Genomic DNA, 72,089 nt, shown 5'->3' with positions numbered 1-72,089 from the left:
CGACATGTTCAGAGATAAAATTTCAAAGAATCCCGTCGTAAAGAAGTTAAACTATAACTTAGTTAGTTATATTAAGTCATATATACGAGTATAATATTATTTACTAGCCGCCCGCTAATCCGCCCGCAGCGTTAGCGGAGCATTAACACAAAATGTCAACCAATGAAATTGAATTTAAACGTTCCAGAAATATTTTTATATTCATAGGTTTTAAAATTTTCATGTCATAGATTTAATAATTTTAAATAACTTTACTTACTATTATTAAAAATTTTTAGTGTTTAATTATAAGTCTGTGAAATGTTATATTTACTATAAATGTTTAAGAAAGTGTTAATGATGAAACTATAATAAAATTGTGACGAATATTATTCCTGATAATAAACTTTACGTACAGTTACGTCATTCCTATTAATCAGTAAGTTTAATCACGTTCGTTAGTTTTCAACTTGATTATCTTATGCAATAACTAGCTGTGCCATCGACTTTGTCCGAAATGAAATTCTTCGTCTGGAATTTAAAAAAAAAGTTATTGTGCAGTTTTCAGAGCTATAAAATAAATAAATTTCTAAAATAAAAGTAGTCTGTGAAAGTCCCGTCAAAATCGGTCAGCCGTTTCAGACATTAGCCGGAATAAAAAAACAGACAGACAAAAATTGTAAAAAAACTTATTTTGGTATATGTACCGTGTATACATCCATATGCATATAGTAAAAAGCGGTTATTTTAATATTACAAACAGATACTCCAATTCATTCATTTGTATAGATTATTGAGTAGTTAGCTAATATTTTATGTCTATTAGACGGTTTTTAAATAGACTAAATCGAAATTGTTTAGTTAAAAAAAAAAAATAATAATAAAAAAAAATTAAAACATGTGTACCGTCAAACCATAATTATCAAGCACAGTTATATATTAATTAATACGTTACGTTCATAAAACATAAAACATATGTATTTCACATAATTGTTTGTATACATGTAACATGTACTTGCGTGTGTAAATAAATTAAAAAAACCTACCCGTAAAGAAAACTCCGTACAATAGACATTATAAAAACAGGTTTCACTAAGAACTTCTCAGCAATAACGTCCTCAAAACTCCTAGCACAATTCCTTTCACTTATCGCCAACACTTTCCTTCAAAATTCTGTAGCGTGTGCATTCATGAAAAAGTCCAACTTCTAAAGTTATCGTATCAAGCATTTCAAAGCGTTTTTTTAAGAGCACGGCTTAAACTAGCGCGGCATTCGCACAAGTAATAACTGTCACTTCCTTACACAATGGCGCTTTGAAAAAGTGGAACTAGGTGGTTTGCACATTTCGAAATCAATTTTTTTGTTTTTGTTTCTTCATTTTACAAAGCATCACCTGCTTATAATGGCCAGGGCTTATGCCATTATAATATTTTAATGCTAATAACTTTAAAAACGTGTTTATTAAATAGATAATGTTTTTCTTTTTTTTTAAGTCGTTTATCAAACTTATGATAAAAGCTATAATTTTTTTCTTTTTACAATGTAAACAGTTTATATCACATTGCTAAACTATACGTATCGAACCAATTTAAACTTAATATTATCACACAAAATTTTTTCGAAAGCTTCGAAACTAATTAAAATTTTACATGAGCTTAAGCGAGTATAATAGCATCCCTTGTGTGTAAACCGTTAAGTCTTATTAATCGACGCCTTTAAAAAGCGGGTGTTTGACTACGAAATTTCGTTGCAAAATATGCATTAAATTGTTAATCTATTTTTTAATCCGATTTCGTAATTTATTGAAACGTATAGCAATACGAGTACAGTGAAATATTTCAAAAAAATGAAAAATGAAATCAATGTAAAACAACACTTGGTAACTATTGGTACTTCGGTGATTTTAATGTTAATTTATATTGAAAAATTAAAATTATATTTCTATTTTTAATAAATAGATAAGATTTAGAGAGTACAAAATAAGACTTATTAAAAGCACGGTTTCAAAAGTAAAAAAAAAATATCATGTTTCTACAAAAATCTACATAAATACTCTATTATGAACCGTACATTTGTAATAATAATACTTTACAATGTACTGACAGACATGTGTTATCTATTTTCTTCAACAATACTGAAAGGAGGCCTGTCCTACTACAAACATGAACAACGGCTTGTCGGCGATGACACAAAAATAGCAAAGAGTGGCATACAAAGCCTCTTTAGCAATAAAAATCTCAATAACCAGATCAAGGGCTTTATTGTAACCCTAAGGTTAAGTATGGAAAAGGCCAAATCAAATAGTATATCTTGTGAGTCTTTTTAATGAACTTTGCTAAGTTGACTCAACTTTTGAAGTGAAACTTCTTACGCACGCTTGATTTAAGGAGTAAACCGATGAATGCGTGACGATAGCATTACCAAAAGTGTGATCAGGCGATGCGAACAAAAGTTGATATAAGTTAGTGAAGATAGAAAGAGGGATATTTTCGTTTCGTAAGTTTTACTTCAGTCGTGTGGTCTAAAGCACAGTTCAAATTTTTTGGACTGGAAAGAAAGAACCAAAGATATCGATGACGCACTATGTGACAACTTCTCACGTACTTTTCATGTCTGAAGCACAAGTATATTTTCACGTCAAATTTTTATCTAATCTTATAAATTAATACAAAAAATTTGGACGAGATACGTTATAAAATTGCTCAACTAAAATATTAAAATTTAACCAGTTTTATTTATATTCCTGTATCTAAAACATTAACACTTTATTATTGACACTATATTATTGGCACCAGATACTTCGTGCTATAAAATGTTTTATTATATTTAATTATTACCATTATCATATGGTCCATATATTTAATTACCTTAAAAAGCATTGGTCGATATGCCATAAGAACTGTTACTGAAAAACAAATAATTAGTATAGTAATTTATCATAAACATTTATGATTTTACTAAAGCTATTGTGAAACGGAGTTCAAATCACAAGAGTCCTACTTAACCTTGCGCATTATTAAGGTCTATTGTATCTTTCACCCCAGACTTTCATACCACTTGGGCTATATTAACGTTCTTTTTAAATCAGAGTGTCCATACTATAACAATTTCAACAAATTTATATAGGTGTATATTATTGAAAATTAAATAGTTGACTTAAAAAAATATTTAATATACCTAGTGATAGCTTCTCAATAAACACAATAATATTGAACACACTATTTATGTTTTTAATATATATTACAAATGTGTCGAATGCAACAAGAAAGTGGCACGCCAACACTCCTTCATAAGCGAGTTTTAAGCTGGCTAATTCTGGTCATTCCGGAATCCAGCATCTAATTTTGGTGGTTTCCAAAAAAAAATACGAGTGAGATTTGAGGTAATAATAAATTATTTAAACTGGACCTGTAGTAATGTTAATAAATTGTATTGAGGGCTCGTGGATGATTGATTATTGATGTTCGTTTGTAAAATGCAAGAATGACAATACTCGAGAGATAAAATTACTAACCGGTTGTTAAACGAATTTCTGATTATGCTCAGCTGCTTATTTTGTTTAAAATTCGTATAAAATATAAAATCTAATTGCGTCTAAAAATAAAACATATTTAGGAAACGAAACTCTGTACAGTTCGGATCAAATAAATCACATTCCAAACGGAAATTAAACGTTCAATAAAAATATATGTACCGACGAACATAACTACGATGCTTGTTACATAACTTTTACTAGATGTATCTTCTGCAGTCTTCTATTTTTATTAGGCTTATATTGAAAGAACATCAAACAACGTTCTTGAGAGAAATATTTTATTTTATAAATTTGGGGTGAATAAATAAGTATTATTATTAGTATTATACGTATTTATTATGTCCACTAGTATTTGACTGCAACAGGCTAAACTGACTGACTGGTATTTAAAGTCGAAATATTATATACAAAAATTTATTGTTAATAATATATAAAAAAATTATCTGTAGCAATATTTATCATTTCAACAAATATGGTCTGTATTATTCCACTTGTACCTTCGTACCACTATCTCTCCGGCTCCGTTGTTCGGATGTAGGGCAGGAAAGACAAACTTTGTTTGTTAACTCAACAAAAGGTTATATTATTCAGCTCGTAGCTTTAGCCTTTTTATTGTTACAAAATACATTTATGATAAGTACCATACTGATAATGTTAAAGTTACGATACTAATCTATACATATAATAAAATGGTAGGAAAGTCAAAACTGTACATTGAATATTTTTTTAAAAGAATACTTGGGGTGTAATCTACAATCGATACCGAAGCCAAAAATATAGTTTTTAGAATTTTCGTCTCTTTGTCTGTTTGTCTGTATGTATGTCCGGGATAAACTGAATTTGGCACGAATATTATTAAGAAGTCGGGTCAACATATAGGCTACATATTATCATGCTATCACCTACCGGGAGCGAGCAGTGAACCTTTATTTCCTTAACGCAATCTGTAATAACGTGTCATCTAACGACGCATATTTGAATGTTGTTGTTATTATGTTAATAACCATGCTATAAGCTAGTTTCACACTATAAAAATCACGCAATATAAGGAACTAAGCCGATAAACATAATTAAATGAATATAAGTAGACAAGACAATTTTAAAGCAGCGCCATCTATAAGATTTTTCTGTACATATGAAATGTGAAAATGAATGTTATTTTAAAAGGTATAATCGTAGGTATTTTTGGTGCTGTATAGCGTTCACGCAGATGACGTCGCGGGCAGTTGCTAGTATCTAATAGAGACCAATGTTGAAATAGTTTTGAAATAATAATATCGGGAAGAAAATTACCCGTTAACCCACAGTGATCACGGTAGTATCACTGTGGGTTAACGTTACTACTGTATATTTTAGAGTAATCTCTCTGATATCAAAGAAGGCACTAGGATATTTACAAAAAAAAAACTGTAAAAGAGCTTCAGTTCTATATATATAAATATTATATTTTTTTTACTAACCACCTTTCTCCTACAGATATTAATGGTCACTTTTTTATGAAGTAAAACCTACGGGTCTTACATTTATTTACTAAAATAATTTTATTATTTTTACACCCTATCAATAAACAAACAAAAGGACAATTTCTTATGACGTAAAACAACTAAAAACAGATATTAATTAAGTTGCCGCATTATAAAAACATTGACGGTTGGCCTTTTCCCATTAAGTAATTACTATATAATAAAACCAACATACAACAACCATATATAATACTCGTAATACTTACTTAATATATTATTGTGACTTTGTCTCTAATGAATTGAATATTTCGAAATGAAATGATATTTAATAAAATGTTACCGTGAAATATTTACTTGAAATACTGTATTATTTGTATATTGTATTGTAATAATTTTAGGTATGCATTAATATGAAACAAAGGTTCATAACTATAATACATGTATACGTTACTCAAGGCCTTAAAAGCACTTTTGAATCGTCATTTCAAAAATAATTTATTAAGATTTAAAAATTTAATTACGGTTTATGTGAAACTACCGAAATGTAAAAATTCATGTTAAAGTTTAAATTTTGGATTTTGCATTTGCAATGAACGAATGGGACTTCCAGATCTTTCAACTACACGTTCAAGTACTTCAGTTTATACGCTTCTAAATCAATTTTTTATTTATTTATGTTACAATGTTTTATTGAAATAAAATTAAGCATCATACAATTAATAAATATTTTAAATCAATTACAGGTTTTCAACACTCAATAGGAAGACAAAATTTGAACTTAATCCACATACATGGCTTTTATTCGGAGTAACACTATTTGTAGACATTATTTATAACGTTTTAATGTTTTTAATTTAAATTCTTAACATAAAACGATGTAACGCTTAACATAAACGCTTGTATAAAAACTCAAATATCTGAAACAAAAGCGAACTTCTTATAGTAATCAAATCTCTGTTGACATAGTGGCGCTAGTTTAAATTTTTTCCTTCCTTATCAGTACGCTAAAACAAAAAAGAGGTAACAAGGTCGAGTGGCTCTCTATACGTCAATGAAGATAGACTTTCGAGTATGGTACAGCTATAGACTATAACCGCATTCATATTCATGTTCGTAGTCAAGTTAAATGTGAGATAAAGAACAGAAAAAATTAATGGATTTTTGTCAAATATTTTACATTCATTTAAATATTTAGTTTGTATTTGGATTGGACATATGTCATCAGGATTATAGTCAATAATTCACTCGTTTCTTACTATAATGCAGTGGCTTCTTTGAGAGAATGTGATGCTACAAGTCGTCCATAGTCTAAAATTGTAGTTATATAACTAAAGACAGAATCTAAAATTTAAAATAATGTGAACTACGGTAATATAAAATTACAAGAAAACATCACTGGTAGTTAGATTGCTCGCAAAGCTCGCTCTCAATCACGCTTCAGGAACAGTCGTGCCATAAACATTCTTTTCTTAGTTTACTCAAGCCATTTTTAGATAATTTCAGTAATTCAAACTAATCTCCTAAGAATTTCCGTACACATTTGGATAATTATTTATGTTATATACAATCAAAACCCTAAAAATAAATTATTAAGCTTGTAAAATTTCTAATTTCGATATGTGTAAAAATTACATCAAGAATAAAAAAACCAATATCTAATAATAGAATCTGAAAATAAAAAGTAAAATAATATTTATTCAAAATTAAGATACATGAAAATAAAAAGTAAAATAATATTTATTCAAAATTAAGATACACTTTTATGGGAAACGTCAATTTTGTGATGTTATATTCTGTCTATGGAAAAAGTTTAAGACTCTAGAAATAACTGACTTCTATACAAAATTCACCCCTTATTTCACCCATTTAAGATTTCCCAAATGTAAGAATTTTCCCAAGAACTGAGAAACTTATTGACTCATTTTTATATACTCATATTCATTTAATTTATTTTGATGGTAAAAAAGTGTGTCGAGTGTGTCGTGTGAATATTACATAGATTTGGGATAGGCTTACTAATTTCTGACGCTATATGCTAGGGAGGATAAGCATTACAGACATAATAATCATACAATTTTTCTCTTGGAATCATACGAGCGAAATCACGGTCTGAAACTATTGCAGAGATATCCATTAAATAAAATTCAAAATAAAATTGACTTACTCATAAAAATAATAAAAGAACCGAATCAGTGGTAAAATAAGATTAAGATGAAGGATTAAGTAGGAGACGTTGAGTGCGGTTCAAGTACTTGATTTCGCTGCTCATTCCTATTCATTTTGTTTTGATTCTAAATTCACGCTTCAATAGAAGTCTTCAAACGATTATATTATGAATATTTGAATTAGATTATTATTAAAAAAAGGACTATATGATCATAAAGATTGATTAAATATTCCTTTGTGTTACAATATACTTTTTATGTTTAACCATTCTACGGTCGAGAGGGATTTTCTTGATTATAAGTTTATTTTTGATTGTCTCCTGTACTTTTCTCGATGAGTCAATACTCGGTTTCATAGAAATACAAAGTAATAATTCTAAAATGAAGAAATTTTAGTCTTGGTTATAAAAGTGTTTATCGACTACATTTACATTTATTACCTTAATAGTTTTAACAGAAAATTAATGGGTGTATTGTATGTTGATGGTCAGAAAATTGAAGCATGATTACCGTGCGGTGCTATTATTATTGCATCAAGCAAGGTCGACGCGTAATAAGTTATTGCCATTGGTTATCAAACACGAATATTTTCGGAAATAGTTAAGTTAAAAACGTATAAATATACCAAACATTAAACTATTTTATATCAAGAGTATCTCCGCTTTTTATTACAATTTATTCGCGTTCATATATTTTGGCAATCAATTTTTATTTACACAGATAGATATAAATACTTTTTTTAATGAGAATATTTCATAATATCATTTAAACTATTTAACAAATTAATTTAGATGCATTGAAATAGTTTAGTATTTTCTTGAATGATCAAAAAAATTTCATCTGGTATCTGTCAGAAATCGGATACAATTTGAAATTATCACTATCGATCAATACTCGAGCTAATGTGAATTTATTTCGAGAGGTACATTCGTCGTACATCTGTAAGCTATATGAGCCGTATATTCACATCGCTGTGATTTATTTCCTAAATAGCTGATATTTAGCCACCTAAATCATCATCAAAGCTGTAAGAATTGAGAGAACGTGTATTGGAATACGATTAAATTTCAGAAAGCCAGTTTTATTTTTAGGATATATTAGTGTCAGAACCAAATACGTAATATAAGTAAGTGTTGAAGATTATAATTGTTTTTGCGTATCTGCTGAGCGAAAATATTGTATTATGTTACGGTTTCGTTGTGTACACTTAAAGAGTCTGTGTGCTGAAATAAAATAATTAAATAATTTTAACATTAAATTACACTAACAACTGCAAGCGAATTCATTATATTTTGAAAAAGAATTCTGCGATTGATAGAAAAATTTCTTCATCGTTTCAGATCATTAAAGAAACCGCAAAAGAATATTGACGTGTGGTCGTGGGAAAGTATCTTAGTGTTATCTGTCAGTGTGATGGAGTACGCATGTGCATTTTATCCCGGAGGGTAGTCTGAATAATTGCATGAAAAGGTAATAAACAAAAGTTCTCATACAAACTGAAGTTGTTTCGCAAAGTAAATGGGGAATTTATTTGCTAACCAAAAGAAAACGCTGCTATATTCTACCGGAAAATTATCTAGAGTTTAAAACATCCTTATGTTTATGAGAAGAAAACAAACCGCAAATAAGCTCTTTGTTTATTTCAAGAGCAAAACTAAGATATACTGCCATTCCACAGTATAAGTCAACACACACATTTATGCGACCAACACTCAACGGCAATTTAGGAATAACTAATATATACATTAAGGTTCACTTTAACTCGAAAGTTTCAAAGAGACATTAAGATTAAATTAGTTTCCGTAATATGTAAATCAACGAAATTAAAACAGCAACTTTCATTAATTCAAAGTAAGTCTGCACTGATAATATTTAGAACGTCAAAATGGCTAAGAAAACAGACTTACCGAAAATAATTTATTTTCATTTTACAAATGGCTTGTTTTCGTCGTAGATATCCCAAAAATAAGTATTTCGTTGTCATCTCGCCAGCCTACGTCGTACGATGTTTTCACGGAGGATAAGGATAACAGCTATAATTTATCAGCGGATTCAACTACCGACATAAAAATATGTAGACGTGATAAACTTTATTATTTTTATGGGAAGACAATATATTAATTATAACATTCGTTATTTTTTTTTCATTCCATTCGATATGTGCGTATTTGACGTATATAAAACACAATTACGAATTAAGCTCATAAAGCTCCCTCTTAATTATAATATTTTTTGATCTGAAATGGGAATTTTAGTGTCATATGTACAAATAATCAATTAACATCTTTATTTGACTTATGTAAAAACTGTTTGTTATATGTTTAACAAAATTTAAGATTTTAATAGTATTAACCCTTGTTTATAGGTTAAATTATAAATAGAGGTATAACTTATAAAAATTTAGATGCAGAGAAAATTTATAAATATTTTCTGAATTGAGACAGTAAAAAAATTGTTTTCGAAGCAGGAGCAGAGTTTTTATAAAACATGTTGAATATATATTATTTTATAATATTATAAAATAAGTACAGTTGTTTATTCGCTTATTTGATTTATTAACATTTAACGTCACCAAAAGCAATATTTTGTATTTTTAACTTGATAAAATCCGAAGTTACGAATTTTAATCACATTATTTGATATTTTAACAAATTAACAAAAATTTAAAATTAAACAAAGACATAAAATATCTTACTGCTAATTCAATAATAAAATATATGTTAAAGGTGATGGTAATACTAGTTCTGTTTACAGGTCATCTAATAAGAACGGGGATTGAATAATATGTAATACGTCACTGGATAGTGACCATACATAGACATCACTTCGCCTAAAAACAGCGAGCTAAAGAGCCGAAGAGAAGATGGGCAAGAAGAACTCAAAACTAAAGCAAGATACGATCGACAGGTTGACCAACGCAACGTACTGTAAGTAAATTATTACTTTTACCTTTTTACATAACAGGATAATGTAGAGTTAATTCGTTTAAATTATGAAATAGAGTACATGTTAGCGCCGACACGCGAGTATAGTAAACTGTAGTCAGCAGTATTGTGTGGTACAACGGGCGGACTTTTGCTTATTAGTTATTTCTTAGAGACAGCTCAGTTTCATCACCAGCCGAACAACCCAATTTAGCCCAACTGTAATATAAGAAACTATAATTTATTCTCCAGAGTAAAGTTATATCTTCTCGAAGAAAAAAAAAACCGAAATTATACTAACTTTCATGTATTAGTTACTATATTAGAAATTTCACATCCACAATATTCCTAACTTTTTATCCAGGGTCTTGAGGAGTAAACTGCTGCTATTTGCTATGATATTTGAAAATTGAAATGTTCTATTTAATTAATCAAATTTTATTTATTTATTTATTTATTCATAAATAAAGAATTATAATTAATTGAAGCAAGAAAACTCAAAAATCAAAGTATGAGTTGCATTGCAAGCTTGCATTCGAATCGTTGCATTAAATGGTAGTACTACTATTTACATATAATTCTACTATTTCTACTATTATATTCTAAACTTAAAATATATTTTTAAAACCTTTTTGAATAATTTTTTTTCTAAATTTCGGACAGCTTAAATTAATTAAATTAAAATAAAAAAATTATATATATATATATGACTACAGCTAAAAGCACTGTTTGAGTCACTCTTAGCGTCATTGGTATTAAGCTCACGCTACCCTTAACTCGCATTGTGTAGAAACTTATATATCGGAAAACCGAGCCCACAACAATACAATACAACAACCATATATATATCATAATCCTATCTTATAAGTGTGGATCGAAACAAAATAATAAACGAAGCAGAGCGCCCCAAATATCTGAAGAATCATTAGTAAAAACAGTAGTAATAAACTTGCTATCCTTTTGAATATGGAACAAAACGCCTCTTTATCTAACGCCTATTGTCAGAGCGGGAACACAATAGTTCTCCCCTGGAAATTAAGTTTGCGTAGCATTTGCCGGCGAAGAATGGGTGCTTCGCAAATTGCGCATTTGAACTGACTAAAGCCTCTTTTACGTCGAGCGGCATTATAAGTGAAAATCGATTCATCAAATACCATCTTAAGTGTATTGTAATTAAGCAAGTTAAAGAATTACATGGTCACGTTATTAATAATACGTGTTCATTGAATCATCTTAACCTCTGTTATCAGATGGGTTTCCTTTTGTTACGAATACCACTGACAAAACTTTTATGAACGTATTCAATATTATATCTTTATTTATGAGTTATGCGAACCTTTATTCAATTTGAAATAAAAATATTTATTAACCGTTTTAAAAGATGGCTTCACCAATTTTTTAAGATCTTTTTTGTTATGATCTGCTAAAAACTGATGATTTCATTACGGGCATTTGTTACGGTTCTTACGAAAAAAGTCTCTAGTATACGAGGAAAAAGACAAGACAAAGTTATTTTCTTTCATGATAGCGTTCGGATAGCATGATTTAACAAGTCAAAAGTACACTTCTATTGAAAAAATAAATAAATTTAAAAGACCTCAAATGATAATATTTAAAAAGTAGAGTATGAAAATTAACTGAAAGATGGGAAAAAGTAATAACTTTCGTGGAAAAGTAATTTGATTTATCTGTTTATTTACGTTGTTTTCAAATTAACACATTGTTTACACCGAAAAAATGTACATATTCGGTCTAATGGAAGGCCTAATATAACATTATGATATTAAGTTATTGTTAAGAAGGCATTATAATTACTAATAAATTAAATTGAAAGATGTATAAATGGGATAAAACTAACTATGGAGTTGGTGAGCAAATACGAATAACGTTGCTAAACTTTGTTGCATGGGCGAATGGCTACCTAACAAAGGATGCGCGTCTCCTCAACACCGTATAATTTATGATTTTGCTTTGTCAAGCAATTAATGTAAAAGCGACAATACCGTGATTCATGAAATGCTTGTGCGTGCTAAACACCAATAACACGAACGGCACGCCTCTCCTCGCCTACCCCGTGTTATCATTAAAAATATTTATTCAGTTTTGGTTTTTTTTTTTAACTTGTACGACAACTAATTTACTATTTAAGCACTTTTGTTTATCTTAAGTATTCCTATACATACCTGAATTAAATGTCTAGGTATATAATCATTTCATACTATCTACGATGAAGTTATAGAGTCTGAGTCGTCTAAATTATATTTTATGTATATTTATATAACATACAAACTTGACCATATAAAAAAAAATGCGAACAGTAGTGCTTAACGGTATACCAATCGCCAAGTATTACTGATTAAATTACATAATTAAGATTTATATCTCAATAATGTTAATATAGGAATGGCACGATCTGTATTTTGATGTAATTGCGAGTAGGGAACTTAGCTTTATTGGCCAATTTAGTGAAGAAGTTTGTCGGTCGGCGCCACTATGGCTACGAACGAGTATTATAACTACTACGGGCGCGGCGACCTCCAGAAACCTCACTTTGTGACAATATTAAGGAAAAGCGTACAACGAGTTTGTGCTGAATGCTCCAATGGATAGAATATGTTAATCTTGAAGAACAGCTAACGAATTATATACCTGAGCATTTCAGGAGATTTTCTAAGTTACTTTGTACATAAAATATTTTTTCAGTGGTATTATGAATTAAATTTTAAGTGAAATACGTAAGTAATTATAATATATATATTATACGTAATGATTTTAAGTGAAATAAGTAATTCATAAAAATTATATATACTTTGTGTAACAAATTGGCACTATTAGCCACTTTTTATCGTCATATACTGTCGTTCAAAATACGTCTAGCTTTTATGTCTCAAGTTACTAGGCACTTACGCTAACTCCTCATACAAAGGTACAATAATTTAACCTTTTACGCAGTTATTATGAAAAGTCGAGATTAGCGATAAAAAAAATCTAAAGGCGAATTTAAAACAAAACAGGCGTACAAAAAGCATTAAAAAAAATTATAGACCAAAATATTTTGATACATAAAATTAAATTTAAGTTGTTTCATACTTTCAAAGTTAATTTATAATAATAGAATTTTAAATAATACGTTATAAATCGTATAGGAATATACTGTATACGTTTTTTTTTTTGGACTCTGTTTACTAAAAAAGATTATGTAATATGTATTTTTTTTTTATTTAAAGATTTCTGCCTATAAACTGTCACGCAGTTTGCAATTTATTATTCTTTAATTTATAACAGTTTTATTAAAAGTATTTTTATCTTTTTTTTATTTGACTTGGGTGTTAAAAAATCGTACCGTGTTACTGATAAATAATAAGAGTAGCCGGTTACTGTACCCTTTGCATATACAACACCAGAAGCAATGCCAATGCGGTGCCGACTAGACTAGTAGTTAGTTAAGTTCTTAGTATCACTTTGTAAATATGTTACAATATTGTAAAGTATCGCACTATATTTCTTTATTGATGCATTGTGAACTGTATATATTTTTCCTTATTAGATAAACATATTGAAAGAATACCGCAGTTTATTTAAAAAAAATACCGAGTGATTTTCTGATTGCCACATTGCTCTCTGGTAGCTACGCGGTTAAAGCTTCCATTCTACGTATGACAAATGTTTAGAATGTCTTAGGTTATTGTTATATGTAGTTACTGACAACATAGAACATTTATTATTTAGTAGCTAACCCTCGTAGTTTTACTATTGTTGACATTTTTTCAATGACAACCTTTTTTAATTATGGATTTTGTCCCTGGATATTACATTAAGAAATAACGATTGTATGAAATTACTATATTTTATTGCAATTGTTTAAGAATAACTACTTCGAGACTGAGTGCTAAACTGAAAACTACAAAGGTTTTGTCTTAGAACCACGGCATCATAACTATAAAAATCAAAACCAAATTATCCGTAACAAACTGACAGACAGACTGACACAGAATCTTAAATCGTTTCTTGGTTTCTATTACTGTAAAAAAGGTCACTATCATTAGTTTTTCCTTCATAATTTTTTATCATTAGACATTAACTGGTTACAATTTTATGAAATGTATCGATATATATAACTAGGATTTTGTCTCGCCTTTTAAATCTACAAGCCACATACTTCTAGTATATAATAGGGTAATAGACAGCATACAGATTAAATTTATTTAATGATACTTAAGTAAATTACTTCTACTTTAGTACGTAAATATTTTGTCACTTAAGAAAGATAAAAATTTTACTCATAAAATTACAAATAATGTTGTTGTAATGCTGTACTCAGTCGATAACATCTATAAAACTTCCACATTCCTTTTGCCGTACGAAGCATGCACTTCAAATTCTATTTTTAAATACGAAATATTCCAGAAATAACTTTTTAATATTATCGAAAAAACTTGTGTTATTTGCAATAAATTTCACCATCAAAATGCTACGTTTTATGAGAATAGTCTTCAAAAATATTAATAAAATTTGTGTCATATAAATGTTCTCATCGCTTTGCTTTTTCTTTGTTTTATTATAATAAAAAAAAAGACTAATTACAATGAAACTATGAAACACCCCTCCCGACACCACCACGACCCACCAGGCCCTTCAGACGCCCGACGCTCCGGATACTTTACAGCAACCACAATAACGTTGGGCATCCAAAAAACCACACAGACCGCGATAAAATCCGAAAAAGCTGTCCCACAACAATGAGTGAAATTCGCGTAAACATTAAAAAATAATAATAATAACAATAACCACTAAGTCAGCCTATTGGCAATTACTGTTTAATCCAGTTACAGACATGCAGTGTACGTCAACCGATCGCCCCACACCTATTATAGAGCATACAAATTCATGAGATTGGCGAGTTTGCACCCAAAACTGTTCTACGTTGTTTTGTAATTTATTAAAAATTTATTTAATAATTATTGTTTAAAAAATGTGTAATTCCAACGACGTTCTGAGTACATGAGATGAGACGTGAGAGCAATTCTAATTAGATTTCAATTTTCAGTGTAAGTAAAATTCAAACACGTTAATAAAGATTATTTGAATTGGTTTAAAGTAAATTTGTTTGTGCCTCTATATATTGCCAGTACCTTGTAGTTTTATAAATGTTTTATTTTATATTTCAGTCTTTCGAAAAACAAATATTGAACAAACACTGCACTAAAAGAATCCTGTAAAATTTGCAGACTCCGCTCATTTGAAAATTGCCAACTTTTTTAAATTCTTCGAATACTACAATGGCTATTTAATCTTAAAGTATTGTGGAAGCTCTTATCACTTGTATAGAGAAATTCTGCTCGGCAACTGAAACAAAAGAACATCTTGGTTCGTTTGACATTTTCTAAAGAGTGACCCAAAAAACGACTATTCTCGCCATTTTTTTAATCAATTTCTTTTTCAAAGGGTATTGAAATAATTCTGTTTGACTCTACCGTAGAAGATAACAAAATTTTGGTTTGAGCATGACTTGTTATTTAGGAAGATAGTTAAACTTGATATAATATTATTTGTCAATAAAATTTATATTAATTTTGCTTTATCTTTTTTATTATCTTTTTTATTATCTTATATTTTATCTATTTTATTTTTTGTAAATCCTTTGATATCTCAGAAGTTCGTTTTTGCTGGGTGGTTCCTTTTTGCATAAATATAGACAATTGGGTTTGCAGGCAATGAAAAAAAAACGACTTCAATTATATCGACAAGTAATACAACGTAGGTAGACGAAAAATTAGTCAAGTAAATACGCATTATAAAAGATTACTCCAAAATTTATAATCAGATCTCCATGAAATTTAAATGTGATCACATGATAAACATCAGCTTTCGATTAACTTAAAAATCATCCCACCAAAAACATTTTCATGTAAAATGTTGCCAAGACGAGATCATATGGCTCGCACTGTCAAAAAGTTACCAGATCTCATGTAGAGCCAAGCTTCTAACTCTACACGCCCTAACTCTACAAGCCCTAACTTCACAAACTCTACACCTTAGTCAAAATATGTGGCTTGGCCGTTTCGCTACCGTCACGTGAAGGTGAAAATTTTTTTCACTGTTTTTTACTTTTCTGTCATACAATAGTTCTATTAAAGAAAAAATAAAAAGAAGAAGAATAATTGATATACATATAATACAAATAAAAATAAAAAGAGAAAATTGTATTTATATAAATGAGACAGGAAAGTCGTCATCTACAACATCGGCAGCCGGTAGTAACGAAACGGCCAAGCCACATATTTTGACTAAGGTGTAGAGTTTGTGAAGTTAGGGCTTGTAGAGTTAGGGCGTGTAGAGTTAGAAGCTTGGCTCTACATGAGATCTGGTAACTTTTTGACAGTGCGAGCCATATGATCTCGTCTTGGCAACATTTTACATGAAAATGTTTTTGGTGGGATTTCACTTCTTTTTGTAAGTTGCTTATGACAATATTATAGTTGCATTTTACCTCCGACACATTTTATACCATAAATATCATCCAATCTTCACCATATTCGGTTTGAGCACGCTGTTTTTGATTTTATGTTGAACTGATATGCAAACGGTGATCTCCACCAAAACTTAAATACCAAAATTACAAAATGTAAATTTTCGACATAAACTAATAACCAATTTTTATTTTTTATGTATTTTATTATTATTATTCATAACAAGGAGTCCCTATATCAATTTTCAGACCTCTAGCATCAAAATTTACGGAAGTCTCATACAAACTTCCATCCCCTACTTTAAGGGGTTGAGGGGGTAAAAGTTCCAAGTTTTAGAATTTTTTTGTTGTTTGTGTACTAATACTAGCTTACATACCAAATTTCAGCTTTCTAGGACTTCAGGAAGTACTCTAAGAATTTTGATGATCATCAGTGAGTGACGAAATCGGGGTTTTTTAGATATCAATAAAATCTAAAGTATAAAAGCTATGCAATTGAAACTTTATATGTTTAATAAGTTCACTATTGACATCATATCCCCAGAATTTTGTTTATCTAGTATAATCCAAACCCAAGTTATGAGGGTTCAAAAAAACGACGAAGCACTTCGAGAAAAGATAGGTAGTACTTTTCGTTTTTTTTTTTTTTTTTTTTGGTTCGTCTTTTTTTTTTTGGTTCGTCTTGGCGGGGGCACTACCGTGCCCCCAGATCAAAATCGGTACACCCAGCAAAAAGTTATGCGGATTTTAGAGAGTTTTCCTCGATTTCTTTGGGATCCCATCATCAGATCCTGGTTTCCTTATTATGATACCACACCAGGGATATCCCCTTTTCAGCAAAAAAAGAATTATTAAAATCGATCTCTGATCGAATTATTTAAATCAGATCTCCATGAAATTTAAATGTGATCACATGATAAACATCAGCTTTCGATTAACTTAAAAATCATCCAAATCGGTACACCCAGCAAAAAGTTATGCGGATTTTAGAGAGTTTTCCTCGATTTCTTTGGGATCCCATCATCAGATCCTGGTTTCCTTATTATGATACCACACCAGGGATATCCCCTTTTCAGCAAAAAAAGAATTATTAAAATCGGTTAATAAACGACGAAGGCATACCCGAACATACATAATATATATATATATATATATATATATATATATATATATATATATATGATACGCTCGAATTGAGTAACCTCCTCCTTTTTTTAAATCGGTTAAAAAGATAGACCATATTTTAAATATTTTATTAAATTTTTAGATACTCGTACAATGTAATAGTTTCATACATAATATACAACACCAAAATTTAATAATTTAAAATGTACTTATTTCTTTTTTTAAAATAGAACAAAAAAAATTAAAAAAATATGCAGTTTATTATAAAATTGATTGCATCTATTTATTATAACATAATTTTAATTGATTTGTCAATAAACTACGAGAGCCTGAAGACATCCAACTACTGATTATAGTTACCTACTAATTATAGTTCTGCAAAGAATTATTTGCATTAAAATGTTTTTATCTCCAAATTCATTTTAGGACTTGTTTACTTAGATAGATTAGGCCTTAGATCCTTTTTATTTCTATTGTTTATAGGTAAGCCTATCAAGAAAGCAAACGTAACCTCAGTAATCGTTGACCTGTTTAATAACTTTGGAAGTTTCGTTAAAAGTGTATCACTCGACAAAATCAAATATTATCGATTCTTTTAACGTGCATATAAAGCCAACCCGCATTAGAGTAGCGTGGTGTATTAAGCTCTGATCCTTATCCTACACGAGGAAAGAGGCCTATGTCCAGCGGTGGGATATTACAGGCTGAAGTGACCAAAATATTATAGTTAGTATGGACATTTGTAGTACTTGCTGTTTTGTATACGATCAGTTAATACCGTGTCACGTGTTTAGATATTCGACATGCAATTGCTTCGTTATCAGTTCCAAGATCATCGTTGTCAGCCTTTACCACCATATAAGCTTTTATTTTTTTATTATTTGAATTTAAATTATTAAGAGATGGTTCGTGCTGATGCTCGTGATAATAGCAGTATGCGTTATGCAATTCGTTTGTATGTAATGCTCCGAACTAACTAAACATATATATATATAATAACAAATATAACAGTGTTTTATCTTTATTATCTAAAGTTATTCTAATGGCCTATAAACCTATGACCTATAAACACATTTACCACTCGACATCATCCAGTTGCCGAGACCTCACAGGAATAATAAAATCTTTAATAAATGGTACGAATTTTTCTGATGAAATTAAATAAGGTCTTTTAAATACTTATTTGATAGTATTTCGAACGAGTTAATTAACACATTGCATCTAAATCCATAAGTTTTTGTATATGAATTCCTCGAGTATTTAAAAATTAATAAAATTTTGTTTGTACAGAAATTTGTGAGCATCATACAAAATATACTTAACTCGAAATAAACTTTATTCATGTAGATTTTATGTGCATTCTAGAACCTTCACTTTGAATGTTCACTTCAGCCTATCGCAGTCCACGGCTGGATATAGGCCTCCACAATTTTGCGCTAAAAATGGTGTGAACTCATGTGTGCCCATAGTCACCACGCTGGGCAGGCAGGTTGATCACCGTAGGGCGGGCTTTGTCGCATCGAAGACGCTGTTGACTGTCTTCGTCCTGTCTATTTCAAAGCCAGCAGTTGGATGGTTATCCCACCATCAGTCGGCTTTTTAAGTTCAAAGGTGGTGGTGGTTGTGGCTCGCCCACGGGTAGAAAGTGGGTGTTTATATTCTTTACTGCCGTAGCCGCACAGCTTGCTTGTTACTATTATCTTAAGCAAACAGCATCTCAGAATGTAATTTTTTCTAAAAAAATGAATTCGAGAAAAACATTATAACTAAATGATTAAATATATTATTTGTAGATAAACACACAAATTAACAACTTTACGTTCTCTTATAGATAGAGTTATTGTCGAATTTGTAACAGACGTTTCGTATATTATCTCTTTCGCATTTGCGGATGTTTAAATCATTATTCAAATATCTTTCATCAAACATCTATCAAGGCTCTCTAACTCGGGTTCATTTTGTCCTAAACTTGCTCCAGTTTCGAAAAAAACTGATAATGAAGTTTGTTTGTGTGTTGGTTGTAAAGCACCTGGTGATTACCGCATACATATTTTTTTACATTTAAATCGGTCACCATATTATTTTAAATTAACTTGTGTTTTAAATTTTTTAATAATTAACTATAACAATGGTTATATGGTTATTATTTTAAAGCTTTTGTATTTCCAAAAACCTGAGCAGGATTGGGAGTAGGGCCGTCGCGTAGATTGCAACGCACTTGCAATGCTGTTATTGCAGGTGTCTTATAGGCTACGATAATCGCTTACCATCAGATGAGCTGTACACTTGTTTGTCACCCTAGTTGTATAAAAAAGGCTACTTTGAAGCCTTACTTACTTTGACAATGTAAGAGTGTAAAACCTGTAATACTATCGTAGGATAAAGTTTTTTTATATTATGTTATTTGACACATTTTTAAGTATCTTTTCTAAAAAAAAATAATACTAATTAAAGCGGACTACTCGTTAATGAATTACAAAATATTTAAATATTTATTCTATTTCCCACAAGAACTTTGCCGAATTTTCGTAAAAGCTTGAGATATGAATTCAAACCTTGCTTAGTTTCGTTTATATTCAGTACTTTTGATGAAGATACATGTAAATCGGGCAAAATAGAAAAAAACCATTGTTTGTAAAATATTTTAAATGCTCTTAATTGAACAGTTGCATGACAATTATAAATTTTAATTAGCATTTATTATCTTATTTAAACAATAATTCAGAAATGATACAATTTTTTTTAAAAAAATATGCAATGCGTTAAGTCAATACAAACAAAAAGATTGAATACTTTTTAATTCTCCGTTATTTCTATTTAAACATTTTATTTTATACATCTCTAAGTATAATTCACTTAAATTCTTAATTTAATCAGACCGAAGCAGAAGGGCGGATAATAAAACAATTTTGTAATTCGCAGCTTTTTATTGACAAAATAATTTTAAACACAATAAGCGATTATATCCAGTAATCATAAGCTTTGTATCCGCTTATTACACTTTCATTTATACCCGACAGTGACAAGCGTGATTAAATAACACGAAACTTATATTAATTGTAATATTTACAAATTATATAAGCTGGAATTAGTGTTAGCCGTTTGTGTACTTTACTGTACATATACTACCTTATATATATATCCCCACAACTATCAATGCACTCAAAAATTACTTAGCATTAGTACTATTACTGATGATAATTGTGTTTACTCGCAAACGAAAAAAAAATCCGACTTCACTTACATCGACAAGTGATACAACGTAATAAGACGAAAAAATAGTCAAGTAAATACGCATTCCTAAAAAACTAGTCATCAGATCTGGATCAAATTTAAATAAAACTACATGACAAGCATTAGCTTTCAATTAAAGTAAGAATTATCAAAATCGATAAACACAGTGAAAAGTTATATGGTTTAATACAACGTAGGTCGGCGAAAAAATAGTCAAGTAAATACGCATTACTAGATATAACTCTAAAAGTACTTGTCACACCTCAATTAAATTTAATTGAGACCACACGACATGCAACGCCTTTCAATTAAAACCAAATTCATCGAAATCGGTCCACCCAGTCAAAAGTTTTGATATAACATGTATAAAATAATTGTGTTTGCTCGCAAACAAAAAAACCGACTTCAATTAGTCGGTTACGAAAATACAATCGAATTGAGAACCTCCTCTTTTTTTCGGTTAAAAAACTTTCAAATAGTTATGGGTAGAGTAATGTGCATAGATATTTAAAAGAGAAACATGTTTAAACTACAGTTAACTCTTGATGACACATTTGACTTACAAGACACTGTTGCGCACAACGTCTAACTTTCAGTATCAAACTTTAAATAGCTTTAGGATATGGTTCGAAGGATACAGATCGTGTCAAAACCGCGACATAACTTACTTTACGTAGCGGGAAATATGGAGAAAATTAGTTTTAAAAGATAACTAAGTTTATAAAACAAGCGAACAATAATTAGAAGCTCGAGCATTATATTGCGTTCAGATAATTTTATAATATTATTTAGGAAATAAAAAGGTACTAAGCAAATTCATATTACAGAATACATAAATTTGTCTTACGATTAAATTTTATCTCCCAAACTAGACACATAACTTCATTAGGTCCTTATTATAAGCATCGAATGGAATTATGTATTTAATATACTAAATTTTCTGTCATTTGTGATTCAAACGTTTATTAATCATATATTATTCATACTCCTTGACGAAAAAAAATTTAGGAACGCTAATCAGTGAAATTCTTAAAAACAATTTTTATTGTAAAATACAGCGTCCAAATGGTAATAGTAGTAATTTGTTCGAACGAGATCTGGAAAACATGGTAGATATCGGAGATGTTCCCAAAACCTGTTCTCTAAATAAGCGACCGTCTGTTGTGCATAGTTTTCCAAGACACTTACCAGTACCATTTCAGTCGACTTTCGCTTTGGGCAGGATTCGACTGGGTCTGGAGTAAACTAGTTTCATTATGACCCTTACCGTTATCGTACAGGAACCATTTTGCATCTCAAGTATCAAAATTTTCCCAAAATTCGTTATTGTGACAGGTGAACAATGTTTCTGAATAAATAAATAAACAATTCTGTTGCGCATTCAAGCGTTACGTGCGCTTCGTTCAAGCGGTACATATTTTTCAACCTTTTTCACTTTACCAAATTGTTTGAAGAGGACTAAAATTTTCTACGTGACATTAGCAAAATCATCTGTGCTCATTTGGCACTATTGAAAGCCATTTTAACCAAAAGAAGAAGAAGAGAACTAAAATTCTTTGTCACCGTACCGAAACTTAGCGGTAACTGACGTGGTTTGTGATGGAACCACTTATAGGAACAATTAAAAAAATAAAATTTTATCATTATTATTCAAAAACGAAAATTTTTGGATATCAAAAACCAATAGTGTTTTCTTCTAGGGTAGCTAGTTATATTTATAATTTGAGCCCTTTTTGTAACGCTAACAGCATTGAAATGCAGGTTGTACCTACTCGTATTTGCAATATATATATATATTAATTCCATATAGAATAAGAATGTAAAATAAAAATTAACTGGTATGAATACAAACGAATCACTGAAATCTAACCACAAATTCGTGAGCCTTGATTTTGAGTGTGGAATTTTAAACCAAACGCCAAATATTTGAGATAAAAGCGGTTCTACAAAACGGCAATTTAAAATGTAAGCTTAATACTAAATTTGCTCGCATAAAATTTTCAGGCGCAAAATTTATTAAAAAATATTTTTTAAGTTATTTAGTTTTTTAACCATACCTTTCGTTTAGGTACACTATGCCTTAACACTATTTTTGTTGCATCGAATCAGTATATATGTTTTATTGTAGAGTAGAACTTTATTTTTATAAAGTAGAAACATTTTTCGCAAATAACAAAAGTTTTGCCTTTCCATCCAGAATATTTACGTCGTTGACGTTTCAAACTCCAAATAAGAAAATATACGAATTCATCACAACTGACATCTTGTGAAGGGAGAATTGCCACATTACGCTTATTTTTTTTAAATTCTATATCATCAGACATAGATGACAGTCAAAAACCCTTTATTTGTTCATCAATAAAGCAGACTTAAAGACTTTTCGCGACTTAAAACTGGAAGTCTCTCAGTTTGAGCAGGGTCGGCGTCCCATTCTGCTCCCTTGACGGTTCTTTACAGAAACTAACTATTACTGCAATATCTATAAGGTGATAAAATAGTCGCTTATACAAATTTCTAGTTCTTATTTTGATTTTATATTGACCCAGGAATGAGTCAAGTAAGTCCACGCCTCCCATATGCTGATTATAAATTTTAACTATTTTAGGAAAATCTACATGAATATAATTTTTATTTTTTTTACAATATCTCACCACTAATAATTGTACTCACTTTCGTCCTGCAAAAGATGATGATACAACCGGTTTTTTATCGAACCAAATCACTCGACTTATGTATCATCAATATTAGCCACCCATTGCTCGGAAAATCCTCTATAGACTTTATCTGTTTTCAAGTCTTTAAGAGATGGTGTATGTAGATATTTTCTTAGTCGATCTTTATTTTGGTTTCAAAATTATTGTATCCTTTGCTTCTTCAGTGTCATCGTCACTATAGTAATACAAAAATCATCTTATCTCGGTAACAGGAAATACTTTCGTAAAATCTAAATTTATTTTTCTGTTAAAATCTTCAATAATTTTTTATCTTATTTTTTAAATTTTAATTTTAAATTAACGAGTTCACGGCGATAACATTTTATTTAATTATGGTCTTCACGTAAAGATCACTACCACCATTTATGCACAACCATTGGTATTATTATATTGAATCAATATATCGATATAGTTTCCCTTAAATGCGTTAGATGTCTATATCACTTTTAATATAGGTGTAGGACTATTTTAATTTTTAACAAGTGTTCCGATGGGACTGACCACCTTGTGTCTAAGTAATTCAACAATCAACAGTATTTATCTGCGGTAGGACACAGCAGGAAATTTCCTGCTCAAAATATGGAGCAGCTCGACTAGCGTAGTACCTCGACCTTACAAGGAGATCACAGCTAAATAATATTGTTTTCAAGCAGTATTGTGTTTCGGTTCATAAGCAATGTGACCAGAGCACCTGCGGGAAATTTGGGATAGGGTCAGCAACGCAGTGAGTCTAATTTTAATAAATAGCAGATAGCTTGATAGTTATAATTTTTACTCCCAATCTAATGATTCTAATGACAGTGAAATCTTGACTTATAATCATTCTTAGTTAAATAAGGCTATCAAGATGGGTGTGATTAAACAAATCATATTCTAGTTTTATTATTTTAATGTTTTATATATTTCAACTTATATATTTTGGTATATAAGACTAAAGTTGTTCTTACTTATAAGGAAGAAAGATGAGAAACAATTTTTATTTTCTGTTTAAATTGCAGGCGACGAAATTATGACTTAACTATTGCTCAATAGGTATTTTAAAGAAAACCATCAGTATGTACGTTACGTAATATTCTTCCATCTTGCCCTTCTTCTATAGTCTATGTAACCTAGGTTTTACAATAAAACTAGACATTAAAACATAAACCCTTTAGTTATAAAATATATACAGCAACATTATTATAAAATATTCAGCATGGAAGACATAAATAATAAAATGGAAAAATTATACGCACATTTCTAAAACCTCGTATCCGAATCCCTCTACAAACTACAGATGAAATATTTTACGTCCACTGTCTCCGGAATAACGGGTATCCGTTTTTTATCATTCAAAATATAATACGTATTTTACTTGTAGTCCCTCCCTCCTGCCGAAGTTATTTTACTATCAATGAGAATTTCTCCTTTTGTAAAATATATTTACGTTTTATTTTATTATTATAATTTTTTTTTAATTTAAAATTTACAAGTAATGAAGTTAATCATACACCACTTTTTTCTTGGGTTTTCTTTATGAGTGGCTTAATAAGCCATTGAGAAAGTTAATATATGCTTAAAGCTCGCTTTCAAGGAGACTTTAAGTGAAGGCCTATTTAAATCACGTGATGTTAAACTATGACATTATCACTATAGTTGAATAGAACATTTTTGAATATAATGCAGCTGAAATTGTTAGATAAAGCACTACTTGGATTTAGAAAACTCTTGTCTCTAACTGGCCACGATGAAGTAAGAAAATACCATAAACAATCAGCTTCTAATTTGGTGACCTTGAAGTCATTGCGCATTGAAAAAACACAAATTTGGGAAAAACAATATGTTTGATAAGATCAACATTTTTTAATACATTTTAATGAAATTGTAAGCCTTTTTTACATAGTCATCCTCATCTTAGTCACCTTTATTACAATATCGAATTAGGTTTTTGTTTATCTCTTGAGTCGCAAGTATTTATTCGATCAGTTTACTATTCTAAAAAAATCTCAGTAACTTTATTTAAAATTAGATATACCGTGAGTTAAAGTAATAATTATAGAAAGGTCTTTTAAAATCATTTTTACTTTGAAATGTTAGGTAAAATATTATCATTTTTACTTTGAAATGTTAGGTGACGCTTTTTCGAGCATGAATAAAAAGGATAATGAAGAATGGATCTCGTAAATGCGATTTTGCTCATATCCACATTGACCTTGCTAATACGCCTTCTCTTAGCTTTCATTAGTCAATGAATCAACAAAATTTAATTTTGACTCTAACGGCTTTTTACTCAACGTAATGGTATTAGTCCTTTGACCTAGTTGGTTAGCTTTATCGGGAAATTTTTAAGAAGTTCGCATTCTACGTCATGATACATTGGCTAAATAGTTTAAGTGATTATTATTATATAATATAAGATTAACTTGTTTTTTAAAAGATGATATTTTTATTTTATTTACTTATTCTTAATGTACACCGAAATACAGACACATATAAAGAAAGATACAATACAAGATGTACAAAGGCGATCTTATCGCTAAATAGCGATTTTCTTTCTTCTAGCGATGATATCTGTGAGTTACAAATATATTCTGAAAATATTATTATTCGTTAATAAACGTTATTGTCTATAATCTACGAAAGGCGTTGTCGCCGATGTGTCTATGAGAACTATACAGAGATGCATTTGTAATTTTTTTTAAAAAAAAGGCGACACAAAATTTAAAAACAGTCTCAGTTTCCTTACAGCTCTTGATACATATAAAAAGAAAATTTAACACATAGATTAAGCAAACCTTAATATTATCCTTGTGTCTACGATTTAACACAGATTAAGTGTACCTAAAGTTATCCTTGTGTCTGCGAATTGATAATTGAATTATTAACAGTTTGATTTTAATATAGCCATTTGGTAAATACAGAATTAACCCCTTTCACCGAAACTAAAAACCGCAATAAAGTTATTTTAGGTATTCTCGTGTTATCTCTAAGCGTTTTGGGACTAAATGTTCTAAACAATGTTTATCTTAATTTCACGGTAAATCAAAGTATTCATGAACTATTTCATTGTAAGCGAATATAACAAATAATAGATAAACTATCAAAAACTAATAAATTTTTAGTTATATGATAATCAAAAGGCATTTTCTTTGAGGTAGCGTACAACAGAGAATATCCTTATCAAAATTAAGAGCAGCCCAACTGCTCGGCTAAATATTACTGCTCTCAAGGAATGCTATGTTCCTGTGCTTAGTGAGGTAATCAGAATTTCTGGGCAGGGACAAGGATAGGGTCGGCAACGCGCTAGCTATGCTTCTGTTATTTCAGGCTTTTATACGCTACAGTAAATGTTTACCATTAGACTTGCAGTACACTTCTTTGCCACCCTAGTTGCATAATAAAAAGACTAATAGCGGTCTACTGCTAATCCCCATTTTTGTTTTAAAAGTAATTTGGGTTTGTAGATATAACATTAGAATTCACATTTAAATTTATAAATTACAGGATGATTTTCTGTTAGTTCTGAAGGTACTTCAGACATTAAACTTTACTCTGAAGCTTTAACTGATAATATTTCATAATAAAATGAAGGTATTTATTTAGAACTGATTTGTTAAACTACGCACTACCATATTTTTGTGACTAGGTACACATTTTCATTTTTTTATTAATTCTTTTTGTACAAACCAAGTCACAGGAAGAAAGATCTGTGAGTGGGTCAAGAGAGAGAGAAAGATAAGTCGTTCGGAAGATATGTGTGTAAATTTGTTTTGGAATGTTTCTCTTTAAAAAATGTATGCATCGTTAAAAAATTACTTTTCTGAATATACTATTACTTAAGGAGTTATCGGCAAGACATATGCTTGTCCTTCTGGTTCTGAAAAGTAGATGTACCACTCTCACATAAGACACTTATTTTTGCCCCATCAAAATTACTATCGTCCTAGGCTATTTCTCGGTACATACTTAAAAACGACAACATTTTTAGGGTTTAAGGGTTTCGAAAGTAATTGCACCAATCTATATTCAAAACACTCCGGTATAATGCGGGATGGGAACGGGCAAATGGATAAATAAGCTTACCGATAGGTCTTTTTTAACGAGTGGAGTAGCAAAAATAGTTAGCAGAGTGGTTGGTATACAAACCTGAAATTTGTTCTGGCTTAATCTTATAGAATTTGAATATATCTAATTTATTGTTCTTTTTGGTAAAATAAAATTATACTCGATATATTTTTTGCTCATCCATTTTTATATCTTAACAAGCTGTGACCGCACCTTCGCCCGCGTGGAATTTAACGAAAAAGTTCAGTTCGCAGAGTTATAAAATAAATAGATTTCTAAAATAAAAGCCTAAGTTACTCCTTATTACGTCAGCTGTCAGCAAGTGAAAGTCCTGTGAAAATCGGTTCAGCCGTTTCAGAGATAAACCGGTACAACCAGACAGACTGAGGGACAGACAGAAACTGTAAAAAATGTTATTTTGGTATGTACCGTGTATGTCCATCCATATGCATTTGGTAAAAAGCAGTTATGCTAATATAACAAACAGAGTCCTCAATTTTATTTATTGGTATAAATGTATAGATTGCTCCATTAAATATCTAATAATAATAATAAATTGTCTAATAATCTATAAATAAAAAAATTGTTTTATTGTATAGCAATTTTAAAAATCTTTATTCTCATTAAAATAAAGCCCAGAAATGGATATTCGTTTTTCAAAGTTCTCAAGTGCGGAAAATACGGAATGTATTTCTGAAATCTTCTTTTTTACGTAGTATCCTCGCGAAAAGTTGTAGCTTTTAAGTGACACAAAATAACAAAACAAATAAACTTTTAAGTTTAAGCCCCATACACACACATTGAAAGATACGTCGTTCATAATGTCTCTTGCTATACGTATATAGTTGTTTTCAGCTCCTATCAGCTCCTTTTTCGTTCTAGAACTGACAACCGGTTTTTGTATTGATCACACATTAACAGAGTAGTGATGTTGTGTAATATTTAAAATTTTCAACGTGAATTTTTTTTACGTAAAAATACGCTCAAACTTTATGTATTTGAATGTAAATTTTAAGCCCCTTTAAGATTACGGTTACCGGCCAAAATTTTGTAACATTTACTCTCCTCTGTTTCGAAAAGGCAATTTCCTGTTATTAAAGCCTGTAGCTTCAAAGCAATATTTACTAGGTCACTAGTTTACTTCAACATCTGTATCAAATTCACCATTGGACAAAGCACTCGGCTTATTGGTCCAGGATACATATTAGTAGGTACCCAATGAAACTAAATATATACAACATTGCTGAAGATTGAATAAGAAAAATAAGCTATCATTGTTAAAGTAAAGAAAAATCTTTACTTTAACAGTTTCTGTTAAGTTTGTACAGCTGCTACTTATTTTGTACGTTTTCTTGCAATTGTTCATTTTCAGAATTTGTATTTAGTGCATAAAGAACTTTTTCGAGAGGTTCGATAATGCCTGTAACAGAGTTTGATGTTCCTCAGATGACGTTAATTCTTTGAAAGTATGATTCATTTTGTGAATTATTTTTTGATTTATTTAATATTTCTGTTAAATGAATCTAATAATAAAATATAAATTAAAACATTTTGATTTTTTAAATATCATGATAATCATTATTAAGGAATAAACTCCTGTCGCGTATCGGAGCTGATACACACATATATATACATATTCTTATATATATTTATTTAATATTTCACGCTGTTTGGTTATAGCAATAATGAATATATCCACCTCCTGTATTTCTGTGGGTGTCGTAAGAGGCGACTAAGGGATAACAGAGTTCCATTACCACCTTTGAACTTAAAAAGCCGACCGATGGCGGGATAACCACCCAACTGCTGGCTTTCAAATACACACGCCGAAGACCGGCAGTAGCGTCTTTGGTGCGACAAAGGCAGCAGCCCTGCGGTTATTAACCCACCTGTCCAGCTTGGTAATTATGTGCAACACACATGAGTTCACGCCATTTTAGCGCCAACTTGTGGAGGCCTATGTCCAGCAGTGGACTGTGTGTATGTTTCATTTTGTGAATTATTTGATTCATATAATAAATAGATCACTATGTTTTTTTTTAAATATCACGACAATCGTTCTTAAAGAGTAAACTCCTGTCGCGTATCGGAACTGATACACACACAGACGCACATTTTATTCACATATTTTTATTATTATTTATTTAATATTTTTTGCACTTATAAATGCGTTAAGAAAATAACTTAATTCTGGGTTTACAAAGTGCTAAGGTGATTTCTAACAGATCACCGCTATCTATCAACTGAGGTAGGGCACAGCAGGAATTTCCTGCTCAAAATATGGAGCAGCCCGACTGGGGTAGTACCTTGACCTTACAGAAGATCACAGCAAAATAATACTGTTTTCAAGCAGTATTATGTTCCTGTTGGTAAGTAAGGTGACCAGAGCTCCTGGGGGGATTGGGGATTGGGTCGGCAACGCGCTTGCGATGCTTCTGGTGTTGCAGGTGTCTATAAGCTACGGTAATCGCTTACCATCAGGTGAGCCGTACGCTTGTTTGCCGACCTAGTGACATAAAAAAAAATCTATATGACCGCTATCAAATGAAATCTACGTACTTTGCTGTCTCATAATGTTTTCGTTCCGTTGTAGTGTTTGCTATCATGCATAACCTAGTGTAGAACAAACATATATTTTTTTTATGAAACTCCTTGACTTCGTATTTAAACTATGGCCACACTTAAAAATAAATGTTATTAATCTGCATAAAAATTCATTTCCTCGATGAATACATGATGAGAAAATAATTGAAATATATTTTGGCGAAAAATTACAGTGAAAAAAATGAGATAAAACAAAAAATCCCCCAAAATATCTATCGATTAATTGGAAGATATAAAAAATCTTTCAATGTCGTTAGCCAGCCTACTTTTTACAGAATTTAGTATATAATAAGTAAGAAAATATAAATATATGTATAAATAAAAAGTAGTTTTTAAATAGTTTGTGTGTAAAATAGAAATATTAATTTAAATTTTAAGTTTCATTGATGAATTCAAGGAAAATAAAAAAAAAAGTGTTTCTTTATAATGTTATGAAACATTATTGAAACGTATTTCGCTTCAGCCTGTAATATCTCACTGCTGGGCATAGGCCTCTTTCCCCTTGTAGGAGAAGGATCAGAGCTAAATCCACCACGCTGCTCCAATGCTGGTTGGCGGATATATTCCCTACTATGAGTAACGATCGCTATCAGGTGTACATGATAACAACCGGGACCGACGAATTAACGTGCTCTCCGAGGCACGATGGGTATACACATACGGACTGCATAAGCACCCAGACCACAGCAAACATCTGTATGGCCAATACAAATGTTTGTCATGTGCGGGGATCGAACCCGCAAACGTCAGCGCCACAAACCAGTGCTGTGACCGTTGCGCTAACGCATCGTCAAAGGTATTTCATTACATCCTAATAATAAAATGTCAGTCTGAAGGGCTTACTTCATTAGGGTTTTCATTTACTACAATTTAATTAGTTAAAGCGGCATAGCTAAGGTAAGTGACAGTGATAAGTTACTGTTTTCCTAACGCGAATAGACTGTAATAGATTGTCCCATCTGGGGCCCTTCTTCGAAGAATCTACTGGATGGATATAAAGTAAAATGTTAGTTGAGATAAAATCATAAACTACCAAGCGCCTTAAAAATAATAAGAAAATAATTACGATGAAATTATTTACATTTTTTAGCAATTTGAACGGAAATCTAAATAATATAAATAAGAAAAAAATAGGAAATTTCGTTTGAAATTAAGGGACGTTTGAGTTAATGGTCTCAAACTTTCTCTTATTTGCATTTTTTTGCAAAAAGGTTATACTTTCAAAGAACACACATTTTTTTATATAATACCGTTATGTTGAGTGATAATATGGAAAAGTATTAAAAAAGAACAACTGCACGGCTTACTACAGGTAACTTTCGATTTCATTTTAATAAGCTTTCAAGTCACGATGTCAATCGACATTTTTGTCACGACTCTTTGCACGAGTCCTACGTAAAAATGGTATTACATGAATTAGGTGAAAAGAAACCAACGCTCGTTTAGTGTCCTTTCGTGCCAGTTCAATTTTGACAAAAATAACTCGTTTATTGGAAATGTCTCGAAATAATGTTATCGTGATATAGCCCTGAAGCTTCAGGTGAGGCGTAAAAAAGAATGTTTAGCGGGTGTCCAATGTTATATTAGCATCTCACGCCGCGCGAGTCACGCGATACAATCTAAATGGTGAATTACAAAAATTATTCGATTATTATTTTATTTTTCGTTAATGCCATCGTGTTTTATAAAATCCTTTAGTATTTTTTAATCCATAATCACACAAAAACATTAGATACATTCGTATGCATATAGTAAACTATATTCGTATGCATATAGTATACTATACGCGTAGATTTTTGAACAACTATATAAAAAATTACATTTTTTTTCTTTATTATCAGAACAGTTTGTATAAAATAAAATTAAGAAATAAAATTAAAATTAAAGACGAACAGAAACAAATTATAACGGTAGATACTAGTTTGCTTGATCAACTAGTAAACTACAAATATGAAATGTTTTCTTTATATTTGACAGACAATACAGACAAGTAAAATTATTTAGCTAATCCAGAAGAATGAAACCGAAAACAAACAAACCAAAAGCCAGCTGAACTCGAAAATGTTTGAAATGCGATCGTTAAGCGCTTCAAAGCGCACAATTATTTACCCCAAAAGCGTACATAAGAGATATAAAGACGTATATGTATTAATTATTTTTATAACACAACTCTTACTTTATACGTTGTATATATATGATTGGAAATTATAAGAATGTAACCGCAAGGCGCAGTTAGTGAATGAAAACAAACAAGTACACTATGTCTTAGCTTCAGTTATAACCCTCAATAATGTAACGAATAAAACGATTTAAGTTTATATTTAACTAGCTGTGCCCACGACTTCGTCTACGTAGAATTTAACAAAAAAGTTTCTCAGTTTATTCTCAGTTGTTCAGTTTGCAAAGTTATAAACAAATCTGTAAAATAAAAGCACCCTAAGTTAGTCCTTACTACATCAGCTATCTGCCAGTGAAAGTCCCGTCAAAATCGGTCCAGCCTTTTCAGAAATTAGACGGAACAAACAAACAGATAGACAGACAGACAGACAATAATTGTAAAAAATGTTATTTTGGTATATGTACCATGTATACAATTATACATCCATATGCATTTAGTAATAAGCGGTTATTTTAATATTACAAACAGACACTCCAATTTTATTTGTTTGTATTTGTATATCTATACACAGCGTCGAGTCTAATATATATTTATTGAAGAGAAAAACTCATCATATCTACTAAGTTACAAACCTGTCTATAATTTGTTCACTCTTCAACTACTTCAACAATTTTTGTGCACGTCTTAAGGGGGTGATAGACGTGCGAACTTAAAGTACGCGGTTTTGAATATCGCGAACTTACTCGGCTCGACGTCGGTGACTCACGTGAAGCTTACTCATTCTGTATTGCGATGACGTCGACTGAAGAATTTTTGTGGTGGATAGTAATTGTATTGAATTAAAATTTAAAAACCAAAAAAAAAAGACGAAAAAAATCTGAAGTAATTCATTTTGAGTAATGTCTCAATTAAAAGTAACAAATTACAAATACCTACACTACAAGCTTTGCGCGTTCACGGACTGGTGAAACATAATTGTGTTTGCTCGCAAACGAAAAAAAAACCGACTTCAATTACATCGACCAGTTACACATCGTAGGTAGACGAAAAAACAATCAAGTAAATAGGCAATTATTAGATATGACTCAAAAATTACCTGTTAGATCGCAACCAATTTGACCCCACGACACACACACCAGCTTTCGATTAAAATAAAAATCATGGAACACCAGTCAACCCTGTCAAAACTTCTGAGATATCATACATAAAAAGTACAATCAAATTGAGAAACTACTCCTTTTTTGGAAATCGGTTAAAAATGGTGGCAGCAGTGCGAGTTGCAACTCGCACTGCTGCCACACATACGAGCGGAGGCGGGTTACGAGCAAAATTTTTGAACTTGTCGGATCGCCAACGAACTTACTCGGCGGTTTTAAAGTACGCGTACTTAGGGTGACACACTAGCAAAAAAGGTCGTCGAGCCACAAGTTCGCGAATTTACTCGCACGTCTATTACCCCCTTTAAGGTAAACTGACAGATAAAAATGTAAAGTTCCTCCACAAGTTCGCACCAAAAATGGCGTGAACTCTTGTGTGTTGCCCATAGTCACCACGCTGGGCAGGCGGGTTGGTGACCGCAGGGCTGGCTTTGTCGCACCGAAGACGCTGCTGCCCGTCCTCAGCCTGCGTATTTCAAAGCCAGCAGCAGTTGGATGATTATCTCGCCATCGGTCGGCTTTACAAGTTCCACGGATTTAGACATACTAATTATAATTAAACAACTTTTTTACATGCGCGACGTTTCGGTTACTTTACAGCTACCATGTTCACGGGAGGACTGGAGGAGGAGGTTTTAGGAACAATATAATAAATTTAATCCTTGACTTAAATACAAACAATTTTCAAGGGAACCGTAATGAATTTTGTAATAAAAGTAATTTATATTGCATAGACTTACACCACGCCCAGTTTCAAATAAATCCATTTTGTAGTTTCGCCATGATTCGCGGACAAAATACAGGACAAAAAATGCCATCTAGGTTTCAGAATCAACTATAGGCCTTTGGTTCATTTTTTATGTTCTACAATTAAATAATATAATCTTAAAATTTATGATTTAATAACAATTCAAAACAATTTATTACAACATGTTACTGCGTTTCTCGAACCGGATATGTTATTTACGTAACTTAAACATGCCTCTTAATTCCGAATCGTAAACCTTAATATAAGAAAGTGTATTTGTATGCAATACGTATATAACGTTATTTTATACATTAAAATTTTTCGAAATACCATTTCATAAATATCTACATTTTTATAGTAAACAAATGAAAATCGGAATTGTTTAAAAATTCTTTTACCTTATTTTTAAGTAAAATTCAATTTACATAATCAATAAGTATGTGACCAAGTACTTATGAAAAGAATTGCTAATTGAAATAGAAATCATACAGTTGGTACAAATAAAAAAAATGTTGTAAGGACACATTTACTACAATGTATACGTAATTATCTTCGCGTGTTTAATAATATAGAACACACCCAAACTGTAACCCACAGTTCATCAATGGCTTAATATTTTTAAAGGTCACTTATTCACTTTTATATCTCTTTGATTTCACCTTCGTAGAATTTACTCTGATTCAATCGCAATAAATATTTAATTACTCAATATTTAGGCATAGTTTAGTAATAAAATAACATGAACGGTTAGGCGTAAAGTGCAATAATTGCTTATCAACAAAATACACGTAATATTTATTGGTAGCTGTATTTTAAAAATCACTTTGAAATGCCATTCTTTCGACACAGAGACGCTTCAAACAAATCCAACGGATTCACTTAAGGCAATTTCAAACCCACTTCCAGAAATGCTTCAGAACATGAAGAGACTGAGCACGTTGTCCAATAGGGATTACTTGCTTTGAAGGTTGCCTTAATCCGAGTGTCGATAAAAATTTCAGAACTACAGTTCTAAAAAACTATACGTATAATCATTTGATTAATAAAAAAATTGTATTGACGTTTATTTAAGAGAATTCTTTTTTGGTATAAAATTTTTTATCGTAATAAATATTAACTTTGTTCAAACGTTAACACTGTTTCACGCATTGTTATTCATTAATTAACACTTCGTTAAATATGAAACTAATTGCTTGAAATAAATGACATTATTTAACTTATTTAATATAATTCATAAAAAAAAACTATTAAAAAAACAATATGTAGAATAGTCTTGGTCAGTGGACTCGCGTCGATTTTTAGAGATTCTAAGGCTAGTTCATAAGTTGCAGTGAAGTACCGATGCATGTTTAAAAAAAATATGGAATAACAAAAGCACGGGCATTATAAGCCTGTGGATATACCAATTACATAATATATATATATATATATATATATATATATATATATATATATATATATATATATATATATATATATATATATATAATTCATTGGCGGCTTACAAAAGATTTACTCTAAATAGTTGTTTTTAACTACTTCTTGTCATCCCCTAAATATTAAATTTTCGTTTGTTTCGGCAGAGAAACTAAATAAGAAAACCTTAATTTTTAGTTTTAATTTTAGCAGCCCTATTAAGTAATTCTATTAAGTAGTAATATTGACCATCAATTCATATAAAATAATATAAACCATTAGAGATAATTCTTAGGAGCATAACAAGCGTGCTTTTTAAAATACTATATTTTCAATTCAATTTAATTGCTTGATTCAATATATTTGTAATTTAATTATCATGGTAACACTTTATATTAATATTTTCATTTAAACGACTAGTATCTGAACGAAACATATACTAGTCGCCCAGTGCGTGCGTTCATCTACCCAAACATAATATTGACCAATTACATTACTGGTCCAAATGATTATGCAATACCTAATAATCGAGATTCTAATGTTATACCATTCGTGATACAAAATATAGATTGGTGTAATAATAACATCATGATCTGGAAAGGCCGCTTTTATATTCCTAGCGTCCGACCGAATCAACATTTCACAACTACTTTCATTTTTAACGCAACATTCGAACTTGTATTATGTCAAATTAGGATTAATAAAGGAAATATTATTGCATCATATATTTTTATTATAAAAATAAAAAAGCTATTCATAATATAGAAACATAACAGCCGCTGCAAAGTACCTAAATTTGAACAACATTAACACTGTGCACTAATAACGAGTAAATGTATTAGGTGATAATGACATATAACAATAAGTTATTTAAGCTATGTGGTAGAACAGCTTACGAATGAACGGAGGGATAATAACTATGTACAAAACGTTCAAACGTAAGCTGCTTGGAACATCTCGTGATATATAATTTTAAAGTAGAAAATATTTTTTTCGCTCAGCAATAAATACAGTAACTTATTGTCGTATCCTACCACCTAACTTAATCTTTACAGTTTAGTGTAGGGGCCCGGCGACGTGACCGGGAGGACCGTACTGTGCGCTTGTGGCACCGCTGTGTCCACCGATAGATACGCTGGCATCACCACCGCTAGATCCAAAGTCTGAGGCGATTTCAGCTCCTCCATGACTACCACCACCAATTAGTGCAGAACCTTCAATTCCGGAACTTCCACTGATATCAGCGCCGCTAATTCCACCACTGATAGCACTGCCACTGAGAGAACCACCTCCAATGGAACCACCACCAATAGCACCGGCTCCAATACCATCGGATTCCTTTTGGGTCTTGTATTTGATGAAGTAAACTTCGGGCTTGGAAGGTTGAGTAGGCGCAGCTGTTGGGATAATAATATCGGGCTGTTCTTCGGGCTTCTTAACCAAAACATAAACGAGAGTCTTCTCTTCGTTCTGAGGTTGGACAGGAATGATAGGAGCAACTGGTGCGGGTGGAGCTGGGGCCTTGATGAAGATGATTTTGTAATGTTTCTGAGGGGGAGCAACAGGGGTGATGCGCGGGAGTCTCTGTTCCTGGGGCTCTGGTGGAGGAACGTGAACGTATATGTGTTTCTGAACGATAGGGGCACCTGAGTATCCACCGCTAAAGCTTCCGGAAAATCCAGCATCACCAGCAAAACCCCCACTCAGTCCACTGCTATATCCACCGCTAATACCACCACCAATGCCGCTGCTGCCGAAAGAGATTCCGCTAGAAGAGTGACCACCGCTCAGAGAAATGCCACTGGACGAATGACCACCAGAAATTCCTCCAAATGAAAGTCCGCTTGAATGACCTCCGCTGCTGAGTCCGTGGGAAGGAGCTCCATAACTGCTAGAAGGAGCAGAATAGCTGTATCCTACAGGAGGTTCAGGGCGGCCATAAGCCAATGCCACGCAGGCGAGTACCTTTAAACAAAGAAAATAAATATTATACACTGTATATACACTATAATATTTAAACGTATACAAAATGAAATGACTCTAACACATTTATTATATTAAAAATCTGTTTTTAGTGATTAAATGTCCAAAATATGTTTTAAGCAATCGCTAAGCAAATAAAGACTGAAAATAGTAATTTTCAGTTAAAGTGATGACTTTCATATCAATGAATATATGGTTACAATAGTGTATATGTATATTGATTAAGGAACTGTTTGAACTTCAGTACACTGTTGTTATGTACTATATATGTATAATTTTGAACTACTCATATACTTTCTTCCGCTATCAACTGTTATTAATATTTTAAGTCCAAAACGATCTACTACGCAAACCATCATATAACACTTATTCCTAATGTCTAAAATCACTTGTATGTTTCACTTCTTTTTAAAAATTCAGTGTCAATTCACTCCCTACAACACCTTCACAGAATACTCAACACTAATTGATATTTCAATCCAAATTTCTTCACTGATCACTTCACTTCCAAGCCACTTTGACTTTAATTTATTAAAATATATAAAAAATACAGTTTTTTAAAATTAAACTATATAATTTAGTTAAAATCGCATGTGCTAATAATATTTTACACTTAAAAGAATACAATTACATATAAAATTATCACGCTAGCAGACTTACCACGAAAACGCGCATATTGTGCGTGGTTGAAGCGGCTTTAATTTAAGAAGGCTTCGCTGCTACAGTTCAAACACAACCTTTTAAAACAACTCCACCTTTTGGAGATGTTCCCGTCTGTGTGAGCTCGTGTTAACTGATGACATTCGCTATGCCACCACGGCTTAAATACGAAACTGCTCATCTCGTCAGAACACTCCATCCCTACGAGCATTTCACTTAGTAACATGCAACTATCGGCATTATTTAACAAGTATACAGTCCTTTCTTTTCGACGAGGTTCGTTTGATGGCGCGTGCGCATTCGATACGGCGCCTTAGTGTCCAACACTCGCTTGTATGCAGAGACTTGCTCGTATTCAATTCTCGATATGGCTCACATTCACCCGAATACATTCACTATATTACAACACTGATAAAATATCGATATTTTTTTTTTTTTTGGAAGAATCTCTTTAGGATCGATTATAGTGAACGTACGTTCTTTACCTTCTAATGTAATAAGTGGTAGTAACAGTAAGCGAAAAAGTAAATTTAATGTATGTGGCATTCATTTGATGATAATTATTACTATAAACTAGCTAATATAAACATATATATATCTGTACGTAAATAATACCATAATTATTATTACCATAATTATAAAATATTTCAAACAATTATAAAATGTATTATTTCGATGCATATAAAGTAAAATGTAAAAAAAAATCAGAAATATTAAAAAACAACATTAAAAGTCATCTCAATTAGCAAACTATACATTGAATGTAATTTACTATGGATCTACGTTTGTACCATAAACATTGTACTCTGTAGTAGAAATCAAAATAAAACATAAATAAACTTTATTAAAATAAATATCCTTCATATTTATACCATCACACAAAATCATACAAAAATCTCAGATACAGTGCGAGAAAGAATATGAGAAATAAAATTTAAAAGCTACAGCTATAAAATTACAATTTAATAAGATGTTTTGTTCTGTTTTTTTTTTTTTTTTTGACGTAGTTGGAAATATTCCTACTTTTTATCCCATAGTCGTGGGATCGGTTTCCGTCCAGATATAATGTAAGATATTTCGATCACAATATGCATAATGGTTGGTGAAAAGGGTGTTAAGAATAGCTATAGCAGTAACATAGCAGCAGCGGTAATTTCGCTACTAGTCCCGATTATTATCAGTAAATAAACTCAATGACGGAAAGGTTATATAACTTGAAGACGTAAAGATACCTCTGATCTTGATAATATACCTTATAATACAGTATGCAAAATTAAGAGCTGCTAGTAATTCAATGTCAGCTTCCCCAAACGATATCTACACTGTTCAAAAATCGACATCACATCGATCACGTATACATAAAAATATATAACAGGCTCACAACGTATAACTTTATCTTTAATACCGATAAAAGGAAAAAGAATTGAACGGTTAATATTAAACCCTTATTGACTTCAGAAGAGTATTTTTACGGCCAATGCACTAAACTTGGATCAATTTTGTGTTTCTCGCAACAAATTACTTCGTCGTATCGACTAGACGGTGTCTATTAAACGATATTTTTACAATCAACATGAAGAAAATATTTTATCAATATTTTATTTAAGGTATTCAAATTCTTAATCATTCCTATATTAAGATTTTGAAAACGGCTGCTGCTGATCTCTCTTTAGCTATCTGTGCTTTTGTGTACTAAAAATCTGAACTCTCAAACTCATAAAACAGAAAAAAACGAGTGTGTTTTAGAACACACGACTGAAGAAAAACTTCTTTAACTCCATCTTACTTATATCTCACTCTCAACTTCCGTTTACACTTTTTATAATGCTCTCGTCACACATGCACCAGCTTACTCTCCAAATCAAGCGTGCGAAAAGAAGTTTTACTCTTCAAAAAGGTTCCATCTGTAGCCTTTGCACATACCCTCGGCCCAACAGCAAATGAATTTGTTACAGAAGATTACTGAGCAATCGAGGGTTTCTAAATTAATTATCTGCAAAATATCGTTAAAAATTAAGTTGTGCCTTTAGACCAAAATCTTTATTTTCGGAGTATTTATTACGGGTTATGTTATTGTTCAATTCATAGTGGTGAGCGGACATGATTTATACTAAAACTATCTGTAAAAATTAGTTCTTAAGTTGTGAATTGTAAATAAGATAACTATAATATACAGCGAAAAAAAAAACATTGTCATCGGTCCTTGATACGTGTGCAAAGTTTCAAATTAATCAAACTTCTGAATATTGGCGAAAATTATGCATTACATACATAACCCAAGCTAATAAAAGCGTGGTAAAAATAGTTTTAACTAAACGTCCTTCTGATATTCGACTTCAATAAAATCAGGAGGTTCTCAATTCGACTGTACTTTTTTATGTGTGTTACCTCATTACTTTATGCTGAGTATGCCGATTTTGACGATTAATTTCTTTATTCGAAATCTGGTGCTTGTCGTGTTATTATTATTAAGCCTCGATTGCCAACACAATATACATTTTTCACAATTAGAATTTATAACTTTAAAAGTAAAATCGACCTTAACATTAAATTCATTATTAGCATTATTGAATTACTATTATATATTATTAATGTCACTATGTACGTATGCTTGTCGTGTAGTCCCATTTAAATTTGAACGAGATGTTAAGAATACTTAAGATCGCTACTAAGAGATTGCTACTAAGCGATAAGACCGCCTTTGTACATTACTATCTCTATGTGTAAATAACTGTTTTATGTATATTTTTTCCGAGTGGTGTGCAATAAAGTTTATTCTAATACTTAATAATGCGTATTTACTTTGTTCGACAACTATGTGGAATGTATGTACTGTTAAATAAAAACTAAATAACTCTTAATAAAATTAAAGGAACATATTTATCCCCTTGTTTTCTTATAAGAATAATAAATAAACAAACCAGCTAGCTTTTTAATAAAATGGCGAAAATAGAAATTTTACCTCTAATTACAATATCATGAATGTACGTACCTACGTCTTCTCTGCTAATGTGCAAACACGAAAACCATTTTAGGCGTAATATCGCAACGCGTTATAATATCATAATTACTATAAGACGCTTTAAATTAGGTTTTTTACATTTTAACTCCAAATTATTATTACGTTAGTTAATAAAACGTTAATTAAATAAGTATAATAATGCTGTAATCGAAATCGTAAGCAAAAAAGAAAAAAATGCTTTCATCAAAGTAATATAAATAACTGTCATAAAAATAAACTTATGCAATACACATAAGCTCACTGAATCACTGCAATGCAGAAATATTTGCCTGCACTTCATAAGAGAATATGAGATTTTTTTCTCCTTTTAACACACTTCGTGAATGCAAATAACATACGTGACCCTCATCACAAGGAACATTTCTCCAAAACCAATTTTATTCCTATCGAATTATAAAATTTTTTAATAAACGAAATTTATTTTTCAGCTTTGTATTATTATTTCATTGCGACAAAATAACACAAAAGATGGCATCAGCTTGTAAGTGACACACGTTTGACACATTACTTACATACCAAAACACATTATTATACATTACACTAGTATTAAATTAATCAATAAAGTGCTTATCAAGTTACCTAGTTATGACAATGATATGAGTGCCCTCGATGGTATTCTGTTATTGGATATTCAGTATTTATAATTGCTACATCATTTTAATCTTTAGTCTCGTTGTTTTTATTAGTTATGATTCGTATCTGTAAAAACTCCGTATTAATTTTTAATTAAAATTAATTAGTTAAAAAGTGAATAAAACTTTCGAATCTTGCAATAAATTATAAAAATAAAGCCAAACAAAACAAATTATTCAATCAAATATATACGTTAAACCCTACTCAGGCATGATAAACTTTAAATAGCATTCTAGCATTAAATAATAAACGCCTCACACTGCGGCTCCAGAAGGATTAATTCCTGTATTAAACATGCAATCGCCTTCGCAACAGACAGTCCATGATCTAAACACAAATATGAACATAATTGTGTTTGCTAGCAAACGAAAAAATCCGACTTCATTTACATTAGTAATACAACGTAAGTAGACGTAAAATTAACAAACGCACTAGTCGTCACTACGATTTTCGAGGGTCCCCCTCGATTTCTGTGATTTCCCATCATCAGCTTCTGGTTTCCGTATGATGGTACCCTGCCTTGAGAAATCTACTTTCCGACATAAAAAAAGAATTATTAAAATCGGTTCATAAACGACGAAGTTATCCCCGAACATACATAAAAAATATATATACGGTCGAATTGAGTAACCTCCTCCTTTTTTGAAGTCGGTTAAAATATTGAAATATCCATTGCACAAATGTAGATAATAATAACTAAAAGTTACTTTTATAATACCAATATATCGATAGTATAGTATCGTAAAGTAACTTTTAATTGTTATATTATATATTATAACTATGTAATTACGTATCAATTTAGTTAGTAGACCACCGCCCTGGGGTCAGTTTATATGCCGTATCGGCGGCGCCTAAACACCCACGGTCGCGGGTTCGATACCCGCTCGGAGTGGACATTTGTGTTTATAAAAATATTTATTTCCAGTCTGCTTGTTAGTCATAGTAGGGAATATATCCGCCAACCCGCATTGGGGCAGCGTGGTGGATTAAGCTCTGGTCCTTGTTCTACATGGGGAAAGAGGCTTATATATATATATATATATATATATATATATATAACCAGTGGAATATTACAGGCTGAAGCGTTTATCTTGAAATTAGTACTACTGGGTACCAAATGCGTATAAAAAACCAATACACTAAGATCAATTTATATTAAATGAAACATTCAATTTGTAAAGTATAATTCGTACAGTAAGTAATTTACACGTAATGCTTAAGAAAGAAGCATATTATTAGGTTCAAGATTATATTAATAACTAGCTGTGCCCTCGACTTCGTCCGCGTTTTGGCTATTTAAATGTTCAACGCAATTCTTTAAATTGACATATTTTTTATTTGTGATTTAATTGACATAAAATAAACACTGTTAAGTGAAGCTTACCACAATATACTAGTGAAAACCACAGCTAAATTGCATTAACCTTTTCCGACAGTAGCGTGCACACACACGGGGATATGGCTATTTGCGTGTATAATAAAATCCTACAAACGATTTTGCGATTGTCTGAGAATAAATTGAAAGTTTGTATTAAATATAAATTTATAGCTAAAAGTTATTATTTGGTGCAGAATTACATAAATGATGATGATCTAGTGTCGCTGTATTTCATGCAAGATAGTACCCATTGTGTATTAAAATAAAGGTTTTTTTTTAATGAGTAACTGCGCGGTTTCTTTCTGATTTGGAATATAGATTATGCAGAAAAAATCGACTTGAAGCTCTGCAATTACTCCTTTAAGAAAAGTAAAATATAAATTTAGTCATGTCTTGAACAAAGTACTCCACCTCTGAACCTACACACTTAAATCAGTACATATAACAAAAATATAACAGATCGCTGTCTGTACATGGAAGATATATAATAAAAAAATATATTGGGTACTTTATCAACGCAAATAGCACCCAAAATAATGATTGTCAGAATTTTTGTCTGTCTGTTTGTACATTTGTTCTGGGTAATCTCTGAAACGGCTGGACTGATTTTGACGGGACTTATACTGGTAGATAGCTGGTGTAATAAGGAGTAACGTAGGCTACTTTTATTTAAGAAATTTATTTATATGATAACTCTGTGAACTGAATAAAAACTTATTTGTTCAATTCCACTCGGACGAAGTCGCGGGCACACCTAGTGTTAAATATAAACAAAAACATTTTTTTTTTGTAATTAAAAAGGAAATATTTCTGATAACAGACACGCAAAAGCTAAAGTAATTTTAGAAATTTAGCCTTAAAATATTTATATCGTCAGGTAGCTAAATCTAGAAAAGCAATAAATAAAAACAGCCTTATTTGTAGTATGGGTAGATTAAAATCAACACTCAGGAATACTACGCCCACTCGATGTTTCGTATGTAGTGAGACTTCTAAGAAGATTAAGTCGATAATTTCTTCATTACCAAGCAACTGTAATAAAAATTACAGATTTTCTAAACTTTTTTTGGGAGCTGTTTTGATAATGATAGAGTGAAAATAAACGTGTCAAAATAATTTGATTCAGAGCAATTTATGTCTGGCGAGTGCGAGACTCTTAAAATCAACTTTATTTTTAGGAGTTTATAATAATTGATATTATTATGTATCGTTTACTAATCTCTATATTATAAAAATGAGTCGCTGAATGTGTTGCTAAGCGCAAAACTCGAGAACGGTTAGACCGATTTCGCTAATTCTTTTTTTAAAATATTCCTTGAAGTACGAGGATGGTTCTTACGGAAAGAAAAATTCTAAAAAAAAAAATTAATAAAATTATAGAATCGACTGTTAGGCGATACGAAGTTCGCCGGGTCAGCTAGTGTATCAATAAATAAATAAAGTAAATATTACTATACAAACGATATTAAGGTTTGAATGATTTTTTTTCCTTAATAACAGAATATATCTAAATTTTCACGAAGGTTACCTTGAAGGTGTGTCAAATATCCTAAACATATCTCAGTCAGATCTAACTAAATTTAATTATAATTCTGTACAACTCTAGTATTGCAAAACGTATTTTTCATCAGCTTGAACTGTCCTTGTTCGTATATATTTTAACAATTAAAAATTTAATTAGATATATGAGAATAAGTTAAGTGACAATGAAATATTAACTCACTCACTTCAGCCTATCGCAGTCCACTGCTGGACATAGGACTCCCCAAGTTCGCGCCAGACATCCCGGTTTTCCGCAATCCTCATCCAGCCTACACCGGCAATCGTACGTAGATCGTCGGTCCAACGGGCCAAATATTAACCTATTACATTTATTAAAAAACTAACAATATAATTTTAAAGCATCTTTCATATTTTATAAAGATTTCTAAAAATAAATATAAGTAGGTACAGTTATATTTAACGAATAGCATTGAAAGCGAAAATAACTATTATATCAAATGATTTATTAAATATTCGAACGATCTTCAAATAAACGATGTCACGCCTAATAGTGGCACTGACAAGGTCAAGCGCTATTCGTTACAGCAAAAATAACAAAGTTAAATAAACCTCAAAATCATATAAAATGCAGATTTAATTTTTTACTACCGATAGAAACAGTATCACCAATTTTTTCTATTTATTTTTAACGTAATCAACCAATCTATATATTTAAAAATATAATCTATATATTTACAAGTCACAACTTAAGAACTAAATATTTACAGATAGTTTTGGTATAAATCATGTCCGCGTGGAATTGTGCCCAGAATGCTGGCAGCATTTCCCCGTTGAATCACTATGCCGATTCTCTGGGCAAAAAATGTACCAGCTCTCTTGTTTACCAGTGGAGGCAATAAGGCGAGGAGTTATCTCATTTAATTTTTTTTTAGCACTGTTACTCCAAGGTCCAATTGTTTCGAGTGCAAACGGCACAAAGATGTAATATAAAATAAAACCTATATAACAATGGCTAGCAAATTATGCGCGATGTTTGACGACTTTGTACAACACCATAAACAACCCCGACATATACAGTCCTCTCTGGAAAAACATCTCATTTTCATCTCTCGAATAGACAAAACACTCTGCTTACTCAAAACTTGTTTACAATACAGCTAACATTTTCGAAGTGAAACTTCTTTAGGCGCGAGGGTAAATTTTTTACGGATAAAACGGCAACGTTTTTTGTCAGAATCAAAAATTAGTTTGCCAAAAAAGTTTCACTACTGACATGTGCACTTGTACGCACGCGCTTTTTTATTATTATTAGTAATGAGTGGAAGTCGAATATCAATTGTCTGTATAACTTTTATTCATTTGAGAAAAATAATACCTCTTCTTACAAATATTTTGTCCTTTTGCTGTTATGGTCACCACCATCAAATTATTTGAAACACACTTTATCTTTCCCTTATCATACATATAATAAAAATATAACAGGTCGCTGTCTGTGCATTTAAAAGATATATGTGAAAAAATATTATTGCGACCTTTATCGACGCAAGTAGCACCCGAAACAATGATTGTCAGAATTTTTGTGTGTTTGTGTACGCTAATCTCAGAAACGGCTTATCCGATTTAGATGTGGTTTTACTAATATGTCTTGGCAAGTCTAGCTTAACACTTAGTGTTTGTTTCATGTCAATCGTTTCGTAAATAAAAAAGTTATGCCAATTTAAAGAATCACGTTGAACATGTAAAGTCACTATTTCACGCGAACGAAGTCGCGAGCACAGCTAGTTTATAATAAATAGCAAAGTTCTGAAATAGTAATTTTATACTTGTTGGCAGATATGTTCTACTAAGTTCATTGTTACTTTAGTTGTACATACATATAATCACGCCTCTTTCCCGTAGGGGTAGGCAGAGACCACTTCTTTCCACTTGCTACGATCCTTACATACTTGTTTCGCTTCATCCACTTTCATTATTCCCTTCATACATGCTCGTCGGTTTAGGGTACTCTTGACCTGGCCTTTTTTCAAGACGTCCCCGATTTGGTCTTGAAATGTCCGCCTAGGTCTACCCCTTCCAACACTTCCACTCACACTCGCCTTATACACTTTTTTCGTCAGTCGTTCTTCATTCATTCTCTCGACATGACCAAACCATCTCAGCATACCTTTCTCAATTTTTGTCACTACATCTTCTTTCAGACCACACCGTTTCTTTATCTCACTATTTCTCATCCTGTCACTCAGTTTAACTCCTATCATACTTCTTAACGCTCTCATCTCAACTGCATTTATTCTGCTTTCATGTCTCTTCTGCCATACCCAACTTTCGCTTCCGTACATGAGTGTCGGAAGCAACACCCCCCCATGCACAGCCAAACGAGCCTTTTTAGACACCTTCCGACTGCTCATAAAGGAGTTCAAAGCTCCGTTCACCATGTTTCCTGCATTCACTCTTCTTTCAATATCACTCTCACACTTTCCATCTCTTGTAAACTTCGAACCCAGATACACAAACTCTTTCACCTGTTCAATTTGTTCATCTCCAATCACGATATTACAGTCTGTCACTACCTCATCTCTTTCAAACACCATCACTTTCGTCTTCTTTACATTCATCTTCATTCCCTTTCTAACAAAAGCTCCACTCATAGCAGTTACCATCTCCTGCAACTCCTCGGCCGAGGACGCAAGTAGTACTTGGTCATCAGCATAGAGAAGACATTTGACGAGTAACTCACCCATTCTCAACCCACTTTCATTCTCTTTTAACTCTGTCAAGCAATTGTCCATGAACAAGTTAAACAGCCACGGTGACGCTACACATCCCTGTCTAACACCTTTTTCGATATTAAACCATTCAGTGTATGCCCCGTTTATCCTCACACAAGCACTAGAATCCCTATAAAGAGATTGTAGTGCTCGCATGAGTGCGCCGCTCACACCGTACACGGACAATGCTGACCACAATTCATTCCTCACCACTCTATCATAGGCCTTTTCCAAATCCACGAACGCGCAATAGACCTTTTTGTTTTTTGCTAAAAACTTTTCGGCTATGCACCGCAAGGAAAAGACCTGATCCGTACATCCCATTCCCTTTCTAAATCCCGCTTGTGCATCCCATACTTTTTCATCTGTTTCATTCACAACCCTTTCAATCAACACTTTCGCATACAATTTACCGACGACGCTGAGAAGGCTTATACCGCGGTAATTTATGCAGTCCTGCCGTGACCCTTTTCCCTTATACAACGGCACGATTACGGCTTTGCACCAGTCTTCCGGTACTTGCCCATTTCGCCAGCACAAATTGAAAAGGCAGTACAGCTGGCTAGCCACTATACCCTGTCCAGCCCTCAGCATCTCGACGGTGATCCTGTCATACCCTGCAGCCTTACCTAATCTCATACTTTTCAGCGCTTTCACTATTTCATCCATGCTTATCTCACTTTCATCGACATTTATACTACTCTCAATGGAAGGTGCCGGTTGTTGTACCTGCACTTCCTCTCTTTCAAACACACTTTCAAAATACTCTTTCCATCTCTTTAACACACATTCTTCTCCATTTATAACGCTCCCATCTTGACTCCTGATTGTGCTCAGCTCCGAGGAAGAAATTTTTCCTCTGGCTGTTTTGATGGATTTCCAGAAAAACTTAATGTTTGACTGAAAATCTTCAGTGAGCCTCCTATCAAAATCATCCTTTCGTTCTTCTTTCTTTCTAGACACCACTTCTTTCGCTACTGATTTCAATCTTTTATACTTCGTTCTTGCTTCCTTTACCTCGTCATCCGTTGCCTTTTGAACCTTTTGGTTAGCTTTTGTTGCTAACCAATCCAACCACGCTTTCTTCTTTTCTTGCACAGCCTTTTGTACATCTTTATCCATCCACACATTATAGTTCTTTCTTCCTTTCCTTCTTTTAGCTACCCCGCACACCTCAATAGCACTATTCACGACCCCTTTCTTAAAAGTCTCCCACAAATTCTCAATCACACCTATCTCTTCTATGCCTTTAAAACTTTCTTTCAGTTTCTCTACATACTCATCTTTCTTTTCTTTTCCTTGTAGGTTTTCCACTTTTATTCTGGCTAAAACACTCGTAGGCTCGGCCCCTCGGTGGCGCCATCGTTTAAAGAGGCCACGTATTCGGGCTATGACCAGGATGTGGTCTGTGTCGAGACCAACACCGCGGTATGCCCGAGTGTCAAGCACTTTCTTTCTCAGTCTTTCATCCACAATTACAAAATCAATCATACTTCTAGACTCACCCTCATCTCTTGTATACAAATGGATCTTTTTGTGTTCAAACATTGTGTTGACCACGCAAAGATTCCATTCCAAGCATACTTCAAGCAGACTTCTCCCATTGTCATTCACTCTTTCGTCCCCAAACGTACCCAGAACTCTTTCATACCCATCACGCTTTACTCCAACCCACCCATTAAAGTCCCCTAACATTACGATCCGTTCATTTTCTCCGCATTTATTCAAGACCTCTCTCATGCTATCCCAAAATTCCTCTCTCTCTTGTTGGTCTTTTAATGACCCACCTCCGCGCAGATCCGTCGGTGCATAGACCCCAAGGATAAACAAGCGAGTGAGTCCGACTTTCAACCTAATCCAGAGGAGTCTTGGGCTTACACATTCATGCTCCATCACACATTCAACCATTCGAGAGGAAAGGATCACACCAACTCCCTGACAGGCTCGGCTGGTTTGGGGGACTCCCGACCAGTATGCCGTGTAGGGTCCATGTACCGTGGTGTCACACCCTTTCCTCTTGGTTTCATTCACGCACAAAATATCTATGAATCTTTCATCCATCATCTGACATACTTCATCTACCTTACCATCCATTCCTCCTCTTACATTCAACGTAGCAAAGCGGCTCTCCATGGGCCGCTTTTCGCCCCCGCGAGAAACGAGACGTGATGGGTGGCGAACCACACCGCCGCCATTTTTATGAATAAAATTTTTTCGGTTATCCATTGCGTTCCCACGAGTAGCTAGGGAAAAGTTTGTCCACCCTGGCAGAGCCCCGCATGTCAGGGTAAGGCTGGCCTTATTCTGGGTCGCCCGGTCCCAGGGCAATATGGCACGCTTACGACTAGGCTTGCCCCTAGCCATGCATCCATCCGCGCGGCAGACGTTGGATTGGCGGGGAGGGTAGGAATAGGGAAAGGGAAGGGATAGGTGGTGTGAACAAGGAAGATTGGTAAGTTAGAGTGGGAAAATAGGAAATGTAGGATATTACCACCCAGGAGTGCAAGGGATAGGGCAGTAATAGCTAGGGAAGCCGGGGTCGCATACCCGTATACCATACCACAACTACCGGACAGGTAAGTTGGGATGAGTATCCCATGACTTTAGTTGTAGTGAAATTTAATATTACAATTTATAAAAATAATGATTGCTGTAAAGTATTCGAAACGTCGAGCATTTACAAAACTTAATAAACCGCGATAAAATTCGAAAAAGTTGTTTGATTATAGGTAAATATATAAATATTTTGAAATTAATACGTTCTTTCTTCTTTGTTATTTAAATTAATGGCATGCTTAATTTATATCTTAGCCGAATTAGTTTCCATTTTCTAAGATCATAATATGAAGAGCTTTCACTTCCTTGTCGTTAAACAATGTCACTGTCCACACAAAACCAAGTTTACTGTCAGATACTCACAATCATTCACTTTAGCCTATTCAGTCCACTTCTGGACACAGGCCTCTTCAAGCTCGCGCTAAACATCCCAGTTTTCCGCAATCCTCCAGCCTCCACAGCCAATCCTACGTAGATCATCGAACCAGCAGGTTGAAAGACATCCCACACTGCGTTTTCCAACACATTTTCTCCACTCCAGAACATTTCTGCTCCAGCGGCCATCGGTCCTGCTACACACCTGACCAAAACACAGCCATTCAGCTTGCTAATTCTGTGGGCTATGTCGGCAACTATCGTCCTCTCGCGGATAGTCTCGTTTCTGATCGTATCTTTAAAAGATACTCATAGCTCGGTCCAAACACGTTGCTTTGCTTCAGCCTGTAACATCCGACTGCTGGACATAGGCCTCTTTCCTCATGTAGGAGAAGGATTAGAGTTTATCCACCACGTTGCTCCAATGCGGGTTGGCGGATACATTCCCTACTATAAGTAACGATCGCTATCAGGTCTACATGATAATAACCGGGACCGAAGGCTTAACGTGCTTTCCGAGGCACGGTGGGGAGATTTACAAGGACTGCACAAACATCAATTGAGACCACGGCAAAAATCTGTATGGCCAATACAAATGTTTGTCATGTGAGGGGATCGAACCCGCAACCGCCGGCGCAACTAACATAAACCAATCCTGTGACCGCTGCGTCAACGCGTCGTCTAAGTATGTTTTTAATGTGAGATCTGTTACAAGCCTGAGTCCAATTTAAGTTTTATTTAAAGACGATCATTCGACGAGTGAAATAGGTAGCTACTATAAAACGGTGAAAAAAGCACTGAGCAGACATTTCAATAGACTATAATTAATATCAGTAATAATTAATAAACCGCATTAAGTATGTCTGAATTTGTAGTATCTCGAAACTGGAAAAATTAACAAAATGTGAAGCAAGTGATAACAAGTTTTACAAATATGTCAGTGAAGAATTAGACCACTAATCCCTTACCTAATATAAATAGTGTGAGCATTTCAACCTGTCTTATCTATAATCTCAATATTTAATCCCTTATGTCGCCCTGCGGCTATAACCCAAACATGTGGGATATAATTTAATACAGATCCAACACAAACGTTTAATTAGAACCGAAAACTATATTTATAAATTCGATATGTAGTATTACTTAATATTGTAAATTAAGTCAATCATATTGTTCTCGGTAAGTCAAATTTGGCACGAATATTATTAAGAAGTCGGGTCAACATATAGGCTACATATTATCACGCTATCACCTACGGGAAACGAGCAGTGAACCTTTATTTCTTCAACGCATTCTGTAACAGCGTGTAATCTAACGACGCATATTTGAATGTTGTTATTATGTTAATAACCATTCTATAAGCTAGCTTCACACTATAAATAAAGACATTCTGTAGTATATTTAGTATCAGCATTGCACCCGTGCGAAGCCGGGACGGGTCGCTAGTAATTAATAAAGCAGTGGACTGATCCACAACTGCGAAAGACTATTTCGTGACACATTGCAACCTTGACACGCTCAATCCCCGATTTAATTACTATTTAAAGTAAATAATATGTTATTATAAATTATGAAATCATTTTATTACATTAAATTGAATTGACGATGATTCTTGTTCTTATAGTTTCTTTAACATTTTAGTACATACCTATTTTATTTTTATTACCTTTCATAAAGCTTGCATCACTAACGTCGCGATAGACGGGAATATGACTCGTGACATCATAATAATATAAACATAATTAAAGTGTAAAACGGCGGTTACTGTTAATGCTGTAACCGTTGAGGCCGTTTCGCTGCAACCATCGAGTATGTCATTGGTAGTGAATCTATATAATTAGACACACCGTAATGATGACTTTAACGATTTGTATATTTTATCGAACGAACTTACCTTGAACTTTTCAAAATCAGGGTCAATATAAGTGATTTAAGTAACAAAAATTTTATAGCAAACTAGCTGACCCTTCTAAATTTGTACCGATATTATTATTTTTTTATTTCGTGAATATATTTTTTTCTATGTTTCCGAAACCAAACTTTTTTCTGACAATAACAAAAAGAATAAAAGAATTGCCTAATTTGGTGCAGTCGTACAGAAGTTATACGCGTACACACATTTAGCGATTTATTTATATTGTTATGTCGGATAATACACTTTAGAATTTTATATAAAAATTCAATGTTCAATAATGTTATATTATATATTTATTAAATCACATAACGCAATTCGATATCAGAATATTTTCTATTCGTAAATCTAATTTCTCTCCTCGGTTGAAGTCATTTTTATCACATCATGCTATAAATAGGAATTGAAATTTTAATAACATTAATAAAATGTATTTAAGAATAAAATTTTAACTGTTACTGTTAAAATATAATAAACAATTCAAAGCTAATATTTTCGAATTATTATTATTAATTTATTAATGAAATAGTATATACTGTTCCGTAGCCACCTATATTTTATTTATGATAGGAAATAAAATTTATTTTAATGAATTATATCGATATTACAGTATTAGTGCATCTGAAATTTTTGTAACGTAGAGGTCAATTGCTTAAGCGAGATGAAACCGTCTCGACCAAACCTTGGCTCGACCTTTCTAAAACATTCTCTGACTATTGCTAACGATCGAATTATGCTTTTGTTTGAATTTTTATACGACACGTTACGTATTTTAACATCTTACGTAATACTTATCGTATAAACTTTTTCTATAACAAAATTTATATATGTATTTATTTATATAATTACTGAATTTTTACTTTAGAATAACTGTGGATTTACTTGCCGATTCTTCTCTACTTAATCGGTAGTAGCTCCAATAAATATTTAATTAGTAAAGACTTGTATAATATTAACTTGTAAAATAATGAGTTAACAGTGCGTTTAAAGCCTACTTAATTAAATAAATAAAAAAACTCTTTGAATTTTTACAAGTAAGTCTAAGTAATATATATATATAAGTAAGTAACACATATTTAATATTAATGGAATTTTAGTTATACTTGTCCACCCATTTGAGGACACCAAGGACACGAGTTCGATTCTCTCTTGGTTCTATTATTATACGGCCAAATATATCTTTCTGATATAGTAAACCTTCGTAATATTTGTAAACCTGCCTTCGGATCTCAAAGAGTATCTATAAAAGTAAATTTCGATTGTAAAACAAAACTTGTAGCAACCGTTACTCGTGTCAAGAAAAAATATTCCCTAAACTGCAATAGTTATACCAGCTAATGAAATGAAGCCAAAAATAGCCAATGCCATTAAGTTACGGTATTATTGAATATATCTTCCAAAATCCAAAAACTCAATGAATTTCTCATAATTCATTAAATGCTGAAAAAAGCAAATAAGATCGCTAATTATCGCTAGTTATTTGTTATAATCGAATTTTTAAATTCTTTACGATTGCAGTATGACCGCAGTTGGAACTAAATTTGGTATTGTTTGACTAAATAATGTTTCCTTCAATTATTAAATAAAGTTATTAATTGTTCGGGAATTTATACGTATGTATATTTATGTAGGCATGTAACATATAGGTACACCTATGTTAGTAATAATTGTTTGTTACTTTATAACTTTTTTATCATTCCTATCGCATAACTTAAATATGCAATGAAAATATTTTAAGCGTTAGCTTACTTCTAGCTTATTACAGCATATTGTTAAAATATTTTAATATTCAATTCGCGACTAAATTTCTAACAGTTTGTCAGGTTTATATTTGTCACAACGCTGAATAATATAATTATTGTTCAGGTTTCTTCTCTTCTTTTTATGATTTCTTTTTTCCGTAATAAGATATTTTAGTTTCTAACGTACTCCACTACTATATAATTGGAAATGTATGTACAAATGTGTGTAAACTTTTTCGTAGCCTTTAAAATAATCATACACGTGTTCTAACCAGTTATCCATTTATTTACTCATATTTAATAGCACGTTAATTAAATGTGATTCACAGAACACCTGTGTGTTAAAAATATACGACATCATTTTGAAGCTGATCCCCGACCATAAACAGGCGAAGACCTAAGTTATCTGTTACTATGAATAAATAAAATATAGGTAATGTAAATATTTGACCTATTGGATTAATATAATCGAACCGTGGCACGGTCCGACTCTGCCCAGTTCAGGCTTGACTCCGGCATAGTACTCCTATAAAGTATATGTAAAGGTCCTAAATTTTTTAAATATATAAACATTTTAATTAAGAAACAAAAAAATTTCAGACAAATATTCATTCAGCTTTTCTCTATATACTGGCTCTTTATTGTAAAATCTTTAAAATAAATTAATTTTAAAAAGTTAAAATGCAGAAACAACCTTTTTTATCTAAACTATTTATACATTCATTGCGCTTAATAAGCCAACTGTACTCACTTATTTTCATAATTATTTTAATTCTTAAAAGAAATTCTTGTATTGACTACTTCAAGTTCGCTGTAAGGGCAACGGTTTTTATGAAAATAAAATATACATGATTTCAAGTTATAGTAAACCTTATCTTGTTTATTTACTGAGGAGTAAACATCCTATTTGTAGCTAAAAATAAAACATTTTTTATATAAATATATCGATTTCATACTTTGACATACGGTCAAAAATTTGATGTCTATAATTGTTATGAGAATAAAATGATATCAATAACATTGATAACATAAATACAAATTGTGAATTTTATTCAAAAATTTAATCTTTTCAAAATAATTTATAATGAATGACGCAATGTTTTTCATTGCGTATCTCTTTTGTTAACAATATACTATTTAACTGAGGTATAGCAGAATATATTCTGCTCAAAATCTGGAACGTGCCTTGACCTTACATAAGATCACAGCTAAATAATATTGCTCTCAATCAGTGTTGTGTTCCTGCGGTGAGTAAGGTGACCAGAGCTGCTTGGGGGATTCGGAGTACAATTGCAGCCGTCTGTAAGCTACGGTAACCGCTTACAATCAGGTTAGCAGTATGCTTGTTTGTCGACCTAGTTTAATTATAAATATATTTACATAGTACATATATATGTAAGTATATCTACAACATACATATCTCTGCAATATCACTATATTTAAAGTGGTGGTTTCGGCAAATGATTAGGATTACCAGAGTACCATATTTTATTCGTAATTACAGTTTTATGTCTGCTCGCGGCCACCTACCGCTTAATTACATAAACATGTGAATAATATTTATTATCTATATCTCAATCTACTAAATTTTGTCCATTATTTTAATGGACGAACTACTTTTTTCTTAAATTATGCTAACAATATAAAGGTAAATGTTTTTATAACGATTGACCTCTTTAAATAATAGTCCCTTTTCACAAAAAAAATGCTAAGATGATCAGACTTTTTTTCGGAAAAGAATCTATCTAATCTATATATTCCTTTATGATAAGACAGCAGATTTGTAACCATATACTTTTGATAACTTAACGACTTAATAGACGAAACATCATTACACGTGGCATGTTTTCCTTTTAATTAATGTATTACAGTATAAAGCTGATTTGCCCATTAATGTACGAGTATTTATTTTATTTTAGAAATTTTATCCGATTATGTATTAAAATATCATTCGTTTCTCTCGTTTCGTTGGTATTTTTACGTTTAGATAATTCGATCCAATTTCTACAATTTTCTAACAGTTGCGAGATATTGTGATCGTACATACAAATTAACATATTTAATACCATTCGACCTTTCAAAACAGCTAACACGAGTCGGTTCCGTGAGATGCATCGTAATTAAAATGTAATAAGATTAGGTAAACGGAATGCTTAGGAATTTAACGTCCTACTTACTGTATTATGGTTAAAAAAGTCAAATAATGTATAACTTTAAGAATTACGAAAATTATGTCATCAATAATTCGTATTTTATTTATAATTTTTATGACCGTTTATAGGTAATATTAAAAACATATATTGTCACCCACTCATGTTATAATACAACTAATACTAATAACGTAATTTACTGGCGTTCGATGAAGAAAAATTTTGAATTCAAACTATGTAAAAATTATTTACTTAGGCCACTAGTATTAAAATAAACAAGAAACAGTCGTATGCGCTTTGATGCTTTACTGGATTCAAAGAAATACAAATCCTATAATATTGTGCACTTAATAAAACATTCATCATCATCATCATTACAGCCTATACAGTCCACTGCTGGACATAAGCCTCCACAAGTTTACGCCAAAAATAACGTGAACTCATGTGTTTTGCCCATAGTCACCACGCTGGGCAGGCGGGTTGGTGACCGCAGTACTGGCTTTGTCGCACCGAAGACGCTGCTGCCCGTCTTCGGCCTGTGTATTTCAAAGCCAGCAGTTGGATGGTTATCCCGCCATCGGTCGGCTTCATAAGTTCCAAGGTGGTTGTGGAACCTTGTTATCCCTTAGTCGCCTCTTACGACACCCACGGGAAGAGAGGGGGTGGCTAAATTCTTTAGTGCCGTAGCCACACAGCAAACAAACAAGCAATAAAACATTACCATAATATATAAATTAACGTGGAACCTTGGTTTATTATGTTCATTCTCTGACCGTGGGTTAGCGTGTTACGCAAACTAAAGAATACGAGTTTGAATGACGTACACTTGCGGGTGAACGGCAGTGCCTTAACTAGAATAGCCGATCTAGGCCAAAAAATGACCACATGTGGCAAATCCACTTTCGCTCTCTTCCGAAATGATCATACACTAACATTATTGAATAATACATTCGAATTATAATAATTCATTTACATTATAGTAACACATAAAAATTCGATCATTTTAAATTGACCTCATAACTGCACTCCGAACAAAAATATCTCATTTCACTTTCATTTAGCCATGTTTTAAAAGTACCTAAATCTGAACGTGGGTTACATAAATTTAATACGTATGTTTTATACAGACGTTTATAGTCAACAACTTCGTTTTGCTCAATCTGGAAAACAAACCACAGTCTGCCGAATGAAAACTAATTGTTTTATATAACGGATGCATTATTTCAAACGTGAATGTAAGAATATATCTGGCCGAGTTCCAATATGTCATAGCCATGACTAAATCAATCATTATTCCTGGCTCGAAATTGATTTGCATCAGAATGTTATTTTCGACTTTCATGTTAAAGAATTTGTCGATTTGCGAGCTCTTATGAAACGACGTAAGTATCAAATGTAAATGCATATTAAATAATACGTCATATGTTTATGACTTTCAAGTTACTTGCGATTCGGGATTGAAAAATCAACAAGAACGAAACTTTAAAAAAAATGTTTTTTTTATTTTATATGACAGCCAGGCATTATATTATGGTGGTATCCGTCAATCATGTAAATTTTTTTCTAAAATTTAAACGGAAATGAATAATTATTATATTTTTACTCGTAGAGTTTTCATAAAAAATATATTACAATATTTAACTTTGATGCTTTCTTTCATTCTTAACTATAAAGTACCGTAAATAATAAGTAACGCAACCTTTTACCCCACATATTATGTGTGGCGTGTGATTTATTTTAACATTTTTAGACATAGATGCATAATAACCGTTCCGGTGTGATAATGACAAAACATCCATTAACGTCTACTATTATTACTTCTTCTGTATATAAAAAGGAATATTTTCCAGCATTGAATATAGACAGGTATCGTGTGTTTCATTCAGTCATAAATATGTTAATATCAATATGTTTAGATACAGACATTACTTTTTCACGAACTTACTGTAAGCAAACTTTAGCCACTACTTCTTTTTGAATCAAGAAAAATCGACTGCATAGTCCCGAAAGAGACATTAAGTGTGTAGTAGCATCTAATATTCTACCGGTGACATGACCTCTTGAAGTCTACCGAAACTAAAGGGGACGTATAAGAACATAAACTGGCAAGGATGCTGAATAACTTATCGAACGTTGGATCACCCACGCAATTGAAACTGGTCGTTATTGTGACCCCACGGGATCACGTCATGTTATTGTGTACGTCTGATTACACAATCCAAGCTTATGGCCAGTATACAAATCATCAAATAAGACCAAGTTTGGAACAGAACCAAGATTTAGCTCTAAATGGTTTCCGTAATATTGTTTATAGGAAAATAAAATTGTATATTAAGATACAAGGAAATAAGTGATATTAATATATATTATTATATTAGCTTTTCTCGTGCTACGTGGTATTGATTTTTTTAAGCTTCGTTGCCTATTATAATTTTTGTCAATTGTCTACTAATATTTTACTCTCTAACACAAATCAATAATCAAACGCTGATTCTCGAATCGAAAAAACACAAATACTGATACTGATGCTTTATTTAACTACGTTCAAAAACATAATTAAGAGTTTACAAATTTAAATTAATGTTTATTTTTACTAAACAGACATAAAATTAGTTAATGTTATAAAATCTTCTGGCACAGTTATTTTGTTATAGTGATTGTTTTTTTTTTTCGACTCTTTTGATTATATTCAAAGCAAATTTGAAACTTATACAAAAATATAATGAAGTATCAACATGCTTCTAAATAAAAATAAAAAATATTCTTATTGTTATAGTGTTGCAATTTGTAAAATCATAAGTTTACGTAACGAACTCTCATTCTCGAGATGTTTATCCGAAACTAATAATCACGAGCTGGAAACAATTACTCTGTCTAATAAAATTAAATAAAAGCTACCTTTATCTTGTTAGTCGTACAGAAATAAGTAATCGACATTAAATTTCAGAAATTAATGAAACAGCAACATTGAAATAAAATTAGACCTCGTATTTTTATACTTGAAAAATATTAGAATTATTTGACCGACAAGTTTGCGACTTATAAATGAATAAATAATAACAGATACCTCAATACCCCCATAGGGTGTGAATCTTTTATCTAGTGTTGTCTTAGAGATCGGGAACATACACAACACAAGCATTTGTGCTTGTTTCAAACTCTCCGATCACGACAAACGTCAGCATAGCCTATATAAAAATTTGTGATGAACAGGGATCTTTCTGCTAAAAAGACTTTGGTAGCGTCTGGAACGCTGTGTGAAGAATCACATCCGCCATCGAAAAGGGAGGATCCTCCGGCCAGACGGAAGTTGTGTCTGGTGGGCTAACGCCCCGACAGTTGTTGTCGGGATCTTGTATATATACTTAATCATTTTGAAAACTCTGATAGCGCGATGTAGCATACGTAAGTTTTCTCTAATTACATAGTTTATAGTCATTGGTATTTCGCGCGATAGATGTCACCACAAGACCATTGTAATTGCACGCAATGTGGGACGTCCACCGGTCCATTGGACCGACGATCTACGTAAGATTGCCGATGTAGGCTGGATGAGGATTGTGGAATGTCTGGCGCGAACTTGGGGAAGCCTATGTCCAGCAGTAGACTGCAATATGCTGAACTAACTAACTGTGCTAAAGTATCGTTTTATAAAACTTTTTGAGATTGCTTTTAATGTACTATTAACGTGGTAAATGGATACCATAGCCTAATGCTTGTAACACTAGGATGATTGCAAACGACCTGCCCGACCCTAACCTTTTACTCTCCCCTGGAGCTATTGCTACCTTTTTACCACAGTAACAAAACACTTGAAAGTAGTGACGCTTAAATAAGAAGTAAATAAGTATTTTCTGAGTAAATATACCTCAGCCTCGACGTCACTTTAGCTTAGTCGCTCAAGAGCAAGTCTGTTACGTATAGCAAATATATTTTAAAAGGTATTTAAGTTGCAAAAAGTTTCATAATAGATTGAAATTAATTTCAACAGAGTCTAAAGACAAGTTAGGTATCTGTGGTGATCAAGCGTGTTTAAAATATCGATCGATTAAAAGAAAATACAAAACATATATAATACTTATGTTGAAGAACAATACCTACAGATAAAAATGAAAGTATTTAAATACTAAAGTAAGTAACTAGTACGGACTTAAAAATTCTTAATCTGCTTATTAGTTGACTTATTTAGAGCCTTTTATGCGATTTCTTAAACAACTTTTATGGGTACGTATTATTAGTTTTCTTTTTTGTTCTGAAACTGTGGGTACTTATTGGTTTTTTAATACAATCGCTTCAGCCTGTAATATCCCACTGCTGGGACTCGGCCTATTACCCCATGTAGGAGAAAGTCAGAACTTAATCCACTACTCTGCTCCTACTATATACTATGAGTAATAATAACGACCGCTATCAGGTATCACGTAACAACCGGGACCGACGGTTTAACGTGCTTTCCGAGGCACGGTGGGGAGACTCACAAGTACTGCACAAACACCCAGACCACGGCGAACATCTGGATAGCCAATACTAATATTGTGTGGCGATCAAACCTGCACCGCCGGCGCAACAGCCACAAACCAGTGCTGCAACCGTTACGCCAACGCGCCGTCAAATACAGTATCTTATATCTTATACTATTAAACGAGCAATTCTTGTATATATATATAGAATCTGAATCTCGGAAACGGCTCCAACGATTTTCATAAAATTTAGTATTTAGGGGGTTTCGGGGGAGATAAATCTATCTAGCTAGGATTCATTTTCAGGAAATGTCATTTTATCCCTGTTTTTAGGAATTGAAAAATATATCGTTAGAATACGAAGGTAAATTTCGCATAAGTCAATGTAGTTGAAATAGCTCGGTGGGAAATCGGCCGCTCGGGATCAACCGAGAAGATCATGGTTCAAATCCACATGTCCCTGATCAATTATTTTTTCTTTTTCTTTTTCTAATTGCACTCGTTATTTTTTATTTAAATAGAGTGTTCTTATTTTTTATTATTATGTCGGTAAAATCGAAAAATATTATTCATATTTTATCAATATGTAATTCGTATTTATACTTTATGATTTCCAAAAAACACGATTTACTAAAAATACCGAGCTTAGCTCGGTCACCCGGGTACTACATATATTTATACATTGAAATGAACTTACCTTTTTCGTTCACTTTTGTAATTAATTAAAATTTAGTTTTAAAATTATTTTATTCTAAATTTTGTATAACAATTTATTATAAATCACCTTATAGTGATTTATATCTAATAAAAAATATAATTTATACAATAATTACATGTATTAACATTATAATAATAACAGTGTCATGCATTAATTAGTTTAATTAAAAAATATTACCAAAATATACTGCATTTCAAAAACGTTGACTGACTCATTGTTGTTATCAGAGCGGCAATAATGTTATATAATATTACGATCACTGTTTGAATATTCGCGAGAGTTCGTCTACTTACGTACCCCTTTCAACGACGAATAATTTTCTACCTCCTCTAATCTTTCAAGCTATGTAGTAAATGAGACAAAATTTTCATGTCTAGCAAGTATGTAACAAACCAAATTAATTAATTTTATTCTACACTTCAACCTTGTATATGAGTCAGTCAGTCAGTTCAGCCTATTGCAGCACACTGCTGGAGATAGGCCTCTCCAAGTCGCAGCAGACATCCCGGTTTTCCGAGATATGAGTATATATGTATATACTAGTTGACCTAGCGAACTTCGTACCGCCTTATTTTTTTTTTTCTTAAATATAATAAATACATATATGAAAATAAAATTTACCCTATCTTTCAAGTTAGATTAAACTACACACCATATGCAAATTTGATCAAAATCGGTTAAGTAGTTTAAAAGTCCATCCAACGTGCCGCCAAATTTATATTTACATATCTATACAAATAAATAAAATGGGAGTGTCTGTTTGTAATATTAAAATAACCGCTTTTTACTATATGCATATGGATGTACTCGTATACATCAATTATCCGTATCATGTGATACATATACCAAAATAACATTTTTTACAATTTTTATCTGTCTGTCTGTTTGTTTGTTGCGGCTAATCTCTGAAATGACTGGACGAATTTTAACGGAACTTTCACTAGCAGATAACTGATGTAATAAAGAGTAACTTAGACAACTTTTTTTTTTTTTTTTCTTTAACTGAGAACTGAACAGTAACTTTTTCATTAAATTCCACGCGGACGAAGTCGCTGGCACGGCTAGTATATAATAATATTCAACTACATGGATGATCTTTATGATTTGGTATTTTATTATAACATCTTAAATATAAATTGTAAACAATTAAATTAGTAGAATACTATTACTGTCATAGCAAACATTATAATATCTGGTAAGTATTTCTTTGTGACACCATTCTAATAGTAGTGTACGAAGTCAAAGCAAAGCTGGAACGAGTGGCAGATATGTCGTAAATTAATAATGAATATCTCACGTTCAGCTGATACGGATGAGACGTAATCAGCCAACTCGTTTATTTTAATTAACGATATAGATTTTGAAATACAATTTTTAATTATAGATTTATTTCGTACGAAGAACATGATATTGACACAACATTTTATAATTATGTTGATGAATTATGATGTAAACGTAACCTTCATATAAGCTTAGCTTCTCTTTCAAGGTCCAAAAAGTTCTGAATTAACTAGTGAACTGATGGATTTTATTTAGAAAAAAAAAAAGACTTATTCTAGTCGATCAACCGATCTTAGCTAATATGTTAAATATACATACTTGCTCCGTATCCTGTCATTGAAACAGCCTTAAGAGCGGGAGCCGCTGCGGGGAAAGCTGAAACGACTAAAAGGTACAAACATTTGTTACTAATTCTAAATTACATGTTCGTACCGTTTGAAGTCGAAACATTTTGGCTTTGAAGTAGCAGCGCAAAAAAATATTAAACGATTTAGCTCCTCGTCTTATTGCCTCCACTGGCAACGAGAAGATTGGTGCATTTTTGCCCAGAGAATTGGCATTCGGCAGCGATTCAACGGGGAAATGCAGCATTCTTGGCATCCTTCCACGTGGATATGATTTATACCACAACATAGGCCTCTTTCTCTCTTTAGGATAAATATATAACCACAACAACTATTACGTACAACTTTATCACAATTATCTGTAAATATGTATTTCTTAAGATGTGAATTGTAAATATGTATAGTGTTTAAAAATTTCGAAATACATGTATATTTTCACTTTGATAAATTCATTATCACATTATATTGGAATTTTCGAGATCAGGTCGAACTTCCTTTAAAGACAAAGGTGAGAAAACCACCTCATCGAGTACAACGTCAATAAATCACAGATAATATTATGTAAAAGAAGTGAAACTTTATGACTAAAATCAATGGTTTCTCTAAGAAGCGTTATTCCTAATCAAGAAATAAAGGAGAGATTTCACATAATGACAGCAACTCATCAAAAAAACTTTAGGCTGACCAAAATGAAACTAGAACATCATGACATGTACACATGATCATGACATTCAAAAAGTTTATCGAGGTCCCTTTTTTATCGCTCTATAAATATGTCTAAAACTGCATGTTTCTAAGCTTAAAGAAAATATTTTAAAACGAAACTATGACTCTAATAACCTTGAGCTAAATAATTAAGTATATAAACAGTAGTTGAAAATACAGGTGAAACTATGACGGTATAACCATATAGAGATATAAGAGCAAAATCGTTTCAAAAGTGCTTAAATTCTCCCTCTTTTCTATATAAATATTTGTAATTTTCAAACTCTGAATAAAAACCTCCTTATTAGAAGTCAATTAATATTTTTAAACGACGAGTCAAAATGCAATATTTATGTTGGGTGTTTAATTAATTATGTTGTTGTGACTTGTGTATCTATAAATCTTTTTGTCCGTTTATTGAGTTATTAATTCTTTGTTTGTGATAACTGTATATAATAATTATGTAGTTTAAATAATTAATTTTCATGCCTTATTTTATTTTATCAATACTTTCTCTATCGCCATGGATTATAAGTAGGAGGGATTACAGATAACCCCTATTTTATGATATGAGTATTAATGATAAGACAGACTGCACTTTTTTTTAAATTACAATATTGTTATTTTCCTTAGGTATATAATTTTATCAATTGATTTCCTGTTTAGATTTCTGTGTACAATTAATTTGGATATACAATAAACCACTCCTCTACTTATATGATTCTGAGAGTGAGATTTTTGATATACATTTTCATCTGTAAGCGTTATACAACATAACATGTGCATCGCAATGCAAAAAAGAGACATACAGCAAAGAGCAAAAGAATCTTACAGAACAGTTCTTTGCGCATAATAGACACAAAATATTCCACTACACAAAATGTACACTCATATTTCAGTAAACTACATATATGCTATAAATATATAATTTTCTCATGCAGGCTTTAAGCTAATGACGAAATAAAGAATTTCATGATAGTATGATAATGGCAGTACTGTTTGGCTCTTAAGTTCTGGCTAAGTAATCTGTTAAATTTATTGTATCTGTATTTCATAACAAAATCTGTTGAAACAATCTTTTTAATACAACATCTATACCTATTAAGTTCACCTTTCTGGCACATTTTGTAATTTCCCATTCACTTACATTACTTAAAGTATATAGAATACACTTTGTATTGTGATTGTACGTTGCTCTAATTTGAACTGTGAATAAGGACTAATAATTTAAATTGATTTTTTTATTTCTAAATAATCTTCTTTATATTCCATTTAATTGCTTATTATGTTTCTTTTTTTTTTTTGAACTATACGTAGGTGTACGTAATCGGTGAATTACGTAGCCTTTTTTTTGCTCGTTAGAAACCTTAATAATAGTAATAATCTTCCAGTAACAAGCCGCGGTAGATAACAACAAAATGCTTGTACAGCACAAAAGAGTAATAAAATTATTCAAATATTGTTGGCGTTACAGATGTGTTAAATTTACACTTTTTAGAAACAAATAGGAATACACATGCTAAATAATACATTTATATTTTCTACACTTATTAAAGAACTTGCTTAGCTTCGGTTTTAAGGTTCTAAAAAATATTTTATTAAAAGACAGAAAACGAATTTAAGGCGATTTAAATTCAAGAATTTAAATCGCCTCATACCTAGGTATCGTCTAATACCTAGGTATTAGATTATTTTTTACCTCACAAGATGAAACAGATATATTACTGAGCAAGTAAGAGAATAGGATATCTGACGACATTTACATATATATTTATTGTTAAACGGCACAAAATTGACTGAAATTACGACAATAAGACATCATTAGTATACATGTAATAAAGCAGTACATTTAATATCATTTAAAAAGAATTATCTTTTTACCTTAAAATTTTAAATATTATTCTACAACTCTCTGAGTGGAGTTACCTAAACTGGTAAAGCGGGTGAAATCGCGTGAATCTTATAGTTCTTAAATTAATGAGAGAAATCGTGAATGTATCACATCGGTAATAATATTTTACATCAAAGCTATGTTACCAACATACAAACGGACTCCCCTCGAAGATAACATTTGCCGTCTATTTGAGGTGCATACAAAATACATTTCTATGTAACATTACTATTATACGAGAATGAAGACTACACAATGAATATATTTATGTAATACCCCTCAGACTTGTTTTGACGTCCAATATATTACGGCATTGCCTTATAAAATTACTGTAAATCTTAAAATATCTATATAAATGTGTTTTATTTTTAATTTATACTAGCTCTACCCTGTACGCGCTCTTGTTTTTTTTTTTATCGTACCAACTCAGACACCTCTGTGGGCTCATGCACAACACTTTGCTGAAGATCATGACATGATCAAATGTATAGTTTACGATTCTATAAAGGACATACAGACAAACATTCATTCATTTATATATATATAGATTTTATCATAATCTATAAATGAAAATACAGCTCATTATTATAAGCGCTTCATTTAACGGAATGTGTTCGTCAGGAAGCTATGTGAAAGTTACATGTCGATCGATTAAGTACCTGCGTGATTCTGTATAAAATAATACATTAACCGATACATACTTATTATGTACACCCTACAGACATTTACAATGCCTCTAAATACAGAATGTACTCGTACACTTGTTATATCTGTGAAAGTCCCCGATTTTACTTAAAACGTTTTTTATTATAGTAAATGCATTACTTAAGGGATGGAATTTTAATTAACTTAGTAGCTTTCTCTCTCTTTTTTCCTTGGACATCTATCAACTAGGGAGTTTACATTGGAGCGTACGTCACTTCTTGGAACACTTTATATATATTCTTTTAAACATCTTAAAGTGTTCATCTAATTTATCTAATACTTTTAAACGAGCATATATATATAGCCCCTTAAGCCCCCCTTATAACTTAGGGATATAAAAAATACATGTTAGCCGATTCTCAGGCTTACCCAATGCGCACACAAAATTTCATAAAAATCGGTCTTGCTGTTTAGGAGTATGGTAACTAACATTGTGACACGCGAATTTTATATATAAGATAGTATGTATAATTTGAATCTCGGAAACGGCTATAACGATTTGCATGAAATTTAGTATACAAAAAGTTTCAAGGGGAGAAAAATCGACTTAGCTAGCATTCATTTTTAGAAAAGGTCGTTTTATCCGTTTTTTCAGGCAATAAAAAACTACTACAATATCATTAGAACACGAAAGTAAATGTCACCGCTATGTACAAGGTTATAAAAGCTCAGGTGGAAAATCGGGCGTCACAAAACGAGAAGACCCTGGTTCGAGTTCATATGTCTCCGGTCCCATTTTTTCCCCTTTTGTTAACTGACTTCCAAAAAAGGAGGAGGATCTCAATTCGACTGTATTTTTTTTTTTTTAATGTATGTTACATCAGAACTTTTGACTGGGTGGAGCGATTTCGACAAATTTTCTTTTAATCGAAAGGTGTTTGTCCGCAAACGAAAAAAAAACCGACTTCAATTACATCGACAAGTAATAATACAACGTAAGTAGACTTAAAAAGATTAACAAACGCACTAGTCGTCACTACGATTTTTGAAGGTTTCCCTCGATTTCTGTGAGATTCCATTATCAGGTCCTGATTTCCTCATCATAGTACCACGCTTGGAATATCTCCTTTCCAACAAAAGAAGAATTAACAAAATCGGTTCATAAATGACGAAGTTAGCCCCGAATATACATAAAAGAAATATATATACGGTTGAATTGAGTAACCTCCTCCTTTTTTGAAATCGGTTAAAAATGTATAAAATGTTACTATTTAAACAAATGGTTTTATAATAATTGTCTCGTAAACAGTAGAACTATCGATTTTTATCTAATGTTTTTCAATCTATTGTACAACATTTGCTATAGATTTGCTGTTAATAACCTTCTAAATATTTTCAAAAGGTGTTACAAATTTTAACCTATCGATACCAAATAATTGTCTATAAGGATTATTTTCTAACCGTTTAAAATTATCGCTAATATACTTAATATGAATTTAAAGAATAAGAGTTACTTAACCGGTTGCTTGCGTTGCAAACAGGAAACAGGAACAACTTTCAACTGTCTCAAAAGTTACAAGAGCGATCGTCAATATTGAACAAAAACAAAGGCTCTTTTGGCGAAATAAAATTAATGCCATATCATACAAATAATCTTTCACATTAAATCATGCTGTAAAATATATAAATAGTATATTTTATTGTAATTACACCAATTATAATTTTAAAGAAAGGTTATGTCGTAAATCAATACTGTTTTTAGTTGAAGGAATAGACAAAAACCAGAAAAATTAATAATAATAATAATAATAATAATAATAATAACTTTATTTGCAAAACACACTGCTCCTAACATACACAATATATGCATATACATATAACATCAGAGGCAGGCATTACAATCAATATCTTAGGTCTAATACATTATGTGAGTAATAAAAAAAAAAAACAAAAAAAAAAATAGAATAAAATAAAAAATAGACGGTAAAAGAAGATAGTAGCGCGGCAACAGTGTGTCTCACAAAAAGGTGGGACCTCAGCTATTCTCAGGACTAAAAGCCCTGACACTGGTTTTCAGGACCACCATTCGTTTTCCCATTTTGGCGGCAATAGTAAAAAGGACAATTAAATAATAATAATGCGAAATTAAATTTAAACAAATATTAATTATTAATAATTATACTAATATATAATAAATACTAATAATAAAAATTAATGATTTTATCAACCATCTAGCTGTGCCCGCGTTTTCGTCCGCGTGGAATTTAACAAAAAAGTTTATTTTTAGTTCTCAAAGTTATAAAATAAATAAATGTCTGAAATAAAAGTAGCCTAAGTTACTCCTTATTACATCAGCTATCTGCCAGTGAAAGTCTCGTCAAAATAGGTCCAGCCGTTTCAGAGATATGCCGGAACAAACAGACAGACAGACAAACAAAAATTGTAAAAAATGTTATTTTGGTGAATGTACCGTGTCTACATCCATATCCATTAATTAAAAAGCGGTTATTTTAATATTAAAAACTGACATTCCAATTTTATTTATTTATATAGATTGAGCGAAGGATTAAAAGTAATGTTGTAGTAATAATCGACATTACATAGACATTTTATATAAAATGTACATACTTTATTATACAATCCAATTTTACGTCTTAGATTCGTGTTGATAGCAAAAGCATTTCCGGGTACTTTAAATTTTTAGCAATATTGTGAGTCAAGACAACTATGTCATAGATACACGTATAAAATGTAAAGACTATAATACAAATATTGAAATTATTATTAACACATGTCATGAATTTTACAAAACATAAATAAAATTATCATGGCCAGAATATTCTGATAGAGTTCGTATGTTTTTTGTAGGGTACAAAAATTTATTTTGTTTTCATTATTTTGTAAATCAACGTAGTCCGAGCTGTCAAACAAAATATCAGCTTTAGTTATACGCACCGCTTCTTTAATGTTCAAACGTAATACTAAGAACGCATTCATTTTGACGAAGGCAATCTTACTTTCGCTATCACTTACTACAATACTAATTGTAAACTAAATATAAGAGTGCTTAAAACTACTTTATGTGGAGTAGCGTTTTTTATTCTTTTGAAACGAAATATTATTTCACTCACATTTCTATCATATCAATGAAATTGGCAAATCCATACAAAAAAATTAAATTGGAGTGTATTTTTGTAATATTAAAATAGCCGCTTTTTACCAAATACATACGGATGTTTTCACGTTACGTATACCAAAATAATATTTTTTACAATTTTTGCCTTTCTGTCTGTCTGTTTGTTCCGGCTAATCTCTGAAACGGCTGAACCAATTTCTACGGGACGCTCACTAACATATAGCTGATATAATAAGGAGTAACTTAGGCTACTTTTATTTTAGAAAATTATTTATTTTGTAACTACGAACTGAACATTTTTTTTTAATTCAACGCGGATGAAGTTTCTGGCACAGTAGTGTAATATATGACTATACTGTACAAGTAATCGCATTACCATGTCACATGGAATCGTGTATTGCGTAACAATATTATAATAAGCATATTTTAAACGGAAAGAATATTGCTTTAAGTCTGAACATAATCTCCTTAATCTCCTTTAACTAACGCATTTAAACAGAGCAACTGCTCCGTTATATTAAACTAGTTCCAGTAAATAACTTAACACCTGCTAGCATAAAAACTTTTTTATAACTTGTAAACTATTTCCCGCATCGCGTTAATGTTAAAAAGTGAAAACCAAAAGTACGCAAACTGTGGTTCGTGATGTACCTGAAATAACTTTCAGGAATGCTACCTACAACCGATTATAAAGTGTGTTTGGTTTTTTAATAAAAATTAAGGTCCATATATACGTATGTAATAAAGGGCACACCAGGAAATTTGCTGCTCAAAATATGGAACAGCCTGGCTATGGTAGTACGGTAGTAACTTACAGAAGATCACATTTAAATAACATTACTGTAAAGCAGTACTGTGTTAATGTTGGTGAGTAAGGTGACCACAGCTCCTGCGGGGAATTGGGGATGGGGTCGCCTACGCGCTTACGATGTTCTTGATGTCACAGACGTCTATAGGCTACGGTAATCGCTTACCATCAGGTAAGCCGTACCCTTGTTGCCGACCTAGTTATATAAAATAAAAATAATAAAAAAAACGTATATGTTGTAGTTTATGACTAATAAAATTTAGTTCTAGTCCAAATTATTAATGATTATTGGAAGACAAAACTAAAAGCCAAGCGTACTAATTTGTATTAATTTTAAAATGAAGATACTAGCTTTAAAATTACATATTTACAAGTATTGTACACTTGTGTGTTCCCGAGTCTGGTCGGATACAAAACGGCAAATACAGATGAAGACACCATAATAGAAATTTAAAAAAGAAGTGTGTTATAAACATAGTAAGTTTTTGAAATTTATGAAATATATTGGACTTTTGTTATCAAGGAAGTTATGTTTCAGATTAAAAATTATTAAATATGAAACATAGAAGAGTGCTTGTAAATACATATTTGCTACTGACATTAAATAGTAGCACAAATACGAATAATTAAGAGTGTTTTTAGGATTCTGCACATAAAAAGGAAAATAACCTATATAGGGTTACTTTGTTGTCCGTCAGTCTGTCAAAACCCTTTTTCTCAGGAACACTGAGAAATATCAAGCTGAAATTCATATCAAATACTCAAGTTTACTGTCCCTAGAAACTGTGAAAAAAATCAAACTTCTAAGCCAACGCAATAAAAAGATACAGCCGCTTATACTGCAAATTTTCGACACACGCAAATGAATCAAAGCTAACAGGTACTTCCTATAAACTTAGAATCTTAAAATTCGGTACGAAACAACGCTTATAGCATACAGGAAAAATTGCGAAAAGCATACATTTTAGTTACATCAAGTAATAAAAATATCGATAATAATTTTGTTTGTACGGAACCTTCGGTGTGCGAGTCCGACTTGCACTTGGCCGGTGTTTTTTTTTTGATAATTTATGCTAATGAGATACATTAATTTATTTCCTAAAAATATATTATGTTAAAATAAAACCAGCGTTGTTCTTTCAATGGCTTAACGTGTTGAGTTATGTGCTGTGTAAGGTTTTGCGGTGACATGTACAACACATACCAAACTGCAGCTTTTATTTTAAGCCTTTGAACCGATAAGATTCCATTCCACATTTAAAAATGTAAAATAAAATTATAAATAGATATATTCAAAATCATAAAAATATTTTATACCAAGCAAATAAATAACCCATCATATAAAACGTACGTACTTTGACATTGTATTAAGCTCCATTCAATGCCAAAATGCTTCCTACCACCGAGCATCAGTAGCTGTAATTAGCTCTGCACTAGATCGCTTTCCTACATGTCTTTCAGAAGCTACCATCTGTGAAATCTACATACATGCATGCTATCAGGAAAGGCCGCAAGGTTACCTATAAATAGACTTACGTACAAGAACATAAAACATGAATAAGAGCCAAGATAGAATAATGGGTTTGCTAATCGGTCTTTAATAATAATAATAAAAATAATAAAGTGAACTAAAGTACTTCAAATCTATCTCGAAATTGACTTTAACACCTATTTTTATGTTTAAAGAAATTAAAAGACACAATATCCAATTAACAGCGCAGC

The 72,089-nt window shown here is 31.8% G+C and overlaps 1 protein-coding gene and 1 long non-coding RNA gene across 2 annotated transcripts; both read right to left on the bottom strand.

Moving 5' to 3' along the window:
• Nucleotides 1–36,409: 36,409 nt before the first annotated feature.
• On the bottom strand, nt 36,410–38,355 carry LOC123668666 (loricrin-like). Its single transcript, XM_045602376.1, has 2 exons — nt 38,341–38,355; nt 36,410–37,662 (listed from the first exon to the last, which is right to left on the bottom strand). The coding sequence occupies exons 1-2, from the start codon at nt 38,353–38,355 to the stop codon at nt 36,754–36,756; spliced, it is 924 nt and encodes a 307-aa protein (XP_045458332.1). The 3' UTR covers nt 36,410–36,753.
• Nucleotides 38,356–43,276: 4,921 nt separating this feature from the next.
• LOC123668625 lies at nt 43,277–59,957 on the bottom strand. Its single transcript, XR_006745608.1, has 3 exons — nt 59,866–59,957; nt 53,165–53,169; nt 43,277–43,287 (listed from the first exon to the last, which is right to left on the bottom strand). It is a non-coding gene; the product is annotated as an uncharacterized LOC123668625 (long non-coding RNA).
• Between the last annotated feature and the right edge of the window lie 12,132 nt (nt 59,958–72,089).

This window comes from Melitaea cinxia, chromosome Z, assembly GCF_905220565.1.
Source record: "Melitaea cinxia chromosome Z, ilMelCinx1.1, whole genome shotgun sequence".
Classification (NCBI taxonomy): Eukaryota; Metazoa; Arthropoda; class Insecta; order Lepidoptera; family Nymphalidae; genus Melitaea; species Melitaea cinxia.
The sequence above is the reverse complement of the archived record's forward strand: the minus strand, read 5'-3'. Positions and strand labels throughout refer to the sequence as shown.